The sequence below is a fragment of the Malus sylvestris genome, chromosome 4 (genome assembly GCF_916048215.2).
Source record: "Malus sylvestris chromosome 4, drMalSylv7.2, whole genome shotgun sequence".
NCBI classification, from domain to species: domain Eukaryota; kingdom Viridiplantae; phylum Streptophyta; class Magnoliopsida; order Rosales; family Rosaceae; genus Malus; species Malus sylvestris.
Genome location: NC_062263.1, coordinates 20,724,626 through 20,794,467, shown reverse-complemented (window position 1 = coordinate 20,794,467; position 69,842 = coordinate 20,724,626). Strand labels below are relative to the sequence as shown.

Here is a 69,842-nt window from a genome sequence, read left to right as displayed (position 1 = left end):
GGATCTCACAATTTAATATCAACAAACGTAGGCCTAAATATTTCTCTCTTTTCTAAAAGAGTATACCTGTTTAACTCTATATTATATTATGATCATGGTGAAGCTTGCAAGGCTGCAATTGGAGAGAATCTCTCATAAAACATGTTTATACGTTTCGTTCTGTCTCGCTCGTTACAAAGTGAGTACACAATATGTGATGGGTAAGTTTTTTTCCTCTTGCAAGCAATCCAAGAGAAACACTCATAAACAAGTTGTCTAATGTTCGTTCTGTTTTGTTCATTACAAAGTAAGTGTACAACATGTGATAAGTAAGTTTCTCTTTAGCATGCATCCATAATTTGATCATCATTTCGAATCCACTAAGATACGTCATATTGGTTTTTGATAAAAAAATAATAGATATGTCATATTCTTTGAAGTCCTTATATTTGTAGGGATTTGGATCCCAACTGGATTCAAATTGTGAGGATCTTCACATCTTAGTCATTCATTGTACATTGTACGGTAAAAAATCATTTGAATTTTTTTTTATTTAAAAATAAACACAAATAGTACCTGACGAAAACTGACCACACGATATAAAATAAATGGTTAAGATGTGAAAATTCTTAAGATTCCACAAAGTAAATCTTGAGAGAATACTCTCCCTATTTGTAGGACCAAACCCAAAAACGAAGAGACCCTTAAACCGCAAGAATTGACTTTGGGGGCCTCAGGGATTTTATGCCATGTGATAGCTGTCCATCGCACAAGAATTTTATAGTTGTGACAGGAACACAAGTGATACACCACGTGTTTTAATAGAAGTTGTGAGAAATTTTATTTTTTAAGTTATTAACATTTTAGCACATATATCTCACCATTTATATAATAACACGTGATATACCACCCTGTATACCGATCATACAAAAATCTCTGCCATCGCATAGCCTCACACAACAGCCTATACTCCGTCCCCAGGAGGAGAGCCATCACTCATGGGTCACGTGCAAAACCCTCAAAAATAAATTCAGAGTCCAACCAACAAAAAGAAAAGGTTGTTCCATACTTTTAGCACGAGGATGCCATCATCAAACACCATTCAATTATTCTCACTCTATGCGCATTAATATAAAACCTAGTAAACCCTTTTAATTAAAAAATAATAATTAAAAACCTAAGTAAACAAAAGCACATTTTAAGGGGTGGATGAACTATACAGATCAAGTCGGCCTCCCATGTGAATTATGGCACCCTTTTTTATTATTTGAGTATAATAATTTTCAGAATGTCATAAATATCTCAAGTTAATTATGCATTTTTATGTGTAAAATACTGTAATGCGTTTTTAATATAGAATATTGATGTCGTAATATTTTAGCTGTAAGTAAGTTTTTTTCATAAAAAAAAAGGCATATTTTACCTTGCCGTAGAGGGTTACATTGGTGTGGTGATTTTTATTTTTATTTTTAACAAAATATTATTATCTACATTAAAGAGTGAGAGAATGAACTAAGCCTCACAATGAACTAGTAATAATATGATTCAAATCTGCATTTGACCACTATAAAGAATCTCTTCTTTTGAGAGATGAATCATGGGACTCTAATTGGGTAGAATCATCTAATGAATTTAAATCACTTTAAAAGCCATCTGAAAAATTTACCTTAATCATCTGGTGCATGATTTAGCAGTGGTAACTTTTATAAGGGCAATCGATTTTCAGGTCTCTTCAAACCAACTTTATAGAATGCATGGCTTGGAATTTTAGTCACTTTAGCTGTAAATAAATATCTTGTTAAAAGCGACAGACGCCAATGAACCATGGAATAGAAGGCTTCTTCGAATTTATATAAAGATCTAACCATGTAAAAGAGAAATAAAAAATGTAATTTTTCTTTAATAGTTTGAATTATTCAGTAGTACAAAAGGTGAACGATTGGGATTCAAAAATACAATTTTTACTTACTTGACAAAATAATAGATACAAAACCAGGTTACCCAATAATTCCGACTATTGAAGACTTATCCAAGTAACTGATCTGTGTACCAAACGAAACTAAACAAAATCTTGTTGGGTTCAAGTGTGAGGCAATTATGTTGTAACCATGCTAAACGACATCATTGGGCTCTGTCCTTTGATATACCTTGTAGATGAGTGAGGATCCAGGATCTTTTAATCATATCCGTTCATCATATCTCATATGGTTAGTTTTTATCAGGTACTATTTATATTCAATTTTAAATAATAAAAAATTACAATGATTTCTAATCGCATGATGTACTATGAACGGATGTGATTTAAGGATCCCAAAATCCTCACAAAGAGAATCCAACGAGCATCCTCTTGGCTTGTAGATCTCATTAGGTGGAGAAGCCTTGGATGCAATCAAAATGTCAAGATCATAATATATCATTTAAAGTCAATCACTTACTATATTAATAATTTACATGCACATACATATTAATAAAATTACAGAACACATTAGTGATTAGTTTAGAATATCTATATTGTGACCGTGACATTGACCGGTAAATTTCTCTTTGTTAGACACTTATAAAACTGAGAAAGTGAAGCTTCTTTGCTGTCCCCAAAACACAGGACACTCCACATTCAACCTCATTTAATAGATACCCTTCACTCCCACTCCTTCCACCCAAAACACCATCTACATTCTGCATCCCTTATACTATTCCAGTTCTGCGGCCATCAACTCTATTAATTCCACCATGAAAGTCTGCACATTCTGCAACTCCATCCAAAACCCATCTCTAAAGTTCCAATCTTTTCTCTTAATCTTCTCAGCCACTCTCCTCATTTGCTTCACTGAATCCAAACTCCAAACTCCACCACTCATTCTACCCCTCAGAACCCAACAAATTCCATCTGGATCCCTCCCAAAGTCCCCAAACAAGCTTCCTTTCCACCACAATGTCACCCTCACAGTCACCGTCGCAGTCGGAACTCCGCCGCAGAACGTTTCGATGGTCATCGACACCGGAAGCGAGCTCTCCTGGCTTCACTGCAACAAAACCCGGGACTATAACAACACATTCGATCCGACCCAGTCCACCTCCTACTCCCCCGTCACATGCTCCTCAGCCACCTGCACGAACCGGACCCGAGACCTCACCATACCCGCTTCTTGCGACTCCAACAAGCTCTGCCACGCCATGCTCTCCTACGCCGACGCCTCGTCCTCCGAAGGCAATCTCGCCGCTGATACGTTCTACATCGGCAGCTCCGGAATTCCGGGTTTGGTATTCGGGTGCATGGATTCAACATTTAGCTCCAACTCCGACGAAGACTCGAAGACAACCGGGTTAATGGGCATGAACCGCGGGTCGCTCTCTTTCGTTTCCCAAATGGGTTTTTCGAAATTCTCGTACTGCATTTCGGGTTCCGATTTCTCGGGTCTCTTACTTCTCGGGGACTCCAATTTCTCATGGTTCGCGCCATTAAATTACACGCCGTTGATCCAAATCTCGACGCCGTTACCGTACTTCGACCGCGTCGCGTACACCGTCCAGCTGGAAGGTATTAAAGTTTCGGACAAGTTGCTCCCGATACCAAAATCGGTTTTCATACCGGACCACACCGGGGCGGGTCAGACCATGGTCGACTCGGGCACCCAGTTCACCTTCCTTCTCGGCCCGGCTTACACGGCCTTGAGAACCGAGTTCCTGAACCAAACATCCGGCATTTTGAAAGTCTCGGACGATCCGAACTTTGTCTTCCAAGGAGCCATGGATTTATGTTACTGGGTCCCACAGGGTCAACCGAAACTGCCCCCGTTGCCTTCGGTCAGTATAATGTTTCGGGGGGCCGAGATGAAGGTGTCGGATACCCGGCTGCTGTACCGGGTTCCGGATCAGGCTAAGGGAAATGACTCCCTGCATTGCTTCACATTCGGAAACTCTGATCTTTTGGGCGTGGAGGCGTACGTGATTGGTCACCATCATCAGCAAAACGTGTGGATGGAATTCGACCTCCGAAATTCGAGGATTGGACTGGCTGAGGTGCAGTGTGATTTGGCGGGACAGAGATTTGGTCTCACTGTATAGCTCCATCGCTTCGATTGTCTTAGCCTTACGCACTATAAGAGCAACCTGCATGAAACGCTTTAACCGTCATTGTCTCATTTCGCTCCAATAATTTTAAGCTAGAGGTAAAAAAAATTTCATGTGCCATAACATTTTGGACCGAACACCATGTAGCAGTGAGTACGGTTCATAATTTCTTCTCAGGCTTCAAAGGTTTTCAATTGGACCATGTAGATTTATTGTGTAGCTGAGGACCATGGTATTTACAATGGTCCCTTGGTAGTGTTGTCGTCTTAATATCATGGCCCAATCGTGATGGTTGCTTGTTAGATGCGTGGACCATTTTGACTGGAGGATGGGAGTAGGGTGTTTATAGATAGTATGATAAGGATTGTTTTTGTCGCACAAACTTGTTTTTGCCAATAATGTGTAATGGAGAAAGTTTAATTTTTGTGAATTTCGGATGTAATGGGAATATGTAATGTTTTCCTATATTTGTGTAATTGTATTTATATATGGTTAATATTTGCATCTCACATGTGGGTCAATCCATATGTCACATTTGTTGAGAATAATTTATTTGCACTTTTCAAATTTTATAATCGAAATTGTTCAACTTTTCAATCATTATTTGAAGGTCATTTTATAAAAAAATCATTTGAATCAGAGATTGTTTAGTCATCTGAATCTTAAAATAAATTGACGATATAAGGAATGCACATATCTCAGGTGTTGCGAATAATATATCTTCATCTTATAAATTTCATAATAAAAACTATTCAATTTTATAAATCTTCATTCAAGATCATGCTACAAAAACTTATTCGAATTGAAAGTTGTTTATACCTTAAATCTGTGAAGCAAATTGGCGGTATAAATAATTGCAGTTAAGAGAAGCTGACTCATAAGTGAAGGAAATTTGACGATGAATGCAAGTTCATTGTTAAACTTCTTTCTCTTGCGAATCGGTTTCTCTCTCTTGCAATTACTTCTTGTTGATTTTTCCAGGTTCAGCTTGACCAGATCTGGTTTCCCATCTGAACCATCATTAAGTTCACTTGACTTCTTAGTGATGGTGCGGTGCTTGGGTTTGGTGGGTTGTAGTTGTTTGATTTTGCCAATTTTTATTTATTTATTTATTTATTAATTTTTGAAACTTAACTACGATAGATTTTCGACCTTTTCTTTTGGTAATTTTTTTTTTTCCAAATCTTTTCTATTGTTAAATTAGGTGTTAAATAATTGCATGTGTCCAATATTAGAGGTGACAAATATCGAGTTGGTTAAAGAAGATTTAAAGTCTTAATTTCACATTTTTAGATTTTTACATTAAGTACTATCATAAACAACTATCTTCTCGAGTATCCAGCTTGTCGAAAGCCAATATTAATTTCATAATTATTTTTGTTTGAATAACTACTGGTATTTTGTTTGTACAATGATTTTTGTAGAAAAGATATGAAAAGGCTTTAATGTAACATTGTCACATTTGTTAGAAGGTAAGATTATTTCAGTTACCATGCCAAGTGCTTATAATTTTTGCAAAGATTGTCTAGAGTGTGCCTTTTCTGGAAAACGAGAGAGAGGACATACGAGGGCAGCAAAACATTGCGAGAACAAAAGAACGTCAAGAAATGGAGCTGATTGGTGAATTCGTTCTTTCTCGAGTTAGATTAGTTTAATTTTGTTGTAGTTGTTTGTGCCATTTTAGAGGGGGATGTGATCTCTCATTTTGGTGATGACTTTGTGTGTTTCTTGATATTGATCTGTCGCGTCTGCCGTTATTGTGGCACATATGTACTAATAGTTCCCAATGGTTCTTGTTCGTGTGGTGGCCATGTAAGAGTTTTACTCTCTTTGTATGTTTGGGCAAATTATCTCCGGATCAGATTTTTGGCCATTTAAGAATACTTCAATCGACACCCCCTTATAATTGTGTTGACTGATCAATGAAGTCTCACTATCGTTTCTTGTCAAATGAAAATCACACTAGCAGACAATATATAAATGGTGCATTTGATCAACATGGACCGTATTGATGTGGATAGACAAACGAGACCATCATTGATCGATTTAAATGTAAGTAACCATAAAAACTAAAAAATAAATAAATAATTTGAAAAATAAAATAAAAGATAAAACAAAATAACGCTAAAGCAATTTGAGGAACCTGAATTCACCCTAGCAAAGGAGAACAACTTATATGAAACATGTTAACCGTCACGTGGCATCCCAGCCCAATGATACATATATAGAAACAATGACAAAGTTTGAAAAAAAAAAAAAAACTCTAGGATACCAATAAACAAACAATAAGGGGTCACTAGACTGTGAATTATATACATTAGTGCCTTTTTAGTGTCCTAGTTCTATTCTTCATTAAAAGTTCCTGACTGCTTCTGCTTAATATTAACTTAATCGTTTCTCTGTTTGTTACATTGCTCAGACAAAGTGTCACAAGGCTTTGTCAAACAAAGAGCATTTTGACCGCAGCGGGCAGTTTCCGGGCCCTCGGATCATCGCAAGGGAAGGTGACAGGCTTGTGATCAAGGTGGTGAATAATATTCACCACAATGTCACACTCCATTGGTACCCAGGTCTTGTCATGTGAACTTAGCTTTGGTTTTTTTTGTATAATATTTTTTCAAAACTTCAAATATTAATGCTTAAAATTTTTGGAGAACAATAATGGCCAAGGTATACTTCGTAAATATGTCTGGAGGAAAAGCAAACTAAGTAAAGGTCGAAGATAAGTGGTTTTCGCACTTATTTTATTCCTTTGCAATTTGTTTTTCTAGCTAGCTCTTGGATTAATTAAATCCAAAATAAAATTTAAGAGATAAAAATAAAGGAGTGTAAAAAGAGAAAACATAAAGTGCAAAAATTATTTACCAAAACTGAATTTCGCAGACAAATTTAATCCAAGTTTATTTTCAAAACTCGTTCTAGAGCCTTCCACTTTATGTATAAAAAAAATCCAAGACTGAGTTTGTTTGTGCACAATTACAAACAAGTCAAATTTTTTTATACCCAATATTTTCCCAATTTCATTGTTTGTTTGTCGAGGTTTGAGTTTGGTTCCTGTAGGGCTTGTCAGGTTGTCGCTGTTTGTTTTTTCCAGATTTCTATTTTTTATTTTTATTTTTTGAAACTTAACTAAACACTAATTTCATACCTATATTTCAGTTTATGCCATATTTTCATTAAACACTATTAACAAAACTAACTTCAGGACGTGGAGAAATTGTGATCACACTGAAGAGAGAGAAGCTCACAAATCGTGTATGAAACAGACGCCGCGTTATTTTCTGCACCCCAATTTTTTCCCAGATTATGAACTTGAGATGGTAGCTTTCGATCCAAATGATGAGGATAATTTGTATCTTGAGAGTTAATTATGACGGAGACATTGTCATGTGGAATATCAGTAGGGGATCGTGGTCAAGGTTTGGTGCGGAAGGTATAAACGGCATGCACTTGTTCCCATTAGCTGTGCTCCCATGGTGACCATACCCCTGCAGGTCCATGAATGATCAGCTAGACCATGGTGAAGGAAGAGCAAGCGCGTACTACTTCGAGTTCAGTTCTGTTGTGCCCATTTTTATTATTCTTTGGTGAACCTTTTCTTGTTCTTGTTATATACGTAAGACTGACTTTCTGTTGGAATTCCTGTTATGCAGTGATGTATTTAGAAATGTGTATAAGAAGAAGAGGTTTTAGAGAGAAAATGAAAAGACAGAGAGTGTTCTCAAAAATATCTCAGTGAGAGCCAAAAAATGCTCTCCTGCATATATTCCTTCTTTCCTCAACATTTACATGACTACTAGGGAGTAGGGGTGGGTTCAAAAAACCGAAAACCGAAAAAAACCGAAAACCAAACCGAACCGAAACAGAAAAAACCGAACCGAACAAAAAAACCGAACCGAATTGAAAAAACCGAACCGAACCGAATTCTTTTGGTTCGGTTCGGTTTTAGTGATCTAGAAACCGAACCAAACCGAACCGAACCGAATTAATTAAATTAATTTTTTTATTTAATTATTTGTTTTTGATATTATTTTCTAAACCCAATTTGTAAGTTAAAATATGCTAAACCCAATGTGTTGCCAAACTTTAAGCTCAAAATATTGAAAAAAAGTCCTATAAAAACTTTAAACCCTAACCTATTATTTATCCCCCATATAAGGTTCCGGAGCCAAACCTCATCCTGAAGTACCTACATCCATCTCCATAGCACTGTCTACTTTTGTCTCAGCTTTCTTTTCCAAATCTACTCTCATATAACATGTAACAGAATCTATAAACATTTATTTCGGGTAGATTACTTAGGGAATTTGTGATGGAAAAGAATCCAACACACACTAAATAAATCCACCCACGCATTTCTTTTACTAATCAAGTTGTCAACATGCAGTTACAAGCAAACAACCCTGATCTTTGAACAACATCATACAATTTAACTTTTCTAAGTCATTTGTACGATTTTTGTGTTGTGATGTTGTTAGTTTGGACTTTGGAAGACTTGATTGATGATTTTAGTTCAACTTTAAATGTTTATTTTCATTGTCTTTGATTATAGTTAGAATGCTTGTGTTATGATTGTGTTGGATACGTTAAAATTTAAAATTTCAATGTTTTTCATTTTTTGAAAGAAAAAAAAAACAAAAAACCGAAACCGAACCGAAACCGAACCCAAAAAAAAATGAACCGAACCGAACCGAACCGAAATTTCGGTTTGGTTTCGGTTTTGGCAAAAAACCGAACCGAATTAAACCGAACCCACCCCTACTAGGGAGAGAGAAGCTACGTGAGCCTATGAGCTCATCATACCATTCATTACAAGACCCTATGAGATCTTGACACATGTTTACATCCAAACCTAGCACAATATCATCTAATCTCAGCCCTTGATCACAAACTGATTTATTTACACATGCTAAAGTAAGGAAAATACAGTTTAGACCTTAATCAACTAACACTTTCGTCCTTGCTCGGCTGGTGGGTCTTGCAGTCAAGTTCGCTTCTGCCTTTGCACTCGAGGGCCAATCTCCGTCTGGCCCGAGCATTGCAGATTAATCATCAACTTTTCAAGTTTAAATAGATCAATTCCATGTGGAAAACATCTCATTAATTTCTTTGGGGAAAAAAAAATAAAACATGTCACTAATTTCTTGTAAGCAGAGCTGAAATCCAAAAAATGAGGAGGATAAGGACGTGATCTGTGACTCCACTGTGGTTAATCTCATGGGCCTCGTACATCCGTGACTTTTCTTTGTTACGGATCGTTTTTCAAGTTTCTAGTAATGAAGGCCTCCCTCTTAATATTTATTTTTTTCACGAGTGAACGATTGAGATTTATCTAAACGAACCATTTTTTTTTGTTCTTTCATGCAAATGAGAGCAAAACTCACGGAGTGGTATGCCAGCAACCTCACTTTAATTTTCAAACGGGCTACGAAATCTAAGAACTAATCTTGCTTCACTACATTGTATCTCATCAACCTAATGTTATTTGTCTTTCATTGCTGATGTTCTAGTAAACCCGGACCCGACTGGTATTAACCTAAATTCACCCTGAGTTAGGTTGGATTCATATTTTTTTCGGCTCAATGAAACCAAAGTCCATATCCAGTTCTGAATTGTAAATGACTGTTAGGATTGAATTTACCATACAACCCATCCGAGTTGCAACCCTACTAGCTAGAAAGAAGAAGGTGATTCTGTTAAACTATTTTAGTTTCTCATTGACCCCTCATTATTTATGATCATCGGATTTAATACATCAAGTAAAAACAACGAAAATGATCAAACATGGATATGAGAGAGCCTAGATATGGTATATAATTATTGTTTCCCCCAAAACAAAATTACCCATTTAAAGTTTTGTTGCAAACACTGAGTGCACACAAATCACATTATCCTATCACATGTTGGTCACATAACCAATTATTGTGAAAAGAGCGATCTGCTTTTATTTATGTTTTTTTTTTATATATATATACAAGCGACATTTGAGGAGGGATGAATCCACGTCAAGGGAAACTGCTCTTAATCAATTGATATTTAGTTTCCTGTGGATGATTAATTTCAATTGTTGGCTTGGTGGCAAAACCGGATGTGAATTTTCTGAAAGGAGACTTTGAAAGGATTAATATTATAATACAAAAACATTAACATCAAAGCTGTTAGGATTGTAAGGATAAATATATAACAAACGACAGCCCAACAAGATGGCGTTAACACCTTCCCCTTTTCTTTACTAGTAAGCATCAACGGTAGGAGGTTGAAGTCTACCAAGCAACCATGCCATTGAAGCCCCATATTTTCTCAGATCAATCTGTTATTTTATCTTCTACCAAAAACGACAGTCATTGCTATTTGCTTTCATCTTAATTTGACATAAATACCCACGTAAGTAGCATGTATCTGTTAAATTAAGATTGTAAAGTGAAAGGGGCATTACAGGAACACCATGTGATACTGTTAGGGTGATATTAATCAATTATTATAACCATAATTATCTGGCTTTAGCAGCACTCTAAAGTAAAACTTGACCAACAGCTCTATCTACTCTAGTCTTGTCTGATTTTGAACATGAAATTTGTTGCTGAAGGCAACTGCAACCAAATCTCACTGACTTTCATTAATTAAAAAACCCTATAAAATGCTTGATTATTTTAATCTTTCTTGCATCAGCATTTGAAAACAATTCAGCAGATTGAGTGATCAGTGAGATCAGAGAGATGGGTTTTAATCTTCCTTCATCAATAGCCTTCTCAATGGCCATCTTCTTTGCAGTTTGTGCATTTTTGTGCATGTTTCCTGAGCCTGCATTTGCAAAACATGCTAGATTTACTAGGCATTACAAGTTCAATGTATGTAATTACGCGCACTTCATTTATAATATTACATGTATAAATTGAACCGGTGTCAAAGTTTTAATTAGAAAAGAACTAGAGGAACGTTAAATAGATAATAAATGATTACTATACCTTGAATTATATACGGCTTATGACATGTTTAGTGCCCCCCTAATTTAATTTTTTGTTGAAAAGTGCGTTCTATCTTTTGTATATTACTCTTTAAAAAATATTGTCCATGTTTATTGCATTGCACAGATCAAGTTACAAAATGTGACAAGGCTTTGTCAAACCAAGAGCATTGTAACTGTCAACGGGCAGTTTCCGGGGCCTCGTATCATCGCAAGGGAAGGTGACAGGCTTGTGATCAAGGTGGTCAACCATGTTCAGCACAATCTCACCCTCCATTGGTACAATTCTTCTACTTAGCTTTGGTTGTTTGGATAATGTTTTTTAAACTTCAAACTTTAATGCTTGAAATTTGGAGAAATTCGTAGGCATGGAGTCAGGCAAATGAGGAGTGGATGGGCAGATGGACCAGCTTATATCACACAATGCCCAATTCAGACAGGGCAGAGTTATGTCTATAACTTCACCATTACTGGTCAAAGAGGCACATTGTTTTGGCATGCCCACATCTCCTGGCTTAGGGCAACTGTATATGGACCTATTGTCATCCTCCCTAAAAGACACGTACCTTATCCTTTCCCCCAACCTTTCAAAGAAGTTCCCATCATTTTCGGTAATTCATCATGATTATAATATTTTCTCCAAATTCTCGGGCTATGGAGCATACGTTAGTTTTGTATATATTTATGTTATTTATTATTGATGTTATCGATAACGTGTCGATATTACTGTTGGCAGCAAAACATGTTAGACATGTTATCGATAAATTTTCAACAATATCGATGTGTGCCCATTCTTCTTTAACGCCATGCACAAAGAATTTCTGAAATTTATATTGAATTGCAGGAGAATGGTGGAAAGCAGACACAGAAACAGTCATCAGTCAAGCCTTACAAACAGGGTTGGGACCAAATGTTTCTGATGCCTATACCATCAATGGTCTTCCAGGTCCTTTATACAACTGCTCAGCAAAAGGTATTGGCTAATAAGTAATCAACATTTCCTAGTTCAAAGTTAGAGCATTAGTTTTATGTATTGTAAATAAACAATGTTTAATATATTTGAACTAGATACATACAAGCTCAAGGTGAAGCCGCGGAGGACATATCTGCTGCGGTTGATCAATGCTGCGCTCAACGACGAGCTCTTCTTCAGCATTTCCAATCACACCCTCACTGTGGTCGAAGCAGATGCAGTTTATGTGAAGCCTTTCAAAACCCAAACAGTTTTAATCACACCAGGACAGACCACAAATGTGCTTCTGAGGACCAAATCTAAGTCCCCAAATGCCAAATTTGTCATGGCAGCTCGGCCTTATGTGTCCGGCCCAGCTGCTTTTGACAACTCCACAACCACAGGATTACTAGAATACGAAGTTGCTTCTTCCTCAACCAACAACAAGAACAAGAAAAAGCAGCTTTTCACACCAGTCCTTCCAAGGCTCAATGACACATTGTTTTCCATGAAATACAACAAGAAAATTCTCAGCCTAGCCAATCCCAAATTCCCGGCAGCAAATGTTCCGAAAACTGTTCAAAAGCACTTCTTCTTCACTGTAGGGCTTGGAGTTCTCCCATGCTCAAAAAATCAGGCATGCCAAGGACCAAATAATACTAGGTTAGCAGCAGCCATTAACAACGTGACATTTGTCCAACCCAATACAGCTCTTCTGCAAGCTCATTTCTTCAACCAATCAAAAGGTGTGTACACCACAGATTTCCCTGCAAACCCAGCATTCAAGTTCAACTACACAGGCAGTCCACCCAGCAACATTGCCGTGAGCAGTGGAACTAAGGTGGTGGTGCTGCCTTTCAACACTACTGTAGAGGTTGTTTTGCAGGACACTAGCATTATTGGGGCGGAGAGCCACCCACTTCACCTCCATGGGTTTAATTTTTTTGTGCTGGGTTTGGGTTCTGGGAACTTTGATCCCAAAAATGACCCTAAAAAGTACAACCTTGTTGACCCTGCTGAGAGGAACACCGTTGGTGTGCCTTCTGGTGGCTGGGTTGCCATTCGATTCCTCGCCGATAATCCAGGTAAATGCTTATATCGTAATCTTTTTCTATCGATTCACCAACACGCTACGTTGTTAGATTATAAATATCGAGCAAACACAGTAAATCCTCATTAATATAAAATTGACACAATATCATCATAGCCCACACTTTTCTTCGGATTTTTTTCTTGTTTATTTGTTGACAAGGTTAATCAAGTTGGTCACTTGATTCATAAAGGTTTAACATTTGTTACCAAATATCTTTAGTCTTGGTGAGAAATTTGGCATGGAATTAGGGTTAAGCAATCTGATTTGTTTCTTCTCTTGTACGTGATGATATGCAAAATAGGTGTTTGGTTCATGCATTGCCACCTAGAAGTGCACACCAGCTGGGGCTTGAAGATGGCTTGGGTGGTCTTGGATGGAAAGAGACGCAACCAAAAGCTTCCTCCTCCACCGTCCGATCTTCCCAAGTGTTAGTTTCACGCTTTGCTCATAGATTTCTTGTGTTTCCATTTCATTCTTTTTGTCCATTTGCTCCCCAGAAAAAGGGGATTAGTGGAAAAGGGTTATGGTTTAGGAGTAGTTTCCTTTCCTGGGAAGGATTTGGGTTTGGTTTTTGACTTGTAAGGCCATTCAATTATTGTAATATCGAAATGTAATAGAATATCTCCTTTTCTTTTTAAGCAGTATTTGTCTCAATCATGAACTTTGGAATGCTTTCCAGCTCAAGTTTACACTTCGTTCATGCATCTCCTACAAATATTTTTTAATTAAAACCAATCGGAACTTCATATGGGACTTCCAAATATATACGGTCAGAAATCACTCCGCGCGTGTGAGCGATCGATTGTAAAACTCGATCAAAGCAATGTTTTGATTTTTTTAACAAACTATAGCATTAATGAATTGTTAGTTGTTAGGAAGAACGAAAATGAATGCGGATCGAATCCACACAAGGACGCATATGCATGATTACTTTCTGCCACTGCGATAAAACGTCATTTGTGTATTGAGTATCAACATTTTTGCACAAACATTAGTACTACGCAAGACAAGGTTACTATTGAAAAATTTATTTAGTTTAACAGTCATACTGTCACCTGTTTTTATTATTTCACAAACAAAAGCAGATTTTTCTTATTAGCACCTCACTTACTGTTTGGTATGGTTTAGTGGAGTTTTGTAAAACCTTAGATTGTTGGTTGGGTAATAGTCTATTTGTTGCTTAATTACCCAATTTGTGGTCTGGTATGGTTTCCTTGTTTGTTAGTGTGGGCCCTTTTGTGTTTGTTTGCTTGTTTAACAAAGCATTTATTTACCTAAAAAAGAAAAACAATTGATCAATGATCCAATGATATATTAATCGAGGACTTATATGTAAGAAATATAAAATATGAAGGGTAATACCTTAAATCAGAAACGACCGGCGGCACCATCTTTGATTTTGCAAACTCGGTCACCGACTCACCAACCTCCAAATCCTCGCATTCTGCCAGCTGAAGACGACACCCAACCCGCGGGAGACGCCGTCGTTTTGACGCCGGTGCCTCCTCCAGGCCGTCCGCCACCGCCGGAGAATATTCCAGACACAATGACGCGAAGCCTCGGCTTCTCCCTGCCCGTAACCGTTGTCGTTTTGGCAATCGCATACATTTACTTCTCCACGGTCTTCATTTTCATAGACCGTTGGTTCGGTCTCATGTCGTCGCCGGGTTTGATGAACGCCGTCGTTTTCACCGGCGTGGCCGTCATGTGCGTCTTCAATTACTCGGCTTCCGTCTTCAGGGATCCGGGTCGGGTTCCCTCCACGTACATGCCCGACGTCGAAGATTCGGGTAACCCTACGCACGAGATCAAGCGCAAGGTATCGAATTCGTGCTGTTTTCTATCTCAAAGCTGTGTCGTCTTATGTAGAATCGATTTCTCTTGCTCATTTCAATAATTTCTGTAAAATTGGAATTTTATGATTTTTTTTTTGTCAAACTTTGTTAGATTAGATGTTAGATTAGCCACCGATTGGTGAAGCCAATTTTCTTGCATATATTGTGAAATTGTAAATTGATTTTGATTATGTTAATAATATGTTTTGGGAAATTAGAGGGCTTTATTTCTTTGGCCGGAAAATCGAAAGCAGGGTGCTTTAGTTTGGATTAACTTGTTAGACATTGTAGAAACTATGGAGGAGATAATGATATAAGAGCTTATAGGAGGTGCATTGGTGCTTAATTTAGCTGAGCTGATTTCGAGTTGTCGGGGAATTAGAAAAATAACATCTTCGTAGTATTACTATTCGTGTAACGTCATGGAGTCACTTTGATCCTGATTTAGTAAAACTTTGTAACAATTGCTTACATAGTTTTGTTTTTGCAAAAGAATCATAACAATTAGGATGGATTTAAAAGGAAAGATATAATTTTGATATACAGTGAATGAACCGTTGTTCCTGAAACAGTAAAAATGTCTGATCTTTTAAACTTGTAATGAAGCTGCCCAATACGCCAAGGAACTTGTAGATAATGAGCAAGTAGATAACTTGGCGTGTACGCTCCATGCTTTGAGTCACCCTTTGTGTTTTGCAGTAAATCGATGTCATGGTTTCTATTGTCATTGCAATTATATAGAAGTGTCATTAATTATAATGCATTTCCATATATTAGTGAAAGCTGTGCTTTTAATAATTGCTAAGCTGAGATGGACATGTGGTTCCAACTTCCAATACTTGTTGTTTCTACTATCTTTGAATGGCATTGTCTAACCTCAGTTTTTATTTTCAAAAAGGAAAGTTCAGAAACAAGATTACGATTGCATGTCGTGATCTTAGGTCTCCTATATCAATCTACAATGTTAAGTAAGCCGGAACCAGAACCAATCCAATAGGGTTTGCTTGCCCTTTTTCATCTACCATTCGTCTTGTATCATAATGTTCAGTAGCCCTCACGCCCTTTTTCATCTACCATTCCTCTTGTATCATAATGTTCAGTAGCCCTCACAACTAAACAATGTTCTCACATGATTGAGTGGGGCCAACTCGTGTTTGTCGGTATGCCCCAATGCTGATACTTGCAGGCTATGATCTTTGTGTACCGCACCGAAAGCAATGGCAAATCTATATTTGGAAAACTAACCGCCTCTCTAAATCCAGACCTCCCAGATTTTGTTATTCAAACTTAGCGGCATCACCTAATCAGTCAGTTTTTGCAGAAAATGCCAACTTTCCTTTACTTACATGTTTCCCAGTATGCTCGAGCACTGATACTCATGGGGTGTGATCTTTGTATAGATGTGCATGCATCAAATGGAAAATCTATATCTGGAAACTCTAACCGATTTATCCACCAAGGTTCATTTTTTAATTTTAACCTGCAGTTTGTTGCATAAAATGCCAATTCTCATAGGTAGAAATAGCATTACTGGACGTCAAGATGTTTGGTGTGATCTCCCTATTGGGTGAACGAAACGTCCAAACTTAATTGTTATTTTATTCTGGATATTATGCTGTTTTAAAGCTAGAGCATTGTTATGTTGCCACATGTACTTGTGCCTGATTGTATTCTTACGATCAGTAATTCTTAGGCATTAGCTAAGATGACATAGGATGGGGTGGGTTGAGGAGGAGGTAGGCCCTGGGTTAATATCTTTCTTTTGTAAAAGGCTTTTCACATACAAACTCTTGATAAGATTATACTTGAGAGAAAAAGACATCAAACTTGTTATAATTCTGATTCCCTCTGGGTCTTGCTCTTTGATGTATCTGGCAATAGGACATTAACTTTGACAAGCCAAAATCCTAACAAAACCTAATATTTTAGAAACACACTTCTTGCCTTGCAATGAAAGAAGGGCACCACAATTAAGAATCAATTAGAACACAATAAGTGGATGGTTGAGTTTTATTCCCCCTGACATTGAGCTTTTGAAGTGTTTCTAAAACAATATTATTAAATGTTTTGATAAGAGCTTACTGTTCTTGCATTTCACTCCTTTAGATTTATAAGTTACGTTCTGTATCATGTGGAAAGAAACTGGGAATGTTAGTATATTGCCTTCTTTCTATTTTGTTTGATAAAGGTTTCATCTGAATTGGCTATCCAAAGTTATTTTTAATATTGTTATTTAAAAAAGAGAAATAAACGTAGATGCAATGGCTCTTTACTTGGAGCAGGCTGCAGTATATATTATAGAAAGTGGGAGTCTTTGTGTTTTAGATAATTGTTGGGTGAATGATTTTGCAGGGAGGGGATTTAAGATATTGCCAAAAGTGTTCTCACTATAAGCCAGCTCGTGCACATCATTGTCGTGTATGCAAAAGATGTGTTTTGCGCATGGTATGCTTTATCCATCTTATTCTTTGACGCCTTGTATTTCCTGGATAATGTGTTAACGTGCTGCCTCTTGGTTGTAAAGGATCATCATTGCATATGGATTAATAACTGCGTTGGCCATGCAAACTATAAGGTCTTTTTCATCTTTGTTGTGTATGCTGTAATAGCATGCCTCTATTCCCTGGTAAGTTATTGAGTTACTAAACCCAATTGGACATTGGCATTTTTTTCCTGACTGCTGTAATTGTATGCATCGACCGCTGGGAATTTTGTTCCTTTCTTCATGTAGAAAATATGCCTGTTTCCTTTTGATCATACATTAGTTTTGTAGCCATAGAAGGTGACTCTCTTTGTAGTGAAAAGATGGTCAACACTTAAGATATAATTTTCTTTCTTTTCCTTTATTTATTTCATCCTGTTTAACATTGGATCTGCGGTTAAACTTTCAGGTTTTGCTTGTCGGTAGCCTAACTTATGATCCCGAAAAAGAAGACCAGGAAACTGGAGACTCTTTTCAAACTGCATATGTAAGGTTAAGTGTTGGGTTTATGTTTGATACTTGGATACAAGACAGCTTGCTTATCATTTTTCTCTTTTCAAGTTTCAGGTCATTTCTGGGCTGTTGCTAGTTCCCTTATGTGTGGCGCTGAGTGTTCTTTTAGGTTGGCATATCTACCTCACTTTGCAAAACAAGACCACAATTGAGGTTATTAGGAATTAACAAGTTGTATATTATTGTTCTTTTTTTGGCGGCAAATCTGATTTAGATATCTGGACCGCTATTTCATAGCACTTCTTTTTCCTTCTTTCTGGCAGTACCATGAAGGAGTGAGAGGTATGTGGCTTGCAGAGAAAGGAGGGCAAATATATTCCCATCCATATGATCGTGGTGCCTATGAAAATTTGACGACGGTATTTTCCCTCCCACTTTTATTTGGTGGTTAAAACTATGTAAACTCTTCATTAATGTTGTTTTCGTGGTTTAAAGTTTTAGCTTCTCTAGTGGCAACTCGGATTGTATTTAGCCTATAGAGCTTCTCTGCTCTGTTCAACCTAAAAGCTAGAAACTAGAATGATTGTCTACAAGGCCAGAAGTGTGACCAATCCAAATTGAAGCACCAACGGTGCAATCTGAATCTACCTTTCGGTCTTATGGTAGATTGTGATTTTTACTTTATTTTACAAATCGATTACATTCAAATCATATTTGACTGCTGTAGGTACTGGGACCAAATATCTGCAGTTGGGCATTCCCCACATCGGGACATATTGGATCCGGACTTCGCTTTCGTACCGCCTATGATTACCCTTCTGGAGCATCAATGTCAGAATGAATTTTTCCCGGGTTCATGATCTTGATTTTCATTCTCACAAGACTTACCAGTGTGGTCGGGTTGGACGGACCTGTCTTGTGATGATGTCTGGCAGTCCTTTTCCAGTGTTCCCTACGAGTCGCTCCAAAAGAAGCAAAAGGACTTTTCCTTGTCCCCTACTAATGGAATTCATGGTCTAGGAGTTCCTGAAACTGTTTGTTTCAACGAAACGATTTTAGGGGAAACAATTGATTATAGGGTCCTTGTCAATAGCCGAAACTAATCGGTCTCTGAGAAACTAGGCGCAGGATGTGAGTTTGTTTTTTCGCTTGTCGTCGGGTAGTTACTTTGAACCATTGTTTTACAGTTTTACAGCATGGTCTTCAGTTGATAGGGTTTTGTACAGAGAGGAGAATCAGCATCCCAGCTTTTACCAGCCAGGGCAGCTTTTGTAGAGACAGCGGGGGGGTGTTTGTGTAACTTGGAAGAATTGTAATCCTTTGTAACGTTAAAGAAATAAGAGAAATGGTGGTTCACTTTTTCTTCTTTTACTGAAAATCCTTTGTTCAATTGAAATTGCTAGCATTTAAGATGGGGTTCGGTCTTCATACGGGTCAAACGATATGACAGATTGCTCAGTCAAAAACTTATCAATTTCAATCCTCCCAAAATGAAAGGATTTAAAGAGATCAGTTTACTTCGCATCTTAATCCTATTCCGATCCTTTTAAAATGAGAAACCATTCAACCACACCTTCAATATTACAAGTGATCTATCGTATGCCAATTTCATACACCAAATGAGCTTTATACGTACATATAGTTATCGAAGGGAAAAGTTGTACAACAATATGTACAATTTTTTTTACATTTTACCCCGCAAAGTAACTCATACCTAGCATCCCACTTTCATTATTGTTTGTTATAAGGGAAGATTAATTGAATGAGTGAAGGCTGACTTTTATGAGTGCAAATAAAAGCTCCAATAAAAAAAATATAAATAATTTTTTGTGTAATTTTTCTTTAATATAAAGTTTTTGGCATCGCTGCTTTGAATCTTATTTAACTTAATTTATCTTCGTGATTTTTTAGTTTTGCTTTGCTTTTAAATTTAACAATTTTAAAATTCAAATAAAAAATCTGATATAGAAAATAGAAAATCAAATTTAACAATTTAAAATTAATGAAAACTAAAACATTTGTAACACTAAGAATGACTAGTAAGCAGCCTTTGAAATTTTCTCGATATGGTCGATATTTCAGTGGAAATATCATAAAAAACAGAAAAAAATATGGAGACTTCATCCCTATCGGAAAAACTCTTTTCAACTAAAATCGACAAATTTCGTTGATATTTCGACATATATGTTAAATATTGACAAACTGTCATATGATATTGTTTGGACCCGATTTTACATCATTGGCCCAAGTAATCGAGGCCGTTGAGTAAGCATAGCTCCACACCGTCAGATAGAAAAGTTAGGATAATTTTGTTGTTAGGATAATATTATGATTTTTAATCATAATAATTATCTTTAATAATGAATTATCTTGACACTTTTCTTATTTGAGATAAATACACACAGCTTCAGATAATGAAGTATGCAGAACATGATGATATTATGATGTCACTTGGGAGCTACTAATGGGATTGAAGTCTGAACAGGTTATTATCTATATGGTGATAATTAAAAATGAATTTAATATTCATGAGATCAAGTGCATGCAATCTCCTGCGTGGCAAATTATTCTCAAAGCCTAAGTTCTATTCTTAATATGGATGTGGGTGGTACAATTCGAATGGACTTTGAATTTATGGACAAGGTTGAAGCACGTGGCTTTGTCTTGGGATATGGTGGTGAATTTTATCAATTGCTTTTCAGAGTTTAAGCTGATGAAGGAATTGTCATGCAGGCATGTGGTCTTCATGGGGGAAACATACATGATGGATTTGATTGGTGAAGTGATTGCATGGATATAAACTTGTTTATTTTATGGAGATAAACTTGTTTATTTGTGGTGACGTGATATCAAGCCTAAAAAGGGGATAGGCCTTAGTCTATGGCACGGATTAGCTGTACTAGTTTGAGTTGCAGATGAACTCTACTTAATTATTAAGCCGTGCCAAGCAAGTACTTCAGTCCTATAAATATAGAGGCAATGGCAACGAGAAAAGGACCTCCAATTCAACACACAACTGCCATGCGCAAACTCTCTCAACAACTTTGAGATTTTTTATTTTCTCTTTTCGCTGACACATCTTCCGTTGGCATCAACAACACTATGAAAGCAACCGGTGATATCTTAAGTCGGCATAGATAGCTCTGTCGTCGTAGAATCGGCCGATCTCGCAGCATCTTCCGTTGGCATCAACAACACTGCGGCGAGGACGGTTGGTTACCTATCCAAGTCTCGGTTGAGAAGGATTTTCAAATCCTTATTGATTGAGGTCATCTCATTAGCCTTCTCGGCGAAGTGAGGTGTTACAGTTTACTGAGCTCGGCGCATTGCACACCGAGTTGTTTTATGATTGGATACTCTCAAGTGGGATTTAGTGTTGGAAATGTGCTCTAAAGCCAATCATATGATGATACTTTACGGACATTTCACATGTTAAACTAATCTAGTTTACATATAAAGGGCAAAGATTATTGTTTGAGCCGTCTCATATAAATGTTATATGCTTAAACGATAAAGTCCAAGGAATATGTGATTGGGAGAATGCAATCTAATGAAGTTAGATTAATGAGACCATTCTTTCGTAGACACATCCTAAATGTTCCTGATCATAGGATTGCCAATTGGGCATTGACAGTCCGTTAAGATCAGTACGTACTGTGTCTTCTCTCAGGGAGAGTGACTAGTCTCGAGTCATTGGTGTGTGTGACATCAAGACAAGTACGTAGGTGCTCAATAGAGAATGAGTTCACTGAACGTGATCAACGAAGAGTTCTTATATTCCATGTCACATGAGAACTCATGGTTGGGATAATGCAAAGTAGTCCTTTGACCTGAGGCATCACAGTTGTCTTGTGGTTAAGTCCTTAATCTTTGATTATGTCTAATTCACCCCCTCGGGATGTCACGGCATCGTTGGGGTTAAGCCACTTAGTCATGGAGACAAGTGAATGCGCAACAAGGGATCTCTAACCTTCAAACAGTTGAGGGAGAATACTCTATGATATGATTTGGAATCTCTGGCCAGAGTATGAATGAGATTGTGGAATGTGTTCCAAATCACATTCAAGGAAATCATATAAGCAAACGATTCACATTGGATAGTAGACATGAACAAATAAACTATCATACCAAACAATGTGGTCAAGAGTATTAGATTAGAGAAAGACCGTATTGCATTTGTAATCCCGAACTGAATAGGTTCTCTATCCTCTTCTGATTAGCTTGGGTAACCATGACATGCTGCTAGGCGTCAACCATGGTTTGTGGAAGCCCTATACGTGTATAACCACTAAAGGGAGAATTGAAAATTGTTTCAATTCACAATCGATGTAAAATGGTTTTAATCGCCCACTGCCTCGCTAAAAGGAACCTAATGGATCGCACACCATAAAAGGTGGAGATTGAAGATTAAACGGAAATGAGTAAGAATGATTAAATGGTTTAATCATTTATTTATGGCAAGGATTAATTAATATGTTAATTAATCAAACGAATAAGTTCGTTAAAGACTTCGGGATAGTTTTGGACCTTAAGGCCCAATGGGCTTCGAACGTCAAGCCCATTAACTTAAGTTGTATGACAATTTAATGAATAAAGATTCATTAAGGCCCAAAAGCCCAAAACTCCCTAAATGGCCGGCCATAGTGTGATGAATTAGGGTTTTGGTTATTTAGGTCACTTAAAGAAGTGACTATATAAATGACTTTATAGCCAAATATTCATTAAGATTATTAAGGGTTTATTTTGGGGGAAAATTGGTGAGAATTGTCTCTCCATTTTCTCTCTAAAGAAGCTAACACCTTGGAGGGTACATCTAGCAATCCTACTACTCCAAGGTCACTCATTTCTTCTACAATCAAACCTTGGTGAAGAGACTTAGAGGTTCCCTATTTTGGGAACTTGGAGAAACCTATTCTTCCATCCAAATCCATGGATCTAAGAAGCAAGGAATGAAGGCCCCTATCTCTTTGGGTGATTAGCCTTTGCTTATGCAAAGAGGAATCTACAAAGGTATTAATTTCAACTCACTTTGTTTTGAGTTGATTATTGGTTCACCAATCTACTAGGCTTTGAATTTCATGGGTAATGTTTTGTTTTTGAATGCATACAAGCATGATTTCGCCTTTAATTTGTTAATTGCATGCTATAGATGTTATTCAAATGAACATGTTTTTCAAAATAATCCCTTCAAGTGGTATCAGAGCCTAGGTCTAGTAGTTGGTGAATCCTTTTGGGTTTTGTAGTTCATAAGTTTGTGATTTAAAAGTTGTAATTGTTACAAGCTTTATTCTTGCTTCTTTGAAAGTAAATTTTGTTGGAAAATTTGCTATCTCAAATGTTGTAGATGTTGTTCATATGAGCATGAATATTGGAGCTAAAATTTGGTGCCATGCTTTTGGGAAAATTCGGCCAAATCCAAAGGGTGGAATTTTGGGTTCTTGTTTGACTTGTTAAAAGTGTTTTAATGTGTTCTTTGGAATCCCTAAGTACCCTAGTTTGGTTAGATGTTATTTCCCTTAAGTAAGAATGGTTTTGGAATGTTTTTGGGTGAAAAAAGTTCATGGAAAAATTTGGGTTTTTCATGGATGTTCTTCATTGTTCTTGATGTTCTTGCCAAGAACAAAAAGGTTTGGTGTTTTGATTCAAAGTTTTGATTTATTTCATAAAGTTTATGATATATGTTTTTCAAATGATTTATCATGTATTTAAAGTGTTAAATATTTGTATAAATGATGATGGAAACATCAATCATCAAAACATATATTATTTTTATGAAAGTATTTAAAGTGTTAAATATTTGTATAAATGATGAAAGAAATATCAATCATCAAAACATATATTATTTTTATGAAAGGTGAAAGCACTACTTGATTGTTTTTGACAAAACTAATAAATCAAAACATCCACCACTCCTTTTTATCCCTAAAAACCGGCCACCCTAATAAAATAGGGTATTTTGGGGGCTTTTATGCAATTACATAAAGTTTTGATACTTTTGTGTATTTGTACTTTGACCCGAAAGTTTACGTTTTGACGTTAAGGCCTAAAAACGCTAAAGGACAAATTGTTTTGCTCCTTTAATGAAGTTTTGAATTTATTTAAATTTTGGGTTCTAGTTGTATTTACATGAAGTAGTGACTTTTGTGTTTTTACAAAGTGACCCCAAAAGTTTATGTTTTCGCAATATGGCCCAAAAAGTTGTGGTTATTGCATGATGGCCCAAATAGGATGAGAACAAAATTGTTTTGTCTCTTTAAATGAGAATTGGATTTTCATTTTGTTTAGCTCCACTTAAATCAATTTTATGGATACAAAAACCAAATGAAAATGTTGCATTCAATTAATTAGTTAAAGCGTTAATTAATTAAAGGATGATTATGAACCTAAGCCTAATATAATTGAGCTATGTGAAAAGCGTTTCAAATTTGTTTGAACCATGGGAATGTGTAGATTAGATTTTGGTTGTAATTTGATTTGATCAAATGTTGTAAAAGGGCATAAGTCCTTCTTTACTTTAAGGTAATTTGTTTTATGCAAATGTTGTAATGAGCATAAGCTCATCCTTTACTTTGAAGTATTTCTTTCTTGCTTTATATGATATGCATGAAAATGAAGTAATTGGGTCCAACGCCCCTAAGACAACACGCCTTAATGTGATTAAACGCGTAACTAAAATCAATCTCCATCCCTAGACCGAGATTCAACACAAGGCTCGTGTTGAATCTAAACAAAGGTTCATAGTCATCCTAAGGCCCTAAGGCAACTATATAGTCCATCAAATGAATGCAAACCTTATGTTAGTAGTAACATATACTCTTGCTTTAAAAACCGTTTTAAAAGCATAGTGGGAGTATTATGTACAACTAAAACAATCATATGGACCAATAGTTGTAATAGGACCAAAATTGTTTTAATAGAGATTAAAATGTATGTTTATATGTGATGAGACCAAAAACCCTCAACCAAACCAATATTAAGTTGATAAGCGGAGAGTGCTTAGAACACTCTTTCGTGGCCTTCCACCGTGGTGGGATCCAATCGTTTATGACTTGTACACCGGCTTCACCCTATCATGGGGGAGTACAAAGTGCATGCTTATACTCAGGAGGAATCCATACACATATGATGAGGTGAGTGTAGGCAACGAGGATGGCCAATATCATATCATTGTGAGGCTATTCTTGAACCCCTTCATGAACTAAGCATGGTGGGAAGAACTTAACTAAGTGCAATGGAACCAATATCATATCATTGTGAGGTTACATTCTCTAGAGGCCAAATAAGATGGGTACTTGCATGAGTTGCAAATGAGTAAGCGTACTCTCTCATTATTATTGTTGCTAGCCATATATCGTATCATCGTGAGGTGGGCTTGGTAATAGTGAGCCTCCCATAACCTACTAGGAGTTTCATCCAAAACTCTCGAATTCCTATGAGGGATATGGAATTTGCCAAAAATAGTGGGTGGTGCTATTTGATTTAAAGACCCAAATCAAATGGCTTAAAATCAATCAATTTATATTCGTTATGTATTTGATTACCAATATATTTGCAAACGCTATCCAACACTTGACAAAACCAAATGTTTTAGTTTCCGGACTTGGTACCACAATCCCAAAGAATGTCTTAAAAGGATTGCATATGTATCTAAGTAGTCTCATCCTCACAATCTTCCTAATGATAATGTATCATTAGAAGAATATGTTAGAAAAGGTCTATCATAAAGAGGACAACACTTTTAATGTCATAATTCTTCAATTACAAATTGTTGTATGAAGAAATAGGAGTTGCTTTGAACAACTCTTAGTCAATGCAAACACTTAGTGCTTGTTTCTTTGTTAAATGAACAAAGAACTTGAGAAGAAAGCACAAAGGCATGAATACATTATGTGCCATGATTCTTCATTTACAATTGTTGTATGAAGAAATGAGAGTTGCCTTGTACAACTCTTGAAGGTTTGTAATTATGTTTAGAACATAATGGTTGGTTGACAAAAATAGTCCATTAACATGGACTTATGATGATTTTGAATCATTGAATGTTGAAGTGATAAACCACTTAACGAGACGGAAACTAGGCAAGGACTTCACCTTTGTGTCCCTATCCTAATGGTTCACTAAGTTTATTGTAAACTATATAGTGAACAATAACCACATGCTCTCCAAAATGTTTGATGTGTATAACACAATTGAAAAAGGTTTCAAGAGAGATAGTGGGAGTTTAGGGACCATGACTAATGTAGTCAAAGGTGAAAGTCAAATAAAGAAGATAAATAACTCCAAGGGAACAAACTTTCTTTATGAAAGGATGGACATTGGAAGGGGTATTTGCAAGAAATGTCTTGCAAGTGTCAAGAACACACCTTTCGAAGGTGTTGTAATATGTTCTTGAATAGTTCAAAACAGTTGGTTCTTCTACTTGAATGCATGATTCCGTATTAGTGACTATGTTTTACAATCGTTGTAAAAGAGTGACTAATAAGAAGTAGAAGATATATGAGTGAAGAAAAGGTGCTTCACATTCGGAAACGTGAATCAAATATAGATCTCTGCGAAAGCAGATGGTACTTACTTCCTCATATGAACTACCAAAGAAATTGGAAAAACATAGATTGTCTTTATATTCCAATTTTAAGGAACTAAATTCCGTTACTATGTGAAATGGATAAATGTTTTGTTTGACAAAACAATGTTCTTTATTAATCAATGATTGGATTATGGTAATCTAATTAATTGTCTCTATAGTAGAGATAATATGGTAGTGTTAACTGTTTAGAATATAATGATGCTTAAAACCCAAAAGGTTGCAAGGTAGTGACTAATCCCAACTAAATTGTGATACCTCTAAAACATAAGTTACGAGTTGGTGAAACAAGGATGTTTTGGATCGTTAGATCCGGATCCAATACCTTCTTGTTAAAATTGTATAGAGGCGAAATGTTCGAATCTTTATTCTTTTGGAAAGAAGAAAGAATCACAAAGTTGTTGAGGTTAATTCACTTAGATGTTAGTGACACTTGTCCACAACATAATACTACTCATGTTATATGACATTCACCGAAGATCACTCTCGGTTGGACTATAGTTTATTTTGAATAAACACAAGTCCGAATACTTTGCAAAAGGTTTCAAAGAATTCAAGAAATATAAATAGATGAGTAAGATATCTAAAGTATTTACCTCCTTAGATTTGATCCAAGGAAAGGTAACACTTTAGATGAGTTTCCTTGAAAGATATCAAGGAAAATAGCATCATAAGATAATGTATTTCTCCATTAGGAGAAGAACGAACTCGAATAAGATTTAGTTCGTTAGATGTTATCTATTACCCATATATAGGATATATACTTCTAAAACAATATGATTGTCAATTAGAAGATCTTCCAATATTTTCATGACTCCATAAGATGTAGTTGGAAAAGAAAGACAAATCTTAAGCATGTTAAAGATTTGGGGTTGTGTGCTAATAAGCAATATTTGTTTGATAACAATCTTGTAGGATATCCTTAAAATAACTTTTGGATATCGCTTCTATAAACCAACTAACAAATGTTGTTTTGTTGGGTAGTTCATTGTAATTCTACAATGTGATTTGCCTAAAAGCAAATGAACGAGAGATAGAACTCAAAGAATGGGTTCTTTGAGAGACAAGATAGTAATCAACAAATATAACAACCTAGTTCCTATACCACAAGCTCCAAGGTAGTCGATAAGAATGAAAATCCTTATGACTACATTGAGTGCATATACGATATATACTCAAGGAAATGGTAAAGTACCATTTGACTCGAAATAATGAAACCTTCATAGCTAATTGGTAGCTTAAGGTAACTACAATCAAAGAGAACGGTTGACTTTGAAGAAACCATCTTTGAGATAGGCTTGGTTTCAATTAATTTGAAGATTGCTAGCTACAACTAAAATGGTGATTCAATGTTTTGACATAATATGGGTTTCCGAAACCATTATTAAGATAGTCTTGATAATATATGTCCAAAACTATAAATCACAAGACATGTAAGTTGTAGAGATCCATCCATCATGGATCTTAGCAAGTTAGTGGGAGCTATTTGCATTTTATGAGGAAAAAGGATCAAATCGTTTGATTTCTCATCAAGATGTAAATGAATCTTTTGTTTACGAGTTTTACAAAAGATTAGTGGGAGTTAATCATGTTCCTAAAATTTAAGTATATATGATATATTAATTTTGGAAATGAAAAGAATACTTCTTCGTTAAAGTTATGACTTTAATACATTATATGAAGATAGAATGTATATGGGAGATATAGTCTATATACATGGGATGGAAATCTATAATGATATATTTCATGATATAATTGGATTATATCAATCCCTAATAATAGACAATGGATGCTAGGAAGTTTCTCATATGATGATAAACTTCAATAAGAAGGACGATTCTAGTGAGACTAGCAAGTTGCCCTTCTCAAAGGGAACGTACCCTTTGACTCCCATAGAAATAATGCGTAAATTGAATCCTTTATGCATACGCAGAAAGGTGATTTCTGTATTTCATATTGTATGAAAAACATTGATATGAGTTGTACCTAGAACGGTACAAGACGATATCAGTGCAATCCCAGGATCAGAACCATGGCAACTGTCAAGTGAGTCATTAAGTATTTAAGAAATACTAAAGGATAAATTCCTCAAAGATCGAGGAAGAATTAGAGTAACGTAATGGAAGCGTAAATGTATTAGATTATGAATCTAATCCATCATTAGATGTTTCTCCATTGTGAATGAAGAGATAAACAGATATCTCTTTATTATAACTAAAGAGATATTTGGATGGAAACATTAAAGTAATGACTTTAGTGTGTTCCATTATGAATGCAAAATATATTGCCATATAAGAAGTTTACAACAATGTTGTTTGGATGGGAAAGTTCATTTATGAACTCTCTATTCGATTCCAACCAGAAAGTGTATGACACTAATGGGGCGATAGCTCAAGCCTGGGAATCAAGGTCTCATCAAGATCCGAACACAAATGAGAGACTGAACCACATGATTGAGAATCATGTATAATGGTGACGTCGTTATTCTCAAACGTTGCTTCTATGGATAACATATAGATATCCATTGACTAGGCCTACTACTCAGCCATTTATGAAATGACTACAGAAGAGGTATCATACTGATGACCAAGCTGATTGGCTCTAGTGCAAGTGGGAGATTGTTGGAAATGTGCTCTAAAGCCAATCATATGATGATACTTTACGGACATTTCACATGTTAAACTAATCTAGTTTACATATAAAGGGCAAAGATTATTGTTTGAGCCGTCTCATATAAATGTTATATGCTTAAACGATAAAGTCCAAGGAATATGTGATTGGGAGAATGCAATCTAATGAAGTTAGATTAATGAGACCATTCTTTCGTAGACACATCCTAAATGTTCCTGATCATAGGATTGCCAATTGGGCATTGACAGTCTGTTAAGATCAGTACGTACTGTGTCTTCTCTCAGGGAGAGTGACTAGTCTCGAGTCATTGGTGTGTGTGACATCAAGACAAGTACGTAGGTGCTCAATAGAGAATGAGTTCACTGAACGTGATCAACGAAGAGTTCTTATATTCCATGTCACATGAGAACTCATGGTTGGGATAATGCAAAGTAGTCCTTTGACCTGAGGCATCACAGTTGTCTTGTGGTTAAGTCCTTAATCTTTGATTATGTCTAATTCACCCCCTCGGGATGTCACGGCATCGTTGGGGTTAAGCCACTTAGTCATGGAGACAAGTGAATGCGCAACAAGGGATCTCTAACCTTCAAACAGTTGAGGGAGAATACTCTATGATATGATTTGGAATCTCTGGCCAGAGTATGAATGAGATTGTGGAATGTGTTCCAAATCACATTCAAGGAAATCATATAAGCAAACGATTCACATTGGATAGTAGACATGAACAAATAAACTATCATACCAAACAATGTGGTCAAGAGTATTAGATTAGAGAAAGACCGTATTGCATTTGTAATCCCGAACTGAATAGGTTCTCTATCCTCTTCTGATTAGCTTGGGTAACCATGACATGCTGCTAGGCGTCAACCATGGTTTGTGGAAGCCCTATACGTGTATAACCACTAAAGGGAGAATTGAAAATTGTTTCAATTCACAATCGATGTAAAATGGTTTTAATCGCCCACTGCCTCGCTAAAAGGAACCTAATGGATCGCACACCATAAAAGGTGGAGATTGAAGATTAAACGGAAATGAGTAAGAATGATTAAATGGTTTAATCATTTATTTATGGCAAGGATTAATTAATATGTTAATTAATCAAACGAATAAGTTCGTTAAAGACTTCGGGATAGTTTTGGACCTTAAGGCCCAATGGGCTTCGAACGTCAAGCCCATTAACTTAAGTTGTATGACAATTTAATGAATAAAGATTCATTAAGGCCCAAAAGCCCAAAACTCCCTAAATGGCCGGCCATAGTGTGATGAATTAGGGTTTTGGTTATTTAGGTCACTTAAAGAAGTGACTATATAAATGACTTTATAGCCAAATATTCATTAAGATTATTAAGGGTTTATTTTGGGGGAAAATTGGTGAGAATTGTCTCTCCATTTTCTCTCTAAAGAAGCTAACACCTTGGAGGGTACATCTAGCAATCCTACTACTCCAAGGTCACTCATTTCTTCTACAATCAAACCTTGGTGAAGAGACTTAGAGGTTCCCTATTTTGGGAACTTGGAGAAACCTATTCTTCCATCCAAATCCATGGATCTAAGAAGCAAGGAATGAAGGCCCCTATCTCTTTGGGTGATTAGCCTTTGCTTATGCAAAGAGGAATCTACAAAGGTATTAATTTCAACTCACTTTGTTTTGAGTTGATTATTGGTTCACCAATCTACTAGGCTTTGAATTTCATGGGTAATGTTTTGTTTTTTAATGCATACAAGCATGATTCCGCCTTTAATTTGTTAATTGCATGCTATAGATGTTATTCAAATGAACATGTTTTTCAAAATAATCCCTTCATTTAGAGTTCGGCATTCAGACGGCCGAACCACGTTCACTATTAAGACCTATATTCGCTTTGAGTATTTGTGTCCCTATACTTTGGTGTCGATTCGGCGTGAGTTTACTCTGACGAATAACATCACTGTGACCAAATCAGACGACAACGATTTGTGAACTTTGTAAGAATAGTAGCCTTGTCTTCAGGTTCGAGAACCCAAGAGGCCGAGACGTGTTCCTTCCTCGGTCACAATCGCAAGATGCAGAAGTCAGTCGCGCACCCAACGCAACATCAACAAACTTACTCCTCGATCGAGCTCGGCCGACGAGTTGGCACGCCCCGCATTCACCTAATGACGTAGTTAGCTTATAGATTACTCGGCTTGCGTGCCACGTAGGCTTGGTAGTTTCTAGGGTCAACATATATTCTCTAAAGTTTCATTTTAAATTTTCACGTTTTTAAGCAAATTTTCATTATTTCGATCGAAGACAACCGATATCAATATTGATATCTATTGGTATATGCATAAATTTGCATATCAATATTTTCACTGATAATGATATTTTAAAGACTAGTGGTAAGTGACATTAAAGTGACGCTCACTTTTGTGGAGAAATTTTTCAGTGTACCAGGAACACGACCCAATATACCAGTGTCATAATCACTATTCTAAAAATTCCTGCCTAGGCATCGCTAGGCGGCTGGCCACCGCCTCGAATAATACCTAAGCGTTTGAAAATTGACACCTAGACTTGATGAGGCGCCTACCTAGACCGCTAGGCACCCGCCTAACCCACCCAAACCCGTCTAGGCACTGACTCACTTAGACAAAAAAATAGATAACTTTTATTTTACATTTTATTTTTTCCAATAAATTGTAAGAGACTTGTTGAAACTGGAATGAACACACATTATATGTTTGTTCCCTATGTTTTCATCATGTTCCAATAGCTCATTATATATATATGTCATTCTATTTTTGTAGTTTATGATGAAATTATATATATTTTAAGTATAAATAGATACTTATTTATACAAAATATAATAGATTTAGTTAAATCCACTTAGTTAGCCTAGACCCCGCCTAGGAGCTAAGCCCCAGCCAGCCCCCAACTAGCACCTAGCATCTTTTAAAACCTTAGTCATAATACAATATTTAGAAATTTTTTTTCTAAGTTTTCAACCAATTGTATTGTTACACTTGATGTATTAGGCTGTGTTTTAAGCACACTGAAAAATCTTTGTTTTTATGTTAAGTATATGCAGGGTTGTAGCCAGAATTTTCAAATAATAGGGTTATAACATCATTGAAAAAAGCATCATTAGGCCATTTCGTCAAGCACTTAGTAGGCACATGTTAATTCTAGTCAACATTATTCAAAAGTTTGTGCCAACATATGTTGACAATTACTACTTTTTGTAAGATACTATGTAGTAATGTTAAAGATAGTCAAGGTTTTTCAACTAAAGTATTTCATCGAGTATATGATGTACACAATAGAGTCGCATACAAGAAAAAAGAAAATGAAAGACAAATATAATAAAAGAAAATAGAAGAAGTAGAGGATGAGATTGCAATTTAGTTTGCTTTAGTTGTTTACAGCGATCAAATACAAAGACTCCGCCACTGGGTGTATGCAATAGATTTTTGCTTTCAAATGGTGATTTGAATAATAAAAAAAAAAAACTAATGAAAAAAATTTAAAAACTTTGAATTTTAATCAAAATGAAAAAAATGTGTTGTAAGTAAATAGTAACAGAAGTTACTTTTTAGAGTACAAATGTCATTTTTGTGATAAAAGGAATTGTTTTGTTAAAACTCTGTATAAAAAAATGATGCGTTTGTGTACATTCGACTCTGTGCCAACTTGATGGGTCGCTGATTGAACCAAGGATCTTCGCGCCAAACCACGTGGACTCGCAATGGCTCTATCCGACTCATCATCCACCACGCGGCTCCCATGCAAACCGTAACACGCGCAAGACTAAATCTCCTTGCCTGCAGAACACGCGCTACCTTGTAACCGTTGAGTGAGACAGAGACAGGGAGAGGAATATCCATGTTTCTCTCCCGTACGCATTGCAGGTAGCAATCCTCGGAGCCCAATCTGTATCATTTTCCTTCGTCTCACTGAGTTGAGCTGAGTTGAGTTAACTCGTCCAGTTCGTTTCTCTAGATCGACATGGAGATGGAAGGATTCAAAGAGAACCCATCTGAGATCCACAGGTTTTGGTTTCTGGGTTTCTGGGTTTCTTTTTGTTTTTTTTGTGTGCTTACTTTCAACCTTTTTTAATCATTTTTTCAGATCACTAGCTCTTTGTTTGTTAACTGTTTGACTTAATCAAGTAGCTAAATTTGACGAGCGGATTAATTGTTACTGCTGAGTTCAGCTGCAAGTAGCCAAATTTAGAGCGTGTTGTTAATTAATTGTCATTTTTGGGATTTTTTTTGGGTTTAAAGGAGGCAATTTTGAGGTAGAGATGAATTCAATGTCCAATTGTTGCTTCCCTGAGCTCAGCAAACCAGCCCTTGGTCAATGATTCAAACTCAAGGTTGAATATTTTTTATCGGAGCAATATTCCACTTTATTTTACAGATGAGACTCAATGGGAGGCCTGTTTGGGACTTCTTCTTTAAGAAGCACATATGCTTATAAGCACTTTTGCTAGAAGTGCTTTTAATAGATCATGTAAAATAAAAGGAGTAGAAATCCAGAATCTTGCTGTGTTTCTTCGGAAAGTGCTTCTATGATCCTGAAGCTTTTTTAAGTTTTTCAGCCGAATGTAGTCAGTAAAGTTTTTGGTTGTCAGAAAGCCTTTTTTTTTCCAGAAGCAGTCCTAAAGAGGCCCCATGTTGACCTAATCCCTCTTTTTGTTTTCTTGTCAAAAATCTAGGAAACTTGAAATAGCTGCTAGTTCTGATAGTCCAAGTTTTATTGGTAATTGCAGCTTTTCTCATCTTTGTTCTGCTATTAATGTCTTAAACAGCTTCCCTGTCATGAATGTTATAAGTCCGATGAAGAAAAGAAAATTTCACGAGGAGCAATTAGGCTTGCCACCACCAAAGCACAGGTGCTGGGCACGAGTATTTCCATCTGATGAATCCGTCTCCATGTTTGATGGAAACCTTGAAATAAAGAATATGCAAAAACAGACACTGAACAGAAAGATAGACGGTGCATCCCTGGATGACAGGTCTGAACCTGAATCTGGAGGAGGCAGCAATAGTTTCGCCCGAGATTCTGGTTATGCAACGTCGGTTTATGGTGATTCTAAAGTCGGGCCCGTGTATGCACAGACATGCCAATACGATAGGCCTTCCACTTCATCAGGGAAAGGCATCAGCCATAGTGTAGATGAACTAAAATATGTGAATGGAGACCATCAACCTATGCATCCACACGACAAAATACAAGAATTTCAGAATCTTGAAGAACACATCCAGGAATTTGGAAACCGGATGGATTACATTTTCGCAGAATACGGAGATGACTGCATTGAGGAATGTATGGACACAGGTTGCGAAGATCTCATCTACCCCAACGGTTTGAAGCCGAACACATATGTACTTTCATCCGGAAGATGGAGTGTGAACCAAGGTAATTCAGGTGTCCTATTGAAAGTTTCTGTTCAAGGAATTTCTGTTTGCCTTTACATGTGGAATTTATCTTTGTTTTTACCATTTACTGATCGGCATAGAATTTTCGTCGTCGTGTTTGCAGAGGGTCAATCAGCAGGCAGCAGCAGGAAGCCAACCATTGATCAAGAATTCGAGCAGTATTTTTCCTCGCTAATGCTGTAGAACTCATTGCTCCAATGTGGAGCAATAAATCTGTATTTAAAAAAAAAAAAAAAAAAAAATATATATATATATATATATATAAAATATGTTGACCAGGATTAATCTTGAAAGAGTTTTGGTTCTCGCACACTAGGGAGCCCCAACTCTTTTTTCAAATAAACGATAAGATATTTACAAGGATGATCGGCCTCCAACTTACCCGCATGTGCGATCCAATGAGTGGGATTTTATACAAAAAAAACCTCGATGCACATGCTATTCAAACCATTTAACTTGAATTGTGTTTAATTCAGTTTGATTTCCGGTGTAAAACTTTACATTCATCAACCATATGAACGAAGACTTTCACTCCAAAAAAAATACACCACGAATTATGTACACAAAACATCTCTCCGGAGAAAGAAAATCCGTAATATTCTTTTCATGACTCGGGAGATGTTAATGTAGCAAAATAATATAATCATAATTTATCATGTAATGAATATTAAGTTAATGCCAAAAGGGGGAGGTATCATTACAAGTTCACTCAAGAAAAAGGGAAATCCGGACAGATTGTGACTCAAAATCAACACTTCGGAAGATCGGACGGCGGAGGTGGCAGCTTTTGATTCGCTTGCGGTCCATCCTGGACGATCCACGCCATCCTCAGCCCCCAACTTGTATGGATATCCAAATGACAGTGCATAAGCCACACCCCTGAAAAACATATCATTAAATGTTACAAATTACTCATCGAGACAATTCATTATGTTTTGTTACTGAACTGTGAGTTGAGTGTACCTGGATTGTCTGCTAAGAAACGAACCGCAATCCACCCACCAGCCGGAACACCAGCCGTGTTCCTCTCGATGGGGTCCACCAGATTAAACTTAGCAGGGTCCTTGTTAGGATCGTAGTTCCCAAACCCTTGTCCAACTACAAAGAAATTAAAACCGTGTAAATGGAGAGGGTGGCTCTCGGCACCAAGAATGCTAGTGTCCTGCAGTACCAGCTCCACACTTGTGTTGAATGGCAGCACCAATGCCTTCGTGCCATTTGCCACATTTGTGACATTTGGCGGCGTTCCGGTATAGTTAAATGTCACTAGAGGATTGGCTGGAAAATCTGTGGTGTAAACTCCATTGGATTGTCCAGAAAAATGTGCTTGAAGCATTGCTGTTGATGGAAGGGCAAAAGAGAAATTGTTAACAGACGCTGCAAATTTCAGGCCATTGGGACCTTGGCAAGTTGAATTTTGGGGACAAGGGGCTGTTCCAAGACCTATGGTAAAGAAGAATTTTTTGTCCACGGTTTGGGGAACGTTGGCGGGGAATTTCTTGGAAGCCAAGCTACGGAATTTTTTGGCTAAGTTTTGGACGAATTGGGTAACATTGACAAACTTGGTGGCATTGAAAGGTGGAAGACTCGGTTTGAAGAGAGGAAGGGTTTTGATGGAAGTGTGAAGAGTGGTTATCGGGTGCTCATATTCGAGGATTCCAGCCGTGGTGGTGTTGTCTAGGGTTCCACGCCCGGTGAAGTAAGGACTTGCCAGGATGAGGAATGTGGCATTGGGAGAATTGGGCTTGGTTTTGAGGAGGACGTTTGTGGTTTGCCCTGGGGCGATGAGAAGCGTATCGGTTTCAAAGGGTTTGGTGTAGACAGCATCGGCTTCAACCACCGTGAGAGTGTGGTTGGCTATGCTAAAGAATAGCTCATCATTGAGAGCGGCGTTGATCAACCGGAGGAGGTATGTCTTCCCTGGTTTGACCTTTAACTTGAATACATCTGCAAACAACCACCCGCCCACACAAAAGCATTACAATTTATTTTGTTATGTTGTCAAACAGTTTGACATCTTTGCATTCTCATTTATAGTCTAATAACATAACAATATGTCATAAACACACTACCTTTAGATGAACAGTTGTACAAGGGGCCTGGAAGACCGTTAATGGTGAATGCGTCCGAAACATTGGGTCCTCCACCGGTCTGAAGAGCCTGATTAATTACAGCCTCAGGGTCTACATTAAACCACTCTCCTGCAACAAACCCAAATCCATGCAAATCAAAACAATTTCCACAAACATTAATGTCCATGCAAATTTTCAAAATTGTCACTAATTCTAGCTGGCTTGCTATACTTAATTACCAAGAAGAATGGGGACCTCCTTGTAGGGTTTCACAAAAGGGTAAGACTCATTGCGCTTTGGGAGAATGATGATAGGTCCATAGATGGTAGATCTCAGCCATGAGACGTGAGCATGCCATAGCAGAGTCCCTCTCTGCCCTTGGATGGTAAAGTTATATGTGTATGACTGGCCCATCTGTATAGGGCATTGGGTAACGTAAGCTGGACCATCTGCCCATCCACTTCTAAGTTGTTTAACCCCATGCCTGCTCTCACACACATAACAAACACAGACATGAATAGTAGCTTTGTTTCTTCCTTTCAATCTCCACATTTGCTAATTTAGACATATAGAATGTAATTAATATATTAAAATTAGAAAGAAAAAGAGAAATAAAACATCAATATATAATTAATAAATGAGATTATTAAATATTGAGGGACGAAAATTGAAGTTGTTCAAAGAAATAAATGTCAAGGCATCAATATATAATTTTCTATTTAATATATATCACCTTATTAATAAACAAATAAATAAAATAGATTGCATACCAGTGAATGGTGACATTGTTTGAGACATGATTGACCACTTTGATGAGGACTTGGTCACCCTCCCTTGCCACCAACCTAGGACCTGGGAATTTTTCATTCACACTTACAATGCTCCTTGTGTTGCACAATCTAGTCACATTATGATACTTAATCTGCATATGATAAATAAAAGAAAACAGTTAAAAACTAGTGAAGTTAAATTTAAGAAGCTGTTATGGGTAACATTACGTGATAGTAAAAGAAAAAAGATGAAGTAGTTCAAAGAAGAATATTGAGGCTCTCAAGGTGTGATGAAAAATTGTACATTGAAAGTGTGGTGTCTTGTTATGCCCGAAGCAAACTCCGGCGTCAACAATGCCACAACACAAAAACTGAACAGAAAAGCTGCCATTGAAGTAGAACAAGGCAAATGAGAAGAACCCATTATTCTCTCTCTCTCTTTCTCTCTCTCTCTCTTTCTCTCTCTCTCTCTCTCTCTCTCTCTCTCTCTAGATTGATACAATGAGAGTAAGTGTAATCTAAAGAGGTCAAGGCATCATAATATAGGAGAGCATAGATAGAGATGGCACGAAAATGTAATTGTTCATTCAACTTCACTATTGAGATGGTTTCTACTTGTCTGCTCCGCTTTGGTGTTGGTCGAGCTGAACTTTAGAGTGTGGTTAAAGTAAGATTTTACCTGTTCCATCAGTACTAATCTCCGATTAGCATAATTACCTTCTGATCTTATTTTATTGGAGGGATATTAAGCACAAGCCAAGGTTCATGTTGTGGTCCAAATTTTAATTGATTATGCAGTTAAACAGTCAATTAATTCGTGTTGTAATACTTAGCGTACAAATTGTAAAATTAGTGTTTCTAGATGTCATGGCGTTATAGGAAGTGAGTATCTTTCTTTTTCTTTTAGGTCTTCGAATCCGAACTACACAACACAATGCTTTCTAAGGTTGTTGTTTTCAACTAATACGACTAACACGATGTCAATGTAATTGAAGTTGTTGCAATGAAATTCAATGCTTGTGAAACTTGACATGTTATATTGTTAATTTGTAAATTTATACCGCATAATAAAAAAATAATATATAGTTTATTTTTTGGAATATGTATCCAATAGTCCGCCTTTTATCGGGGCGATAATAACCAGTCTTTCGTGCAAGTATAGTCGACTGATAATGTGAATTTTTTTCATTTCTAATCTATGCAGTAAAATAATTAACCCTATCAAGGATGGGATCATAAAATGGAGAAGGAAATTGATAAAAGTGGTGTAAGTTGAACGGCCTATTAGGACCAGTGATTGTTAAACATTTGGACGAAATTCGTAATTTAATGTTTGAATGATAGTATTTCTTATGGACATGCTTATAGGGGTGAACGACAAATGACACAATCAAACAAACTCTGTAAGTTAAGTTTGAGTGCCAAATCCTATTATGCAGCGACTTATATGGTCGGATGACCAATAACGCCTTCTGACGGAATCCGTAAAGAGCCATTGGCAATCAGGCTGACCCTGAGATTTTGGGGCCCTGTGCGAGACTCCAATGAGGCCCTTAATAAGTATAGAATTTTGGTTGATATGTTTTCTTTTACTTTTTAATTTTTATGATTATTTATAGATTGAGTTAAAGAAAAAATTTCATGCTGTGGTTAGATATCTATTTGCTATGTAAAAGAAAAAAATTCGGTGCTGTGTTTTTGGGTTTGAAACTCTTTATTTTAACATACCTAATAAAAAGCCCTTAGAGGGTCTAACATTTTGTTGCTATGTTTTCTTTTACATTTAATTATGGTCACATATAATTGAGATGATGTAAGGAAAACAAAAATCTTAGTGTGGCGGTTAGGTACCTAATTACATCCCCTATGTTTTTGGGTTTGAAACACCATGCTTTAAATTAAACAAAATTAAAACAGAACTCATTCTTTTAAATACCAAAACAATTAAAATAAAACACAAAAGAAATAAAAATAAAACATTAAATAAACACCACATACCCAAAAAATTAAAAAAAAACACAAAAAAAAAGGCGCCAGGTAGAGTCGAACCCAGTTTTATGGATATGGATTATGGATAAGAAGCGGAAGACAATTGGGCAATTTAAAAACTTATACTATATCTATAGGTAAAATAAAATCGTAATCGGAGGCCTTTCCGAATTGAAGGCCCTGTACGGTGGCACCACTTACACACCCTCAGGGCCAGCTCTGTTGGCAATTTGGCATTACTAGGAGTTATCCCTTAAATTGATTTATTTGATATTCAAATTGAATGAATTTTCTAGAAATAATCTTTACATGATAATAAAGAGAATGAATAATTTTAATTATAACGTTTGCATAACCAAATAATATCACGTTAAAGAAACGACTCAATCCATACTAGCATTCAGACGGGAGAATTTTAAGAGGTCCATCTCTCTTACTCCTCAACTGGCAAATGGTCAACGTCCTAAGACTTACCCTCAAACCCTAATGATAATTGTAGCTTGCTAGGTAAGGTGAGGTGAGGTCGCAGAAAACTAAGTAAGAATTACATTTCTACGCATGCTCAAGTCTCTCAATCTGCTTGTCATATGTTTCCCTTTATTTGCAATCTTTATTTGGGCCTGTCCACAACTGTTCTGTCTTGGAATCTAAGGAATAAAACATTCAAATTATGTAATGTCCAAATCGTACGATGAGAGTGATGGCCCATCCGATCTAATGCCACCTTTGAAAATCACCAATATTATATAATATGTGCAAGTATTAGATGTTCTAGTTATACTTATATGTAGTCGAATGATGGAGTCGGGATTTTAGGTTAGAAAGGGCCTCTCACAAAGGTAATAATAATTTTTAAAAAAAATACTGCAACACCACCAACAATGCCAACTTTGAAACAACGCTGCAATACACTCATGAATCTCTCTCTCACGCTCGCAAATCTATTATCTCATTCATCGTCTGGTCATCATCTTAACTACTACTTTACTACCCATTTTGATGTTTGCTTGTTTGGTGACGCTGGTGTTGATTTTTCAATTCCACTCCATTTCATTAGTACGTTCTGATCAATTGGGAGCCATGCTAAGTGGCGAAGAAAACAACCTAACAAAAAATGTAATGAGAACATGAAAATCGCACATGGATGGAAGCAGAATTCAAATTTGTCAACAACCACTAGCACCTTGTGAAAAAGATTAAACTCTAAGGGTGCGTTTGTTGCACCAGACTATCTTAAACTAGATTAGCTTCAGGGACTAAGCTGGACTGGGTTAGACTAGACTAAGCGGGACTAGCTTAGTGAAGCATTTGGTGCAGTGTCGGACTAAGAAGTTGAACTAACAATATATTATTATTATTATTATTATATTTTAATTTATTTTCTATTAAAAATATCAAAATGAATATATGGAAAAGTAAAAGGGCATAGCCCTCTTCTTCTTCACGAATTGCAGGTGCTTTTGCAATTTGGAGAATTATCAAACTTTCAACAACTCAAATTGATAGGCAAATAGAACCAAATTTGCAGTTTAGAAGATGAACGAGCCTTGTATAAGATTTCTTGAACATTGGTTTCATCATCACCCTCACCCTCACCCATATACCTGTAGAAATTAATGAGTTAATAACAAAACAGATCAGAATTTACATAGAACAACTTTATATTTCAATTCATAAAAGGAAAAATAGCAGATAAATTGAAAACAAATGGGTAGTAATCAAAACCCACAAATCAATCAAAAACAAAAATCTATCAAAACCCAATAATAATTTCATGAATCTTCAAAACAAAACTGAAGAAAACTAAGAAGAGAAAGTGGCAGAGGAAGTTGTGATTTACAAGGACGCAGCGGTGGTCCTGGGATGGTCCCGACGAGGTTGTCAAGTAGGATGAGGAGTCAAGCAGAGCGAGGAGTCGAGTGGGACAACGCGAGAGAAAAAAGGGTCTTAGCAATCCGATGGTAATTGGGGGGTCTCACTAAGACTATCTAGGGAGCCCTGTAGTCAAGGCGAGTGAGGTTTAATCTCACTAAAGCTAGTCCATTCCTTTAACAAACATGAGACTACACTAACACCTAGTCCAATCTAATCTAATCCCACTTAGTGAGAGCAAACAAATGTCTCCTAAAAGAAACAATTTTCTCGCCAACTTCCTCTTTCTCCCCTCAAGTTGGGGGGCCTAATCCCCTAAAAAATCTTTGGAAATCAAAACAATAGCTCTAATTTTTTTCTCTATAAAACAAATGTCAGGGTAAGCCCGGAACCATTCTAGCCCATTCATAGCTCCGCCCCTATCTAACACCCAACATAAATTTCTTTGATTTCTAATTTTCTAACATTTAGCACCCATTAATTCATATTTGGCCCCTAACACCAAACAGGAATTTCTTTGCTTGTCACATTGATACTAAGTCCATATCAAGCTTTTCGCAATTAAATCTGAGCTGGATTTTGCTTCGTTTTCACTTGCAAAGAAAATATTTTTCATAATATATTTTGGAAAGGATTACATTGTATGCATCTTTTCGTCAATTACTTTCCTTTATAGCAAAGTAAAAATAAGTATACATAATTGGAATATTGGTGATCAGGCAAATCTGGCAATTCAGTCAACTTCCTCTATGTTTTCTTTAAAATAAAAGTCTCTATTACTAGAAGTACATCCCCAAAGACAAAGCTGTGTTATACAACTAACCGAAGCCTACACGTGATTCTCACTGTATATGTCTTTGTGTCTACAACACTCATCGTATATGTAAGAACACGAGTTACATTTCGATTCTAGAACAAATTCTCCCACCAAAACTTGTAACTTGTTTATTTTCATGAGTTTGGGTATTTGAAAAGACTGTAAAATTTATTTTATTTTTCCTCTTTTGGGCATTCCACCCTCCACTCACTCCGATATCATCACAATATAAGCAAAATTCAAGAAAACAAGGAGCGAAATTATTCCAAAAACAATCAAAACTATGTACGGTGGAAAACCAACAAATAAAATCATCTTGTATAACAAATAGAGCTTTTGCTACGCACACACTTGAGTTCTCGGAGGCAGAGCAAACAGAGTATCAAGGTCAGGCGGCTGGAAATACCCATTCTTCGGCGGCTCCCGCTTCGTTTCCCCAACCGCCTTCTTCCTCGGAGGCGGCGGACACATATTCGCCTCCGGTATCCGGCACTCTCGCCGCTTCGGTGTCGCGCAATCCTCCTCCATTCCCAATCCAGCTTCCCCTCACACCTTCGATCACTTTACTGATATATAACAGCACATGGAGCTCGCGCGCGGCCTGCAAAATTTCAAATTTGAAAATAATTATTCGAAAATGGAAATGACAGCTAAGCATAAGCGGGAGGGACGACGTGTCAGATTGTTACTGGGAGTTTGCACCTACGTGCGTTTCCACGTGGCCCGAATCCAGCGCATTTTGTATATTTTTCTATTTTTAATGTCGGTGTTAACTTTGAGTCGGTTGGTTTGCGCGGGAAAATTAATCCGTTTTGAGTGTGTTTTAGTTGGGCTGAAATTTAACTTGAATGTTTGTGGTCCAAGTGGTATTTTAAGGGTAGGCCGTGGCCTATACGGATAATGGGCCATGTCCAGCTTAAAACGTGTAGTTTTAATTGCTTTCTCAGTCCCTGGGCCCAATATTCATAAAACAGATTTAATAGAGGATGGGCTTGGAGATTTAGAGTTGAATCATCAATTACCTTTATCTTGACAATATAAGGCCCAATAGAAAGATACAAATCGCTATGATTCCGAAACACAGTGGGTTATCCTCGCCTAGCGTCATTTAGGAGGCTGGTCACCGCTGCAACTAATCCTTTGGTGTTTGGAAAATTAAGAAATGACGCCTAGACAGGTGAGAAATGACTCATCACTCCTCTGAAGCAGTGAGAGTGCACGACATCTGCCTAGGCGCCTGCACACCCTGCCCACCGCCCTACTAATGCCTAGTGGCTTTTAAAACCTTGGTGGGTTTGAATACTATTTGATGCCTCACACACCCTGCCTCCTGTGGTGAAATTTGAAGTCTAACACATGGACAATTTTAACGTCGTAATATGAACACATGTGACAAAATGGCTTTTATCACGTATTTTGCTAACTTGCCTACATACAATGAAAGAAGTTGAGGTTCCACACCCCACAATCAGTTGGCAACCGGGAGAGTGACCTAGCACTTCTTATAAACTTTTGCAAGTTTTCTTAATTATTGATGAAAAACATTCTTCACATCTTCATATGAATGAGGGGAAAACTAACACAGTCCGTAATCCAATTCACAAGAAATTTTTATTTTAGTGTGACAAAACCTGCCCTATTGTTTTACCAATAGTAATTGGTACGTCGTGCTCCCATTCCATTGGTACGTCGTGCTCCCATTCCATTGGTATTACAATTACACGTATCCTTATTAATGACTATACTCTAGGTTCATGACATATTTATGGGAGTATGAATTCCATATCGGAGAAATAAGAGATCCTGCACTTACTTGTAAGGAGTTGGACTACCCTCATTTGCCAATTGGTTTTACGTAGAATAATTCCTTCAAGATGTCAAAACAAGTTGTTCCACATGAGTGAAGCCCAACAGTCACATAACCTCTAAGTCACTTAACTTGTGTTGTCCGTGTATTAGGTTTGAAAATTCATCTCAATTGAGGAACTTGTTGAGATTATGATTCTCACATTGGGGAGAGAACTTTGCATGTATGTTTATGAGGAGATGTACTCCTCACCATATATTAGCCCCCTTTTTTATGGTAGAAATTCTAACTTCCTTCAATATTAACCATGTTGTCCAGGTATGTTAAAATGTTATGTGAAGATCATGTGGCGATATGATATAAAAACTCACAAAATATTTTATATGTCATAGACAGTATATAGTGTCTAATGAATAAAATACATATTTTATAACATGAGTGGATTAGTAACAGTATGTAACTCTAGCCATTTAAACAGTCATACAAAAAATTACTCCAAATTCACTATCTTGTCAACAACATAGTTCTTCTCAGAATAGTGGAATGAAAAATGTTACCTTGAGCGTGTGGGCGATTTTTTAATGTAAGTCGATCTAATGTGTCAAGCTAAGTACTTCTAGCCGTTAAGGTCTCAAAATGTATCAATCACTCCGCTCTGGCGTGGGCATTTGTCCTTAGCACGGTCTCGCTGTGGGTTAAGACACAGTGGTGGCAGTTTCCCACCTGTAGCCACCGCATCTAGAAGACTAGGTTTTGAGTCTTTTGACTGCTAGTACTAGAGGAAGATGCCCCTGCAAAGGACGATAGATTAGGACATTTGCCCTTCTTTTCTAGGACCCCCTTCCTTCTCTTCTTTGTTTTAACCCCAAAAGATTGCTTACAGCTAGCGTCACTTCTCGGATCAATCCCCTCCTCCTCCTCCTGCCACACCACAGACGTCGACAGCTCGACCCGCCCGTACCCTTTCACTCGTGAAGCTCGACACCAGTGGGACACTACCAATCACACGTGTCCCCACATGGCCCCGCATCGAAAGGGGTTGACTTTGGCGAACACGTCCAAGTTTTTTTCCAAACCAAAGATAAGTTGGTTTGTTTTGGTTCTTAACCTGCGCGGCTGCGCCCACTCCACCTCCCTCATCCGCTAACCGACGCCTCTCTCTCTCTCTCCCATTGTCTGACGGTCAACCCTAGTTTTGGGTTTTTACGCGGGTAGGGTAGCGGGAGAGGGGGATAGCACGCACCCTCTGTTTATGTTTCTAGGATTAACAAAAGTCAAAGCCACAAACCCCCAAAACCTGCCCTCACTTTGAAGCAACCACTCGACTCACCTTGTGTTTCAAGATAAACTTTCTGAATATATATAAGCTATGGTGATGGTGGTTGAATAATACCACCCTAGATTTTTTTTTTTTTTCAATTTTTCTGTTGTCCATTTTCTAAACCACTTTACGTGCTAAAAACTAAATTATTGAGCAGTACTGAAACATCGTTGTGTGATAAACAACTAATGTACATAAGATTTGATTATTAACTAATATATACTACTCTATAAAGCATAGACTTATCGTCCATCAATATTGTAACATGTAAACTTATACTACTCTTGGTGGAGTGCCAACATACGTGGTTGTACATATATACATAGCTTTGTTTCTTTCAAACTATGTCATTGATCACGTGTATTTTGTTTGAATTGTTGTCAAGATTAACAAAATACTATTCTCTTCTAATAGTCTCCTAATTGATGAATTTGGGTGGACAATTAGTTGCAATTATTAATTTTGTTTTCTTTCTTGTGAGAAAGATCGAGGCATGCATGCATGTGTGTGGACCATTATGCTGTTAGACATTGGCACTGACTGTTTGCACCGCCAGCCCATCAACAGAAAAAACATCTCTCTAAAATCTAAAATAATGAAAGCGTAGAGATTTGGAAACTGCAAAATGCTGATCTCTTGGATTTAATGTGGGTCGGTATTCTGGCAACATTCAATAAACATGCATGCTTAGTCCTGTATGAGTATATATAAACCTTAATTTACGGGAGGCTTTAATTATGTTTTGTCTCCTTTTTGCATGCTAGTCATCTCACTTGATCGAGACTTGGGAGAGTTGGAAAAGAAAAAGTTGGGGGAAGAATTAAAGTAGGGTTTCATACTTTTATCAGTCTAATTAGAGATTAGATTATCTCTTGCAATCAAAGACACTCATTTAATAGATATTTGTGACGTGTTTAAAAAGGTAATCATTCTTCTAATAAACTTGCACGTACTGATTGCTGCAATCTTAGTCTTGCTCGGTGTAACTTCGATGTTAACAAAGCGACTTGCTGGAATGCACCCACCAGTTTTCCAATGGTGGAAAGTTCTCTCTGCTCCCGCCCAGGCCTGCGTAGCCATAGTATAAAGCCCAAAGTTTTGCTGCGGTCACCGGGCTTACTCCTCCACAGGTTGACATTCAATCCAACCAAGTAGTAAGCAATCCGTCAAAAGCAACCAAAATATTCCTCGGTGAACAACGGCATCCTTATTATCAACTAAACTAGGTGAAATAGCGTGATGAATTGATGACATGAGATTAGGCAGTTTTTGTTAATTAAAAAGTCATCACAGTTCATAACTACTTTTATAAAGTAACTATCCAGCTAGCCAATTATATGCTTCCTTAAAGAATTTAGAAAGAAGTGATAATGAAGTTCAAGTCTTTAATCTGTTTTTTTAAAGAAAGAGGAGAACGTAATCTCTTTGAAATAATGAAAAGGTATATTTTTATTGATTCTTTAGTGGTTGACTCTTGCTTTGGGTTGAAAATTGGGTCATGGTTCAGGTAGCATTGGTCCACATTTGATGCCTCTATAATTCAAAATTTTCTCCTATCAAAACACACATTATAACAAGACAAAGGACACACTAAATGAAAACAGAGAATGCTGCAAAACAACAAAAGAAAGTAAATGATTTTCACCCGACTATCATGCGATTTCTCAGATATGGATCTAGCTAAATTAGTTAGAGCAGATGTACTTTTTTATGTGCAGCTAGAGTTTGAATCGCATATCTGCAATTTAGATTATCATTGTGCACACCTTTATTTAATTATGTTCATTAATTCTCTTTCTGTTTATCCAATTTAATGGTAAAAAAAATTAAACAAATGCGTACAACCAAAAAAACCAGTCTCAATTTACCTCACAAACTTTTTCCTTGTAAATTAAGTTCATGAAGCAAGTGTGTTGCACACCGGAATTGTTTTTAAATTTCATGCAGTCGTGAAAATTAGTGTTCTTAAATTTGATCTGTGTAGGTAAGGCATTGAAATTACCCTAGCATATATATATATATGCACAAGGAAAATGACCCCATATTTTTTAAAGTGCCCGTAGCTAGGGTTGTGCAGTTTACCAAATATGTTTACTGTTTGACGGGAATAGAATTCTTCGTTAAGTCAAAGTAGAATGCATACAAAACCAAAACCCTCTTACTTTAAAAGTCAAGAGGCAAACACGTATACGTGACAACTTCCCCTCTTCATCTGCTCCACCTTTTCCCTTCTTTTATTTCCTCACCAGATAATACACTATCTCTATAATTCTCATCTTATCAACTCATTTCCTCTCTGCTTCTCCTTCTTTTTCTGTTAACAATGGAGGAATCAATGGCTGCTACGTGGTCGGACTGGTCGGAGGAAGAGCTGGTGAGGGAGCTTCTGGACAATGATTCACCACTGTTTGTGCTACCGGAGGAGGCTGTGCAGTCCCGAGCGGCTAGTGTTTTCGGTAAAGAGGCTATCAACCGATTCATCCCTAACGTCTATTCGGGTCCAACGATCCAAGATATCGAGACTGCTTTGTCTGTCACAACTGGAACAGTCCAACCCCAAGAACTTTCAAACGCCAGGTTTGTATATTATGTTTCAATAATTTTAAGTTCACCATTTCTATAGAATTGTTAATTAATTGGGTTTTTTTATTTTTTTTATGTAGTTTGTTATAAATGCATTTTCTTATTTTGCAGGCTGTCATTGCTAGAAAGGGGTCTGAGTAAGGTTGAGCATAAGTACACTCTGAAGATCAAAAGCTGTGGAAATGGAATAATGGCTGATGATGGTTATAAATGGAGGAAGTATGGCCAGAAATCTATTAAGAATAGCCCTAATCCTAGGTAACTATTTACTATATATATCTCCTTCTTCTTCCCCTTTATCTGGAGTTAAGTGTTTTTAAAAGCTTTAGGGTTTTGATATTATTGCAGCCCTATAAGTGTTTGTAGCTCAAGCGGTTATGAGCACTCAGTTCTACACCTAAGGTTATCGATTCTCCACCTTCTTATATCGCTTGTATATGAAAGAAATCTCATTGTTCATAAGCTCTTGCAAAGAATAATGCAAGGCAAAATATAAGAAAAGTGTGAATAACGCTACCCTTCATAAAGGATAAGACGTCCAAATCTATATATTATTAATTAACTTAAAACAAATGATAATTGTTGAACAGAGTCAAATCATTTGTTTATTAGGCACCTAAACAATTCAACTTTGCATTGATAATTCTATAAGCATCCTAAACCACTTCATTATCTTATGCGTCTAAGAGTCGAAATTAATCGGCGTGACTTGGACGACTTTAATACTAATTACGTAGATTAGTTCACGAAATGCTCTCTAGTTAGTACTGCAGCATGAAGCCAACCACCCTATTCAACACCTTAAGCAAGTAGATTATCCTTAAATATGCCTACCAACGCCTGTACCTTATAGCCTAAATGAGGTCTAACCCTAGTACTAGGCTATTAGACAAAGGTTGATATATTGCTACAATCACATAAGTTCATTAAACTTTCAACTGCAAGTGGCCGGCGGATTATTCTGGTGGATAAGACCTTCCTCTTCAACCCACTGAATTACAAGTTCAAACCATTCATACTCCCTTTATTGTAGTCTGAAGTAATAATATCGCTTGTTTGAAAAAAAAATACTTTCAAACGATTTATTTTCTTTTATCTTTTAATTTACATTTGTCACCCAGCTTTTTTTCTGGATTGTATACAGGAGCTACTACCGGTGCACAAATCCAAGATGCAGTGCAAAAAGGCAAGTAGAGAGGTCCAGTGAGGACCCAGACACACTCATCATCACCTATGAAGGGCTCCATTTACACTTTGCATACCCATTTTTCAACCTCAACAACCAGGCCCAAAACTCCACTCCACCAATGAAGAAGACCAAGAAGAAAACCTTGGATCCCCAACCCGAAGACCAAGAACGAGAAGCACAAGAGAGCCCGCGAAGCCTTACTCCCGATCCAGTTCCAGATCTGCCGCCCGGCCCGTTTCCGGACCGGTATCAAGAGTTTGTGAAAGAAGAGAGAAGCTCACAAGGGTTGCTTCAAGATATGGTGCCATTCATGATTAGGAACCCTAAACCAACGAGTGCTTCTTCAAACTCTTCATGTTCCTCTTATCGTTCATCTCCAACGTCTCCTTCTTCTCTATCATGGGCCACTTCCTATTTTGACGTTGGCATAAATCATAGTTTTGGATGAATCTATAGATATCTCAGTGGGTTAAACCCAAATGATTAATCTAGTTTGTTATATATATATATATATATATGTGAACTATAAAATGTTGAACAATAACGATATGTATGTTAAAAATGCGAAGTAGATTTTATTTGTCAATATAAGGAGGCAATAAAATGTTTGAAGCCACACGGTAGTAGATAAGTTATTTTGCTATCCTATGTCAATATTTTGAATGAAAAGTTTACTTAGTAATATTCTCACAAATTGTTTTATAGTGAACAATCTCAAATATTATTCTTAAACTGAGGATATACAAAGCTAAGATTATGACACTTGTCTTAAGATAATTGTATGAGAATTCTTAGTCTATTAGAGAAATGGTGGTGCTATCGACAAACCCAATTTTATCTTCTTTACACCCCAATCAATTTTTGGGCGTCGGATTGAATGTATTGAAGATAATCAAAGAACATAAATTAACAAGGAGTGTGCTAATAGCACCACCCTTAAAGAAATTGTTAGTCATTGTTTTTTTTTCTTTTTTGAACTGAAAAGTAAACTTCATTAAATCAAAAGAAGGTTACATGCCAACACAGAGGAAGACAAAATAACCCAAATACAATGGGAAACTAGATACGTAAAAGGCCAGCCCAATTAAATAAGCAAAAAGGAAAACCCAAATCCTTAATGTCACATCCCGGCCCGGGGCTGATCACTTCTTGGGCCATCTCCACCACCGTAGCACGATATTGTCCGCTTTGGGCCCCGGCCACGCCCTCACGATTTTGTTTCTGGGAACTTCACGAGCAACTTCCCAGTGGGTCACTATCCTGGGAGTGCTCTGGCCTCTTTTTCGTTTCACTTCAGAGTTCCTACAGAACCCGAAACCAGTGAGCTCCTAAAAGGCCTCGTGCTAGGAAGGGATGGGAATATACATTTAAGGATCACTCCCCTGAGCGATGTGGGATGTTACAATCCACCCCCTTTAGGGGCCCGACGTCCTCGTTGGCACACTTCCGGCCAGGAATTGGCTCTGATACTATTTGTCACATCCCGGCCCGGGGTGGATCACTTCTCGGGCCATCTCCACCACCGTAGCACGATATTGTCCACTTTGGGCCCCAACCACGCCATCACGGTTTTGTTTCTGGGAACTTCACGAGCAACTTCCCAGTGGGTCACCCATCATGGGAGTGCTCTGGCCTCCTTCTCGCTTAACTTCGGAGTTCTTACGAAACCTGAAACCAGTGAGCTCCCAAAAGGCCTCGTGCTAGGTAGGGATGTGAATATATATTTAAGGATCACTTCCTTGGGCGATGTGAGATGTTACACTTAATGTCCAACTGCAGAAAGCAGCATTTGCCGCAGTCACCACCACAAAGTCATGCTAGTATCTGATGAAGCTTCAACGCTAAAGAAAACGACCAAGTGGTGAAACCGACCAATCACCGCACAAAAGTACCAAACCCACAACCAAAAGCACACCACATCTAGATTTCTTCACCAAAGATGTTGGACCAAAAGATAGTCACCGGATTCAAAACTCATTCACTAGTCCATGCAAATATATACAAACAAAGTAACACATGAATAGAAGGTGAAGCTAAGGGTGTGAAATCCGGAATTTCACTATAGAATTGAGTAGGATTAGAGTAACTATAAAAGGGGTTGAAGGGGCTGCAAAGAAGGGGCAAAACATCATAAATAGAAAAGGGGGCAGAGAAATTGAGAGTTAGAGAACGTGATTGTGAAGGAATGATTTAGAGATTTGAAGTTAAATTCCTTGTTCCTTGATTATCTTGATTTTCGAATTTAATTTCCTCAAGTTGAATTGAAACTGCCATGATATATTTGGAGTTCTTAGTTTTATTTAGGGTTTTCTATTATTCAATGAACCAGTCTGAACATGAATTAGAGTTGGGTAATTCAGATTGGGTGTGTAGATCAAATTTATTGATCAAGGGTTTGGTTTAAAAGGCCAATTTCTTGTTAATTTTGAGTCGTGTTAGTTTTGGATGTTGTATACATGACTTTTGGACTACCTGGAAGTATTTTTGGATTTGTTATATGAATTGGAAGTGGGTTGTTACGTAAGTTGCAGAAAATTGATTTATTTGCAAAGAAAACTCAAGTTTCTAGTAGTCTTCTTTGGCTCTTAATTTCTAGGTCTTTATGTGCTCCTTTGGAGAAAAACTTTTAGTGTGTTAAAAGTACATATGTTCATGATTGTAACCCAATTGTTTTCACTCAGTTCAGTTGAGTTTTGGTTGATCAAAATCTTATTTAAACTTGGGTCGTGAGCTACAAAATAGCAGCAGAAAACTGGGTTTCCAGTTTTAAGACTCCATTTTTCTTTTTGGCATAACTTCCAATTTAGAGCTCCATTTTCTACAAAACTTATATGCTTTTAAAGTACAGAACACAAGCTTCAAAACCCATATAATATTACACGATTTGGTTTAGTTTTGATTGTTCCAAAGGGAGCCTAAACTTGGTCCAATAATGCTGTTTTTCTGCAGATTTTGTGAAGAAGTAGAGTACTGTTTTGCCACACCTATTTTCTTTTCCAGATTCCTTTCTAATCTACTTTACTACTATTTGAGTGATATTATTTGAGTGGTAAGATTACAGAATCAGTGTACTTTCTTTAGATAATATTGATTTTGTGATTAAACACTTAGTTTGGTTATTAATGTGTGTTACTTGTATTTATACTTTTGATTATACTTTTATGTTCCGATTAGGTTCTTCAAAGGAACATAATTAATCGAATTCAAGGTAGGGGATTCTAGGAAACCTTATATGTATTAATCTAATTACTCCTTACTTTTGGTCAATATGCTACGAATTGATCTTAAATATTAAAAATCAATATTACTAGAGACTATGTAGGCCTTAGTGGACCTATATTGGCTAGTGAGTTATCCCATATAATATATACATCGGTTTACGTGTATGGGACGTCATATTGTGATATATATGTGCTTATTTATCTTCTTAATAATGTGAATGATAAGTATAATAAATGTTATGACAATGTGATCCTAGAATCTTATTAGTTGTATTCTGTAGAACTTATATGCTTGTGTGACATATTAGTTGGTGGCCATAAGAAGTTAATGGTGTAGGAACTCATAGGGGTTGAGTTGTGGGTAGGTTGTGTGTTGAATTTACTGCACCATGTAACAATGGTACATGGATGGTCTTGCTTGGTATAACCGCGTTGGGGGACCATACGTATTTTAGGGGTGATCATGATTGGTATATCCGTGTTGGGTGATCACTACCTGTACGATGAGATTATGCTATGGTTTTGCCTGGTATATCCGCGTTGGGAGACCATACGCATTCTGGGAGTGATCATGCTTGGTATATCTGCATTGGGTGATCACTACCTAGAGCTATAAGATACAGTCTTGCTTGGTATATCCACATTAAGGGATTGTTAGGGGTGATCATGCTTGGTATATCCGCGTTGGGTGATCACTGCCTACATTATTAGACTATGCATATGGTTCTGCTTGGTATATTCGCGTTGGGGGACCATACGCATTTTAGGAGTGATCATGCTTGGTATATCCATGTTCGGTGATCACAACCTAGAGTTAGGATGTGGTCTTGCTTGGTATATCCGTGTTGGGGGACCATATGTATTTCATGAGTGATCATGCTTGGTATATCTGATAGGCGATTATATTTCGGGTTAGCTTCCATTGAGTGGGCCGGAATCCCTACTCTTGCTCATTTCCATAAAGTTAGTTCGACCCTATATTCGAGTGAGTAGGAATTGCTCACAGTAGACGTTATGTCTATAAATTAGAATTACCATGTTCTTACTTGGAGTCCAGGCAGGGGATTATATTAAATTCCGTGCATTGATATGCGATCTTGTTGACTGATTAACGTAATTAAATGTGAATATCGTGCCTCCTTGATTCATGGAATTGGTTAGTTGAAGTGATTGTGGAATGATGTTGGATATGATTGTTATTAATACGATTAGATTAGTTGATCAATGTGACTAGAGGATACTATTGTGCTTTGTTGATTCTTTGGTATATTACATGTTATGAATTGCGATTTTATGTTGAAACATAGTGATTTATATAATGGATGAAATAGAAACCTTGATTGTCATGTGGGTTCGTTGTGTAGCTCGAATCGAATAATTCATGCTTGTTAAGTCCAAATGATTGATTGAGGAATGTTATGCCTTTCCGCTTGAACAGATTGTGATATATGTCGAATTGCAGCGAATGGTGAACTATGAATAGTTTGATCCCTTCTTAGGGTACGTAGGTAGTCTAACGAGGAGGTTAGATGCAGCCATAAAGTATACGAAAAATTACTATGTGATTTGATTCTCAAGTTATGCTTTGCCATAACTCGGAGGCGAGGTATGATAGATATTTGAGTATTTGGTGACATCACGTGTCGATCTTGGACGTATGTCGGGATCGGGGAGTGACAAAGCAGGTATGTAAAATACCCTTACTTTGGTCGTAGCAGCAGAACACTTGGTCTCAAGGGAAATCCGGCATGCTGGTTAGGGGAGGGAAAGTGAGGAAGGGAATTAAATTTGGCAACGATATCCGGCTAGGAGTCTACATATCAAAGCAAAGGATAGGGTGAGGATGAAATAAGAGGAAGAGAGGCAGATGGAAAAGGTGATGGGAGGTGGAGTTTTGGGTTTGGAAAGTAACGGCCAGAGGAAAGGGAGGGGAGGAAAGGAGGAACATGAAGTCCAAAGGTGAGACAAATTCACGGGAAAATTGAAGACAGAGCTCACGGAAGTTGAGAAAAATCTCAGGGGAAAATTGAAAAAGAGAGAAAGGAAATAAAGAGGGAAAGAGGAAGGAGAATTGACAAGGTGCCACCCACACCCAAGCCAAAGGCTAGGGTCGGAGGCAAGGATGATTGTAGATTAGGAAACCAGAGAGAATTTCACGCGTTTTCTAGAGAGAGAAGTGAAAAAGTATAGCTAGCTGACTACTAGTGGCAAACACACAGTAGCCAATTGTTAGTCATTGTTAGAAGAGTGGTTATGCCTTCATATACCTAAGAGATTATAAGGAACTTAGACTCGTATTTTAATCTTATAATATCTTAGACTCGTATTTTAATCATTTGAGCTATTTTTTGATACACGATTGTATTCTCTCATTTCCTTTCACTTCCTTTCTTTCTTTCGCTTCTTCATCTTAACATGGTATCAAGAGCATTAATGTCTAACTCTGACACGATCTTCACTATTTTTGCATCTTTTTTTCTTTAACTCAGTCAACCTTTTGATTCGATATCTTAAGTTCTTCAAATTTAGTGAAGATTTAAAAGTTAGAATCCTACACTAAATGTTCGACAATAACTCGTATCAAAATTTCTTTGTAAAGTTAGAATCCTACACTAAATGTTCGACAGTAACTTGTATTAAAATTTCTTTGTAAATTCTCATATTTTCTTTGAAATTCTACATGTTTTAAACCAACAACAATGAGATTAATCTAGCCCTTGCTACTTATTTCAATTGGTCCTTATGACAGTTAGATGTCAAAAATCCTTCATGGCTTGCTGCAAAAATGGTATAAAGCATCATGGTAATGTCTACAGATTACGTAAGTATTGTATGGTTTCAAAGCTTCAGCCGTAGATCCTTCACTGTTTGTGAAACACTATAAACATGTCAATATATTGTAAAACTTATGTATGTAGATTATATTATTCTATATGCTTGTTTGTATCTCAATCTAAGTACATTGAGCATTTGCTTGCTAAAGTTTATCAATTCAGACGTGATATGAGTTGTGCACTACCCCACTATTTTAGAAACTAATACATCGGTTACTAGCCAATTCTCCATGATAAGTGGAAGTTTGTTATTTTTGTATTTAGTTGAATATCAGAGTACGACAAATAAGACTACAAACTAATAGGAACATTATTAAACAAACGAGAATACCGAAATGGTTACAAAACCACAAGAAACTACATTGTGACTAACTTAACTTCATACTAAACTATAAGCTATATTCATAAAGAGCAAAACCTAGAAACCCTAATACAGATAAGTTAAGCCGATATACCAAACTAACAAACAAACTCAAATAATCAAACAACCATCAATACTAATATTTTCCAACTATCAAGAAAGGTCTCAGCTAACAAAAGAAACGCGTTCTCAGATTACTAGAACTATCACTAGTTGAACATGAGGCCTTTGAGTGAGTAGGAGACTCTTTTTCCCTTGCCGTTGAGATGACTTTCTTCAAGTAATCTCTGTACACTTGACCAAATCATGATTAAGGGTTTTGTAATATTTCAGTATGTTCTAACAAAACCACAAACAATAAAAAAAAAAATGTAATGTGACACTCGATTCAACTACCAAATTGATACCTTTCGCCAATACATATTGGCGCAAATCGGCTTATGCCAACAGATCCATACCAAAAAACCAGACTTGACGAAAACGCTCTACAAAGACTACATAACACAAGAACACACAAAGTTTATGCAATTATCACAAAGACGAAGCAAACTCGTACAAAAATCTGTACGAGTTTTTCCAATTTTTTTTTCCCCGACTATTATTTGCACTCTAAAGTTAGCCTAATGCATTCATGTCTGAGTTATGAGAAATGTAACAAGTTAAAGTGCATCCATCATTTCTCTTTTTTCTTTAGGAAATACCTAGCTCCGTGGCTTCAAACATTGTTCTTTTCAAGCAACATATAATAATCTGATATATGTACAAGATTTTTATTATTTGTATTTAAAATCTCTTTTATATGCGTACGTCAAACTATAGTTTGTAAAAAACAAAAAGAAAAAAAAAATCCTTTTCAACAGGAAATGAAATGTTCCAATTTAATCATACATATTGCTCTAAAACCTTGAAGAAACACTGCCCATAGTGGAAATGAGTTGAGTCTTTACATGACGATGTGAGTGCGAACCTGATCGTTGACTAATTTAATATCTAATGTAACAAAATTTATCATTTGATCAAAAAAAAAAAATGGTAATGTTCCAATTTAACCATACATATTGCTACTAATTTTCAGGCTCTAAAACCTTGAAGAAACACTACAGAATGACCAAATTAACCTTACTCCACCCACATCCCGTCATTCCTTAGACAAGGTCAAATACGTAATTCAATAGTAAGAAGTCGGTTTCTGATTCTGGGCAGGAATCCATTCCCTTTCTCCGCCCCTGCTCTTTCCCACACCGAATTCCGGTAACTTCTCTCTCTCCCTCCCTCTCTCTCTCACTCTCCATTTCCAAACCCTAGAAACTTTCCCACCTGAAATTTTCTCAGCAACCAAACAGACCCGTATAGCTCTTTCTAGGGTTTCGAAAGTACCATTCTCCACCTCAAACGATTCCCACGGCTCGATACAATGATTTTCTCAAGCATCGGACGCTGGATCACCCACTCGGCTCGTTCCAAATTCAAAAGAGTACGAATTGTAGCACGAAAAATTCTAATTTTTGAAATTTTTATCTCGAGTTATCTTTTTTTTTTAGTTGGTTGATAAATTTGATATTTTTCTGCGCAGAATGTGATTTCGGGTACTTACAACAGGAGGAACACGCTGCTGCACGATTCCTTTCCGCAGTTGTCGACGCTGCTCGGCAATGAGTGCGTTGATGGCGGCGTAGGGATTCTGAAGGGATATATAGCTTACAATGGAGCTAGGAAGCGGCTAATTTCAAAGGCATACGTGTCGAATGTGAAGTCTGTTTTCGGAATCCCTAGAATTCGTCGCTTGTTCTCCAGCCAAGGTCCCGAGAAGAAAAGTAAGGCTTTCTACCCAAAAGTTATGAAATTTTGTTTGGTTTGATAATTTTTGATGCTTAGCTTTAATGTGTTTATGTTTGATTTTTGCAACGGTTTGTTCTTATAGATTACGAAAATTATTATCCGAAAAATAAGAAGGAAATTCCGAAAGGGGGTGAACAGAAAACGGAGTCCAAAGGTGTGCCACTTTTTGATTGTTTTGGTTTTTTAGACATTGATGTGTTTTGGGTAAGTGCAACATTGTTTAAGTAAGCTTATTAGTATCAGTTTTCTTCAGAGGGCTCAAGTGCAGGTGGTCAGGGGAATGCCCAGGGACAGTTTTCGAAGCAGATTCAAGATTTAATTGCTCCTTTAATGTTCATTTGCTTTATTGTCACATCATTATTCCTTAATCCTCATCAAGCGAAGGAGGTAATCACTATGCTTAGAGAAACTAGTTTATTTAGATTGCTTTTGAGTAGGATTGAGATTACTGTCCTGTTTTCGACCAAAAAACTACTTTCATGTTGAATACGTTTTACTTTCGGTGTTTCTAGCAAAAAGGTCTTTATAATAGAGGCTTTATATTTCGGTAGAGGGAGCCTTGAATGATGGAATAAACAGATCTTCCTCCCTGAGGCCTCTGTGTCTTCTCCTCTATACCTATATGTGTCTAAGCTCTAGTTACTTGTTCTACATCAATGTTGTTCGGCTTATTTTTTCCCAGTTTGCTTTCATTAGTAGTTTCTGCTTAAGCTGACTTGTTTCCCAGATAAGTTTCCAAGAATTTAAAAACAAGCTACTTGAACCTGGGTTGGTCGATCACATTGAAGTTGCAAACAAATCAGTTGCAAAAGTGTATGTGAGGAGCTCCCCACGCGAAAAAGTTCATAGTGATGATTCTGTTAGTAGTCCTGTTAAAGGTTCTCCTTCCGAAGGAAATGTAACCCAGTATAAATATTATTTTAACATTGGGAGTGTTGAATCTTTCGAAGAAAAGTTGGAGGAAGCTCAAGAAGCTTTAGGGATTGATCGTCATGATTTTGTTCCTGTAATTTATGCATCCCAAGTAATGTGGTTGCAAGAGTTGTTAAGGTATGGGCCAACAGTGTTGCTTCTGGGAGCCCTTTGGTTCATGAGCCAAAAAATGCCTAACATTGGTGGTCCAGGTGGAACAGGTGGCCGAGGCATATTCAACATAGGTAAAGCACAGATCACGAAGTTGGACAAGAATGCCAAAAACAAGGTTAAATATGCATTTCATTTCCTAGTGTTGCCTTCATCATGTTTCTTATCTTAGTAATAAAGTGAAACATAGATGCAGTTATTTACATAACAATTCATTAGTGTCCATTTTTTGAATCAGGTTTACTTTAAAGATGTAGCGGGCTGTGATGAGGCTAAGCAAGAAATAATGGAGTTTGTGCACTTTCTAAAAAATCCTAAGAAATATGAGGAATTGGGAGCAAAAATTCCAAAAGGTGCTCTTCTTGTTGGCCCTCCTGGAACAGGAAAGACGCTTCTTGCAAAGGCAACTGCTGGTGAATCTGGGGTGCCTTTTCTATCTATATCTGGTTCAGATTTTATGGAAATGTTTGTTGGTGTTGGTCCGTCAAGGGTTCGAAGCTTATTTCAAGAGGCAAGACAGTGCGCACCCAGTATAATATTTATTGATGAGATTGATGCAATTGGCCGGGCAAGAGGGCGTGGAGGCTTTTCAGGTGGCCATGACGAGCGTGAAAGTACTCTCAATCAATTGCTTGTAGAAATGGATGGATTTGGAACCACTGCTGGAGTTGTTGTACTTGCTGGCACTAATAGGCCTGATATTCTGGATAAAGCTCTCTTGAGGCCAGGCCGGTTTGACCGTCAAATTACTATTGATAAACCAGACATCAAAGGTCGTAACCAGATTTTTCAAATATATCTGAGCAAGCTCAAGCTAGATCTGGAAGCATCATTTTACTCCGAGAGGCTTGCTGCTCTCACTCCTGGATTTGCTGGAGCAGACATAGCAAACGTCTGCAATGAAGCTGCCTTGATTGCTGCAAGAAATGAGAGTCCAAAGATAACCATGAAACATTTTGAAGCGGCTATAGACAGGGTGATAGGCGGCCTAGAAAAGAAGAACAAGGTATCTGTTGCCACTGCATGGTAATCTGTGCAGTTGACAACTCCTTTATGATTCAACAATTAATAGCTGAGAATTAGAAGATTTTTTGATGAACCTGCAAAAGTGAGATAATTTATTTGGCATCATTAATCTAAGTTTGTACCTGTGCAACCTGAAATAGTGGTGTAAACAACTGTTTGATCATGAGAGACTTGCTAAATGTGTTTTTTACCAAGATATTTAACTGTTTAGTGGTCTCTTTATGCAGGTTATTAGCAAGTTGGAAAGACGCACTGTTGCTTACCATGAATCTGGTCATGCTGTTGCGGGTTGGTTCCTGGAACATGCAGAACCTTTGCTTAAAGTAACTATTGTTCCACGTGGCACTGCAGCACTGGGGTTTGCTCAGTATGTTCCGAATGAAAATCTTCTTATGACCAAAGAGCAGCTTTTTGATATGACATGCATGACCCTTGGTGGCCGAGCTGCTGAGCAGGTGAAGCTCTCTTTCTTTCCCAAAATTACTAAATAAGCAAGTAGGGATAGAATCGTATGATTAAGAAGGAAAATCTTGATTTATTAAAGAGTGGTACTTGTATGCTTCCACCCCCTCCTAACTCATTGAGACTGAATTTAGTATTTAGCCTCAACTCTTCAACGTTACAAGGGAACTTAGTGTGGTCTATCACTCATTGAAGTATGACGAATTTAACTGAAATATAACATTGTTTAAAATTTTAAGAATGTCATCTTGGCAACAAACAAAACTTCTAATAAATGCCGAAAGTACATGATGCCTTTTGTCCTTTAAATCTTTAGATAGTTAGTAATATTTATGTTGTGTTGCATTGTTCATATAGTTTGTGACTGCAGATAGTGTTGTTTTATTTCACAATAACTTAATTGTTTTAAATTGATCAAGCGCAATGCTTCAGACTCAAAAGGTGAAAAGAAAACATGTCGGGGGCTTTTGTAGCTCCCAAAAACAAAGGGGGTAACGGTGTTCACATTTTTGAATTGTTACCAACTTCCATTAGCTTGTACATGTGTGTGCGTGTGCGCCGGATGTGTCGAAGTAATTTGTGCATGCAATTTTTAGTAGTACTTCCATTCGTCAATACCTATGGGTTAACATTTCGAATTTCAGTTTTGGCATAATATTTGTTGGAGACTCATCATTAGATTGAAAAGAAAATTAAAGTTCCTAATTTCTGTGAAGTAGATCTTAGTTTTCTAGAGAAACAAAAATTGTGGCTGGTTTGCATGATCATGCTCCTGTATGTAGAAAGCTGAAGACGGGGTATTGCTATGTTGGCACGATGGCACCACAGTTTAATTTTATAACAAAAGGCATCTTTGTAGCTTATGAGACTTTTTTCAACTGTCATTAACTGCGTTGGTATTCTTGGAGTAGGTTTTGTTGGGGAAGATTTCAACTGGAGCACAGAACGACTTGGAGAAAGTGACCAAAATGACTTATGCTCAAGTTGCAGTGTATGGCTTCAGCGACAAGGTAGGTCTTCTTTCGTTTCCTCAGAGGGAGGATTCATTTGAGATGACCAAGCCATACAGTAGCAAAACCGGTGCAATAATTGACGGTGAAGTTAGAGAATGGGTGGGTAAAGCATACTTCCGCACCGTCCAGTTGATAGAGGAGCACAAAGAGCATGTAGGACAGATTGCAGAGCTGTTGCTGGAAAAGGAAGTCCTTCACCAAGAGGATTTGATTCGAGTACTGGGAGAACGCCCATTCAAGTCGAATGAGCCCACAAACTATGACAGATTCAAGGAAGGGTTCCAAGAAGAAGATAAGGAGGCTAAAGAGACCAATGCGAAGGATGGTCGGTCGCCACCCATTCAACCGGATGTCGTTGCGCCTGCATAGTGCAAAGTGATTTCATGGGATTATGTGTTTATAAAATGAATCCGGTCAAAGGTTACGTCTTTCGCCAGAAGTGATTGTAAAACTGCTCTGTATATCTCATAGGTGCGGTCTGGTTTCGCCTACGATTTCTTGTTAATTTCGTTTAGGAACGTCTGGTTGAATCGGTTTTAGAAAAGAGTTTTTTACACCAACAGTCCTTGAATTATTCTTTCAGAAATTGCCAATGCCTTTGTAGATTTTCTACAGAAACAAATTTTAACGTACACATTCACTGTCCGAGGTCTTAATATTTTCACATAACCTCCCGAGGATTTGCAAAGATTTCAAATAACTCATTCGTAAGAAGGAAAAAAATATAGAATGTTGTGAATTAAAAAAATTCTTAAGATCTCGTTTATTATTGCTAATTTAGTCTCTGAAATTGTCATATGAGTGAAAATTAGGTCTTTACACTATTGGTTTTTATTTTTTGGGTAAAATAAGTTCTTATATTCATTAAAAATTGCTAATTTTATACAAACTATGACATTCAAACTTATTCTATTCAGTTTTTCATTAAATTAAGTTACGTGACTTGCACGTGATACATTTTGGGGGGTAATACTATCATTTACTCGCCTATAAGTCCTTGATGTTATATATTGGTTGCGAATCTAGTTTCTAATTACCTCCAAAGCTAACTCCGCTCACTTTTTTTTCCAAAAAAAAGGAGTTCTTAAACTCATAGAAACCTACCAATCTACTTCGAAAGTGTATCACATGTAAGTCACGTGATTTAAATCGACGAAAAATTGAATAGAATGTCTTCAAATTTAATATTAGGAATGTAATTGACATATTTTAATTATTTAAAGGATTACTTTTTTGGAAAAAAAAAATAGTTTAGGGACATAATCTAATTTTCACTCGAATAATATAATTCAAGGAGTAAACCAACATATAAATGTAAAAAAAAGAAAAAAAAAGGGTTTAACCTTCGCTAGATTACTTTTTGTCATTATACAATTTGTCACTTTATTTTTAAGTTAAGGCGTTATATGAAAGCATGTTAAACCTTTATGGGACCCTAAGGCCATCTCCAACCGAAGAGTTCAGAGGGTCGAAAATAGCCCGAAAATCGTCTTCAATCGAGAGTTAGGCCAGAGGGCTCGTGGGCCCCAAGGAATCTGAAAGGGCCAAAGGGCTGGCTGAAATTTTATTTATTTATGTTGGTTTTGTTGTCGGTTATAACCGACATAAATAAAAGAAATAGTGTCGGTTATAACCAACACAAATAGCGAATTTTTTTGAATATAACGGCTAGCTAACGTTAGCTAGCAATTATTTTTGAATTTTTTTTTTACAGTTTTAATTTTTTTTTATTTACAAAATTTTTCCTATAACTTCTATTTTTTTCTATAACTTCCCATAACTTCTATTTTACAAAATTTGTTTCATATTTTTTTTTAAATTATATTTTTTCTTCTAATAACTTCTATTTTACAAAATTTGTTTCATATTTTTTTTAATTCTATTTTTTTTCTAATAACTTCTATTTTACAAAATTTGTTTCATATTTTTTTTAATTCTATTTTTTTTCTATAACTTCTATTTGACAAAATTTGTTTCATATATTTTTTTAAAATTCTATATTTTTCGTATAACTTCCTAAGCCATTATACAACATTAAATTAAATTAAATAACATGAAACAACATTAAATAATATTAACCAACATAAAAAAAACATTTAACAACATGAAACTTAAACAACATTTTTAAAAACATTTAACAACATAAAACTTAAACGCCTACTTTATGCTTCTTTTGACCCAAAGATGTGCAACAAGATCCTGTTGTAGATACTTGTTTGTGGCACGAGAACATATCATTCTATAGCGCCTCATGTACTCATTTATAGAGATACTACCAGTTCTTGGATTGAAAGACAAATTAGGCCCATTATATATTTTTGCACGAGCCATTCTTGACATATTTGGATCTTCTTGGTCGTCATCTGACTCTCCATCAATATACCTATCTCGCTCATCCTCCACTATCATATTGTGTAATATGATGTAAGACATCATGATGGAGTCCAAATTTTCTCGACTCCACCCTCTTGCTGGTTCGTTGATGATCTTCCACCGTGCTTGAAGAATACCGAAAGCTCTCTCAACATCTTTCCGGTATGCCTCTTGGTGTAAGGTAAACAACTTTTCCGTGTCATTCTTAGGGTTTGCAATTGCTTAGACAAGTGTCACCCACTTTGGGTAGATGCCATCTGCTAAGTAATACCCCATATTGTATTGACAGTCGTTGATGTAGTAGTCAAGTTGAGGTGCTTTACCTTTCGTCAGGCGATTGAAGAGGGGGGAACGCCCAAGAACTGTAATGTCATTTTGGGTTCTAAGGACTCCAAAGAAAGCATGCCAGATCCATGTGTTATACGAGGCAACTGCCTCTAACACAACAATTGGCTTTCTCGACCTTTTGCTAAAGCCTCATTGCCATCCGGTGGGACAGTTCTTCCAATCCCAATGCATGCAGTCTAATGACCCTATCATGCTTGGAAACCCACGGTCTCCAGTTTGTGAAGGAGTCGATTTAGATCTTCCTGATTTGACTCGCAGAGGTACTCATCTTTGTAAACATGAACAATTGTGTCACATAATTGTTCAAGAGTATCAAGGCATGTAGACTCAGACATACCATGGGTTTCATCCATCGAATAAGTTAGGGAGCCATTGGCCATCATTCCCAGTGCAACAATAACCTTTTGATGAGGTGAGAAACCAGGGCAGCCTGCTTTATCCTGCTTTTGTTGAAAGTATGGATTGACTTGCTGGACATCACGAAGTAAACGCTGGAAGACATAACGCCTCATCCGGAAGTGACGTTTGAAATTCTCTTTTGTGTACACTGAGTTGGGGTTGAAATAGTTGTTCATCAGATTGGCATGCGTCATCGCTCTGTTTCGTGGTTTGTAAGAGCGAACAGTAATAGAGCCACCCCATTGAGGTTGTTCCTCAGTTGGCTAACACACCATGGCTGCTGCTCTGTTTTGTTTGTTGCGCCTTACTTGAACTTATTCATCAGACTCCTCTTCTTCTCGTCTCATTTGCGCTCATTTTTCTTCCAATTTGGAATTGGATGAGGACCCCCAATTGGAATCCGAAGAGGATCCAAAGTTGGAATTCATTGCAAACTTGAATTGAAAGAGATTGAATTAAAAGAGATTAAATTGAAATAGATCGAATTCAAAGTTATGTAAATTATAGCCCAATATCCACCCTATTTATAGCAAAAAAAAAAAAAAAAAAAAAAATTCAAATCCAACGGCTAGCTGACATCACTTAACCATTGGATTTGAATTTAAGTTGTAGTTTTTAAATAATAAATTATGTTTGGCCCTCGGTTGGAGACGGTTTTTTGTGACAGGGTTAAAACGAGCCCTATGGCCCTTTGACCATCGGTTGGAGATGGAAGCAAATATGACCCTGTATTGTTCATTAAAATATTAATATATTAGAGGGCCAGAGGGGTAAAATGAGCCCCTTGGCCAGCCCTCAGTTAGAGATGACCTATGGTTCAAAACCTCAGGGGTTGTGTGAAAACATGTAATCAACTTACAGTTAACTTTGTCATTAGATAATTGTTAGACCAAATTTTAGCAAAAGGGGTTTTGTGAAAACAATTTGAAAACTCAAGTGGGTGGTATTGAAATTTTGAAAGCGCAAGGAATTTTGTAAAACCACGAATAATCTCAGGGGTGCTAATGTAAATAAGCCTTTTAAAAAAAATCTAGAAATGGAGCCTTACATAGAGGGACATGACAAGAATAACCCCTTGTCTCGTAAGATTTTTATAAAGTCGTCATGACTCGCTAGGCAATTAAATATAACTTTTTGGATATTTTGGGGACAACCGAAAAATAGGACAACCCACACGTAAGTTGTAACTAACAAATGCTTGAATTGTCCATCTATGCAAGGACTAAAAAATATGTCTATAGGAAAAATTTGGTTCTTTCTGGGCAATCGTCTTTGCTAGAAACAGATTAAACTGGAAGTAAAATAGTTTGGTTCTATAACCCTCAGTCTAATGAAGGCATCTGTTGACCAATAATTAAAAAAAAAAAAAAAACCTATTGAAGACGATCCTTACCAAAAAAGAACAATTATCCACACATTCAAATCATAAGACTATATTTTGGGGAAAGACTAAGTTTTTTTACTTATTTCAGAGAGGGACATAACTTTTTCATGTGGCAGATGATGTCATGTTTATTTTTGTAATTGCATTTACATTTACAATTTATTTCATGTAATTGAAAGATGAGTTTTTATCTCCTTATTCATACTGTTTCCTTCTATTTCATTCATCATTTTCTTTATATTCATTCTCCATCCTACCCGTGTCTCTCTGTCTCTCCTCCTCCTTCTTCATCGGCCTTCTCTCTCGCTGTTTCTCATCCTTCTTCTTTGTCTTTTTTTCTCTCTCCTCCTTCCTACCTTTCTCGCTCTGCTCCTCCTTCTTCGTCATGCTCCCTCATATTTCTTCTCCATACTTCTCTCTCCGTCCTCCTCTTCTTCTTCTTCTTTATATTGTTCCCTAATTTTTTAAGTATTTTTTTTTCTAATAACGATTGAGATTTTAGGATTTTGGTTTTTTATCATAGCATTTTTTGAAAGTTAATTTTGATGCATGTATTTGAAATTGATCTTCTAGAAGTGCAAGAAGAATTTTGAAACTGATCTTGCAGAAGTGATGGAATTTTGAAATTGATCTTGCAGAAGAGCCAAATTTTTTGAAATGTACTTATAGAAGTGTTGGAATTTTGAAATTGATATAGAAGTACTGCTATTTTGAAACTGATTTTGCTGAAGTGTTGGAATTTTGAAACTAATCAGAAGTGCAAAAAATTTTGAAATTGATATAGGAGAAGTGCATGAATTGTGAAACTGATTTTGCAGAAGTGTAGAAATTAATTTTTATGGATTTAAAATCAGTTTGAAGTTTTTATAGATAGAATTGGTTTGTAGTTTTGGCTTGGTTAAGTAACAAGTCTACTAGGGGCATGGCTGAAATTTTGACGTTTTGGTTTGCTTATTTTTTGGCTAGGCTTGTTGGGGTTTGTGTTTTTTTTTCTCCTTGACATGTTTCAAAACTAGTGGAGTTCTATGAAATGTATTTTATGTTTTTTTCTCTATAGGTAAAACTCCCTACTAAACACCTTCCACGTAACTTCAATTTAAAATAATAAAAATATTTAAAATGCAAATGATATTACTACGTCAGTTTACACTAGAGAAGAAGGAAGTATTTGAACCCAAGACATAGTAGGTTGAAAAGGAGAAACAAACCTAGTACATGGAAGAATATTGCCTATAGAAAATAAACCTGGTACTAGATTGTATATTGATTATAGTCCCTTGATGTGTCCTTGATCCAAAATAATTAATGTGCATTTTATTTAATGTCTCCCATTAAATATTTAAATTTATTAATATACAAATTTTAATTTATTTTTTGACCAAAAGAAGTTTTTTTTTTTAATTTATTAATTTTATTTAACATTCTTCAAACTTGAAAGACTCAATAATGTACCTAAATGTATGTACCGAAATGTATTATATTGAACTAACGTATTTAAATGTTAGTACCGAAATGTATGTACTGAAATATATGCACCGAAATGTATTATATTAAATTAATGTATGTAAATGTGTGTACCAAATGTATGCACTGAAATGTTAGTACCGAAATGTATGTACCGTAATGTGTTTACCTAAATGTATGCACCGAAATGTATTATAATGAATTTAATGTACCTAAATGAAAAAGACAAAGTACATCGAAATATATTGTATAACAAAAATTAGTTTACTAAATGTTTACAACAAACTATATTACAATAAATGAAATGAAAATGAAAATTATAATGAAATAAAATTAGTACATTAAAATTAGGAAGAAAAAGAGAAGAATTAAAAAATGCAAATGTGTTGCAGTCATATTTAGAATAGGAATGTGCTTGTGTAAATCCTAGGGAATCTGGGAAAGTATCTTATATTCCTATTAGGATTAGATTACCTATTAAATATTGTAATCCTGTTTGGACGTAAAATGTTGGTTTGGGCCGAGTTCTATTCTCGGCCCGGAAGGTCTTACGAAAAGTTATCATGGATCGTTTAGTTCATAGGCTTCCTAACCTAGGTCGGCCGAGTCGTGCTGCAAGACGAGTAATTGAATCATGGCACAATAAGGTGTCTCGGCAAGATATAGACATTGATAACCTGGAAGTGAATGCGGCTTGATAAAGGACCGGGTTCATAGTCATAGTGAAAATAGGATTGGTCGAGATAGTGTTTGGTTAGAATAAGGAGTCCTAATCCGAGTAGGGATATAACTCGATCTAGAGAAGACCTGATGCTATAAATAGAGGAGGCTGTGCATGGCCCCTTCAATTCAATACACAACTGCACTGCGTAATTTCTCTCAACAACCTTGAGACTTTTTCCTTTTCTTTTTTTACCGACACACCTTTAGTTTGGATAAACAGCACTGTGAAGGAAACTGGTGATATCTTCAGTTGGCATAGATAACACTGTCACCGTAGAACTAGCCGGTCTCGCAGCATCTTCAGTTGGCATAGATAACATTGTGTCGAGGGTGACTGGTTATCTATCCAAGTCTCGGTCGAAAAGGATTTCTGAATCCTTATTGGTCAAGGTCATCTCATTAGCCTTCTCGGCGAAGTGAGGTATTACAGTTTATTAGGCTCGGCACATTGCACGCAAGTTAGTTTATGATTCGATACTCTCAAGTGAGATTTAGAGTTCGGCATTCCGACGACCGAACCACGTTTATTGTTAAGACATATATCTACTTTGAGTATTTGTGCCCTTACACTTTAGTGTTGATTCAGCGTGAGTTTACTCTGACGAATACCATCACTGTGACAGAATCCGACAACGACGATTTGTAAGCTTCGTAAGAATAGTAGCCTTGTCTTCAGGTTCGAGAACCCAAGAGGTCGAGACATGTTCCTTCCTCGGTCGCAATCGCAAGACGCAGAAGTCGGTTGCGCACTCATCACAACATCAGCATATTTTACTCCTCGGTCGAGCTCGGCATATGAGTTGGCCCGCCCTGCATTCAACCGAAAGACGTAGTTAGCTTATAGATTACTCGGCCTGCGCGCCACGTAGGTTTGGTAGTTTTTAGGGTCAACATTTTGGCACGCCTAGTGGGACCCAGTGTTAAAACTACGAAGTTCATGCCAATTGAAACACGATCGGTTAAAAAGAAAACAACTATGGGAAAATCAACAACCGATTTGCCAATTCAGAACATAGGACAAAGTGTATCACAGGCACATAATCCCTTTAGTGCCGTGACACCTGAGTCCACAAGTGCGACTCGCCGAGAAAAGGAAGTTAGTCTCGGCGGTCAGCTGTGCGGTCTAGAAATCCCTAACAAAAACACCTGCGTTCTCAATGAAGGGATAGTGGAGGACTGTGATGGGGATGGTGGTGAAGGCTCTGATCCACCAACAAGATCGTTTCTTCGAAGATGACTTGACGAACAGTCTCGGACGGTTGAACAGACGTTTAGTCGAGGAATCGATAAACTGCACGACGTGATACGTACTAGTAAGGTACAAAATAGATTGCTTGAAATACTGGTTAGCAAGGTTTGCGACGACAGGTCATTCGATCTTTCCTGGCAATTGCCACCAAGGAATAATCTGTTACCAATAGTACAGGCCAAGCCAATCCCTACTCGGCTCAAGCCAATTGACTTAGAAAAAAAAGAAGGATCGAGTAGTAGGACAGATGAACCCGACCAGAGAGTGGAAGTAACGTCCATCGATATGATCGAGGTCCAACGGATGATTGATTCGACCATGAAAAAGGGGCCGAAGTTCCCTAAATTCGTCCATCCATATCCAGCTTACTTGGAACGGTTCAAATATCCTAAAGGTTTCAAAATTCCATATTTTAGTCTTTTCGCTGGAGAATCATCCTTATCCTCGTTAGAACATGTGGCTCGTTTCACCGCGCAATGCGGAGATGTCAACAGTGATTTTCACAAGCTGCGGCTGTTTAACTTTTCATTGACAGGTTTAGCATTTGCATGGTATATCAACCTCCCACCTAATTTCATCCAAAGTTGGGAGGAATTGATTGAGAGATTTCACGAGCAATTTTATCGGCCAGGGATGGAAATGTCAGTTTCCTCGTCGGCAAGGATGGCTCAGGCATCTGACGAGTCACCAATGGATTATCTTACCAGATTTAAATCGGCCAGGAATTGGTGCCTAGTATCTCTCCCTAAAGTCGAGTTTGTTAGACTTGCTTTGAGCGGACTCAATGTAGAATACAAAAAGAAATTTTTGGAAGCAAACTTTCGAGATATGTATGAATTAGCCCAGCATGTCGAGCAATATGACTATTTTCTCCGAGAAGAGAAGATGTCGAAACCCCCATCTCGAGGGACGATTTACAAAAACCCTACGGTCAATTACGCGTCGACCGAAGGCGAGGAATCTCAGTATGTCAGCGTGGACGCGGCTGAGATAGTAATAGATAAACCATACGTGTGCAAGGCATTAACTCAAATTAATTCCAATGAGGTCAAAGCCCGCTCGACCACCGAAGAAACAACAAAGACATCAAAAGTTTATACCTTTGATATCACAAAGGCTGAAGCAATTTTTGATCAATTGCTATCAGCGAAGATCATTAAACTTTGGCCAGGGCATAACATTCCCAAGGCCGAAGA

At 37.0% G+C, this 69,842-nt stretch overlaps 8 protein-coding genes across 15 annotated transcripts; 6 read left to right on the top strand and 2 right to left on the bottom strand.

Annotated features, from left to right (window-relative positions):
- The first annotated feature begins 2,444 nt into the window (after positions 1-2,444).
- On the top strand, positions 2,445-4,559 carry LOC126617816 (aspartic proteinase PCS1-like). Its single transcript, XM_050285875.1, has one exon. It carries the CDS (start codon positions 2,710-2,712, stop codon positions 4,042-4,044), a length of 1,335 nt encoding a protein of 444 aa, XP_050141832.1. The 5' UTR covers positions 2,445-2,709; the 3' UTR covers positions 4,045-4,559.
- Positions 4,560-10,722: 6,163 nt separating this feature from the next.
- On the top strand, positions 10,723-13,697 carry LOC126617796 (laccase-17-like). Its single transcript, XM_050285852.1, has 6 exons — positions 10,723-10,898; positions 11,142-11,293; positions 11,381-11,625; positions 11,859-11,987; positions 12,083-13,051; positions 13,361-13,697. The coding sequence occupies exons 1-6, from the start codon at positions 10,767-10,769 to the stop codon at positions 13,489-13,491; spliced, it is 1,758 nt and encodes a 585-aa protein (XP_050141809.1). The 5' UTR covers positions 10,723-10,766; the 3' UTR covers positions 13,492-13,697.
- A 680-nt stretch (positions 13,698-14,377) lies between these two features.
- Positions 14,378-19,207, top strand: LOC126620097 (probable protein S-acyltransferase 16). Of its 5 annotated transcripts, none has more exons than XM_050288572.1 (7): positions 14,378-14,878; positions 17,247-17,339; positions 17,419-17,520; positions 17,786-17,863; positions 17,944-18,042; positions 18,153-18,248; positions 18,557-19,207. In XM_050288572.1, the coding sequence occupies exons 1-7, from the start codon at positions 14,408-14,410 to the stop codon at positions 18,668-18,670; spliced, it is 1,053 nt and encodes a 350-aa protein (XP_050144529.1). In that variant the 5' UTR covers positions 14,378-14,407; the 3' UTR covers positions 18,671-19,207. The 5 variants fall into 5 exon arrangements, with proteins under 5 accessions (XP_050144529.1, XP_050144528.1, XP_050144530.1 ...); XM_050288571.1 differs by having other exon boundaries at positions 17,938-18,042; XM_050288573.1 differs by lacking the exon at positions 18,557-19,207 and adding an exon at positions 18,325-18,542 and having other exon boundaries at positions 17,938-18,042.
- Positions 19,208-32,679: 13,472 nt separating this feature from the next.
- Positions 32,680-34,810, top strand: LOC126620064 (protein FAR-RED ELONGATED HYPOCOTYL 1-like). Of its 3 annotated transcripts, XM_050288531.1 has the most exons (4): positions 32,681-33,055; positions 33,290-33,381; positions 33,817-34,427; positions 34,551-34,810. In XM_050288531.1, the coding sequence occupies exons 3-4, from the start codon at positions 33,827-33,829 to the stop codon at positions 34,628-34,630; spliced, it is 681 nt and encodes a 226-aa protein (XP_050144488.1). In that variant the 5' UTR covers positions 32,681-33,055; positions 33,290-33,381; positions 33,817-33,826; the 3' UTR covers positions 34,631-34,810. The 3 variants fall into 3 exon arrangements, with proteins under 3 accessions (XP_050144487.1, XP_050144488.1, XP_050144486.1); XM_050288530.1 differs by lacking the exon at positions 33,290-33,381 and having other exon boundaries at positions 32,680-33,096; XM_050288529.1 differs by lacking the exon at positions 33,290-33,381.
- A 264-nt stretch (positions 34,811-35,074) lies between these two features.
- LOC126620063 (laccase-17-like) lies at positions 35,075-37,781 on the bottom strand. The gene is made up of 6 exons (XM_050288528.1): positions 37,594-37,781; positions 37,290-37,441; positions 36,759-37,003; positions 36,520-36,648; positions 35,411-36,394; positions 35,075-35,326 (listed from the first exon to the last, which is right to left on the bottom strand). Exons 1-6 carry the CDS (start codon positions 37,711-37,713, stop codon positions 35,196-35,198), a joined length of 1,761 nt encoding a protein of 586 aa, XP_050144485.1. The 5' UTR covers positions 37,714-37,781; the 3' UTR covers positions 35,075-35,195.
- Positions 37,782-40,684: 2,903 nt separating this feature from the next.
- Positions 40,685-42,501, bottom strand: LOC126619707 (cyclin-dependent protein kinase inhibitor SMR4-like). Its single transcript, XM_050288126.1, has 2 exons — positions 42,315-42,501; positions 40,685-40,882 (listed from the first exon to the last, which is right to left on the bottom strand). The coding sequence occupies exons 1-2, from the start codon at positions 42,493-42,495 to the stop codon at positions 40,773-40,775; spliced, it is 291 nt and encodes a 96-aa protein (XP_050144083.1). The 5' UTR covers positions 42,496-42,501; the 3' UTR covers positions 40,685-40,772.
- Positions 42,502-47,175: 4,674 nt separating this feature from the next.
- Positions 47,176-49,561, top strand: LOC126617994 (probable WRKY transcription factor 49). 2 transcript variants are annotated; one of them, XM_050286067.1, is made up of 4 exons: positions 47,176-47,672; positions 47,790-47,936; positions 48,027-48,080; positions 48,823-49,561. In XM_050286067.1, exons 1-4 carry the CDS (start codon positions 47,419-47,421, stop codon positions 49,313-49,315), a joined length of 948 nt encoding a protein of 315 aa, XP_050142024.1. In that variant the 5' UTR covers positions 47,176-47,418; the 3' UTR covers positions 49,316-49,561. The 2 variants fall into 2 exon arrangements, with proteins under 2 accessions (XP_050142024.1, XP_050142025.1); XM_050286068.1 differs by lacking the exon at positions 48,027-48,080 and having other exon boundaries at positions 47,184-47,672.
- A 6,901-nt stretch (positions 49,562-56,462) lies between these two features.
- On the top strand, positions 56,463-61,268 carry LOC126619521 (ATP-dependent zinc metalloprotease FTSH 10, mitochondrial-like). The gene is made up of 8 exons (XM_050287912.1): positions 56,463-56,757; positions 56,857-57,097; positions 57,205-57,276; positions 57,376-57,509; positions 57,850-58,323; positions 58,444-59,211; positions 59,459-59,686; positions 60,605-61,268. The coding sequence occupies exons 1-8, from the start codon at positions 56,698-56,700 to the stop codon at positions 61,073-61,075; spliced, it is 2,448 nt and encodes an 815-aa protein (XP_050143869.1). The 5' UTR covers positions 56,463-56,697; the 3' UTR covers positions 61,076-61,268.
- Positions 61,269-69,842: the final 8,574 nt, after the last annotated feature.

Bases quoted from the DNA above. Each gene is read 5' to 3' on its own strand.
- LOC126617816 (XM_050285875.1), top strand. From the start codon at position 2,710: ATGAAAGTCTGCACATTCTGCAACTCCATCCAAAACCCATCTCTAAAG.
- LOC126617796 (XM_050285852.1), top strand. From the start codon at position 10,767: ATGGGTTTTAATCTTCCTTCATCAATAGCCTTCTCAATGGCCATCTTC. The intron at 10,899-11,141 runs GTATGTAATTAC...TGCATTGCACAG, and splicing joins CTAGGCATTACAAGTTCAAT to ATCAAGTTACAAAATGTGAC. The intron at 11,988-12,082 runs GTATTGGCTAAT...TATTTGAACTAG, and splicing joins ATACAACTGCTCAGCAAAAG to ATACATACAAGCTCAAGGTG.
- LOC126620097 (XM_050288571.1), top strand. From the start codon at position 14,408: ATGAAGGGTAATACCTTAAATCAGAAACGACCGGCGGCACCATCTTTG. The intron at 14,879-17,246 runs GTATCGAATTCG...ATGATTTTGCAG, and splicing joins CGCACGAGATCAAGCGCAAG to GGAGGGGATTTAAGATATTG. The intron at 17,864-17,937 runs GTAAGGTTAAGT...TCTCTTTTCAAG, and splicing joins ACTCTTTTCAAACTGCATAT to TTTCAGGTCATTTCTGGGCT.
- LOC126620064 (XM_050288529.1), top strand. From the start codon at position 33,012: ATGGAGATGGAAGGATTCAAAGAGAACCCATCTGAGATCCACAG. The intron at 33,056-33,816 runs GTTTTGGTTTCT...TGTCTTAAACAG, and splicing joins AACCCATCTGAGATCCACAG to CTTCCCTGTCATGAATGTTA. The intron at 34,428-34,550 runs GTAATTCAGGTG...TCGTGTTTGCAG, and splicing joins AAGATGGAGTGTGAACCAAG to AGGGTCAATCAGCAGGCAGC.
- LOC126620063 (XM_050288528.1), bottom strand. From the start codon at position 37,713: ATGGGTTCTTCTCATTTGCCTTGTTCTACTTCAATGGCAGCTTTTCTG. The intron at 36,395-36,519 runs GTAGTGTGTTTA...GGTTGTTTGCAG, and splicing joins GTACAACTGTTCATCTAAAG to ATGTATTCAAGTTAAAGGTC. The intron at 35,327-35,410 runs GTACACTCAACT...TATGTTTTTCAG, and splicing joins TTTCTTAGCAGACAATCCAG to GGGTGTGGCTTATGCACTGT.
- LOC126619707 (XM_050288126.1), bottom strand. From the start codon at position 42,495: ATGGAGGAGGATTGCGCGACACCGAAGCGGCGAGAGTGCCGGATACCG. The intron at 40,883-42,314 runs GTGCGTAGCAAA...TAATTTCTACAG, and splicing joins GCCTCCGAGAACTCAAGTGT to GTATATGGGTGAGGGTGAGG.
- LOC126617994 (XM_050286067.1), top strand. From the start codon at position 47,419: ATGGAGGAATCAATGGCTGCTACGTGGTCGGACTGGTCGGAGGAAGAG. The intron at 47,937-48,026 runs GTAACTATTTAC...ATATTATTGCAG, and splicing joins AAGAATAGCCCTAATCCTAG to CCCTATAAGTGTTTGTAGCT. The intron at 48,081-48,822 runs GTTATCGATTCT...GATTGTATACAG, and splicing joins CACTCAGTTCTACACCTAAG to GAGCTACTACCGGTGCACAA.
- LOC126619521 (XM_050287912.1), top strand. From the start codon at position 56,698: ATGATTTTCTCAAGCATCGGACGCTGGATCACCCACTCGGCTCGTTCC. The intron at 57,098-57,204 runs GTAAGGCTTTCT...TTGTTCTTATAG, and splicing joins CCAAGGTCCCGAGAAGAAAA to ATTACGAAAATTATTATCCG. The intron at 59,212-59,458 runs GTATCTGTTGCC...CTCTTTATGCAG, and splicing joins GCCTAGAAAAGAAGAACAAG to GTTATTAGCAAGTTGGAAAG.